This window comes from Pseudopodoces humilis, chromosome 1 (assembly GCF_049639895.1).
Source record: "Pseudopodoces humilis isolate 2021_Gansu_Grassland_sample_001 chromosome 1, ASM4963989v1, whole genome shotgun sequence".
In the NCBI taxonomy this organism is placed as follows: Eukaryota; Metazoa; Chordata; class Aves; order Passeriformes; family Paridae; genus Pseudopodoces; species Pseudopodoces humilis.
In genome coordinates, this window is record NC_142200.1 from 38,918,381 (window position 1) to 38,990,469 (window position 72,089).

At 38.6% G+C, this 72,089-nt stretch overlaps 1 protein-coding gene across 4 annotated transcripts; it reads left to right on the forward strand.

Annotated features, from left to right (window-relative positions):
• The first annotated feature begins 3,150 nt into the window (after window positions 1–3,150).
• Window positions 3,151–52,753, forward strand: ATP6V1H (ATPase H+ transporting V1 subunit H). Of its 4 annotated transcripts, none has more exons than XM_014257833.2 (14): window positions 3,151–3,295; window positions 4,658–4,790; window positions 12,829–12,931; window positions 14,318–14,407; window positions 19,517–19,630; window positions 22,232–22,336; window positions 23,365–23,418; window positions 25,544–25,641; window positions 27,120–27,312; window positions 30,381–30,559; window positions 31,316–31,441; window positions 33,603–33,704; window positions 38,534–38,647; window positions 50,400–52,753. In XM_014257833.2, exons 2-14 carry the CDS (start codon window positions 4,687–4,689, stop codon window positions 50,458–50,460), a joined length of 1,443 nt encoding a protein of 480 aa, XP_014113308.1. In that variant the 5' UTR covers window positions 3,151–3,295; window positions 4,658–4,686; the 3' UTR covers window positions 50,461–52,753. The 4 variants fall into 4 exon arrangements, with proteins under 4 accessions (XP_014113308.1, XP_087919915.1, XP_087919917.1 ...); XM_088063789.1 differs by lacking the exon at window positions 3,151–3,295 and adding an exon at window positions 4,014–4,033; XM_088063791.1 differs by lacking the exon at window positions 3,151–3,295 and adding an exon at window positions 4,097–4,115.
• The last annotated feature ends 19,336 nt before the right edge of the window (window positions 52,754–72,089 follow it).

A 72,089-nucleotide genomic window follows, 5' to 3' on the forward strand; every position in this document is an offset into this window, starting at 1 on the left:
ATTTTTTACTGTAGTCTCTCAACAGCCTGGGAAATGAATAGTAAAGCCTATAAAAAGTAAAGAGTCTGAAATTTATAATGAAGTCAACATGCCAAATCACACCTTTTAAAACTTCTTTTCTACAGACAAATGACTGTGTTGCTGTAGTATCAACATTTTGACTGCAAACAGCAATCCATCTTCTTTTAGCCAGACTCCAGGCCAAATGGATGGTGATAAACTCTTGCAGGTGGTGGAATAGGCAAAAAATAGTCTGATATATATAAAAAAAAAGGCCACTGATGAATAATCTGAACAAGAGATCACATTGGGCACCAAACTGAAACCATGAACTTATTATTTTCTGCTTACAGTAAGGTACTGAAATAATATTGGAAGTAGGAACTAGAAGTGAGAGAACCACGACCCTGTGCATACCTGTACTCAGGTTCAGAGTACTGTGGTACTCTTAGGTTAAGCCTGAAGTGTGTTAAAGGGCTGGGAGAAATATGCTGGGCAAAGAGGATTACAGCATTTTGGATTATTTCCTTGAAATAGGTGATCCCTGGCAGAAGAAACGGCTTTGCACATCTAAGCAAGAATTCAGGACATTACTCTGCTGGACACAGGGGTACATGGTGAGGAGCACCTCTGTCTGTGTCTTAAAAGTGGCAGCTGGAAATACACACTAAGAGGTGCTGATCCAGTTTCCTAAGGTTTACTTAAATGATTGGACTGAACTTGGAAGGGTGAAGATGGAAGAATACCATACCTGGCCTAGGTAAGAGAATGCAAAAAGTCATCAGTGTTTTCAGTGCTGGGACAGTTTGGGGTTTGGGCAGAAGCATCACTGTGGAGAACTGAGGCAGTTTCATGGAAGCAAAGCCTGATGTGGTGAATGGTAGCTTGTAGGATCACTGTGCAGGCCTTTAAAGTTTTGTTGTAGTTTAATCCCAGCTGGCAACTGGGATTAGCAGTTGATTAAGCACCACGCTGCTGCTCGCTCACTTTCCCACATGCAATGGAGAGAAATGGAAGAGTGGAAGTGCGAAAACTCATGGTTTGAGATAAAGACAGTTTAAAACAGAAAGCAAAAGCTGCTCATGCAAGCAAAGCAAAACAAGGAATTAATTCACCCTTGCCCTTTGGCATGCAGGTGTTCAGCCATCCCAAAGAAAGTCAGGCTTTGCATAATAGGTACTTGGGAAGACAATCAACATCACTCTGAATATCTCCCCCTATTTCATCTTCCCCCAGCTCTATATGCTGAGCATGATGCCATACAGTGTGGGATACCCCCTTGGATAGCTGGGGTCAACTGTCCTGGCTGTGTCTCATCCAAAATCCTTGTGCACCCCCAGCCTTCTCCGGTGAGGTGGAGGGAGAAGCAGAAGAGGCCTTGGTGCTGTGCAAGCCCTGCTCAGCAGTAATGAAAACACACGTTTTCAGCACAAATCAAAAAATTCTCTCATGCTAGTCACTGTAAAGAAAGCTAATGCAATCCCAGCCAAAACCAGCACATACCCTCATTATGCAAATTTCATTTTAAAAGCTTCAAGCCTTGTTCTGTTTATTTTTCAAGACCTTTGGCTTTGGTTTCTTTATAAAATGGGTAGAACCATATGTATCATCATTGGTAACATGATCTGAAACGACTGTGGAAAAGGTGAATATGTTTATTCCAGGCGCCCAGTGCTGGACACAAAAGGAGTGGCAAGTGAGACATGCCATAAACAGGCAGAGCAGAAGCAGGAAATACTGAATGCCACAGGACAGAAGTTACAAACACTCATTTAAAAGAGGAACTGGTTAAAATAAGGCCAAATTCTAACTCTCAGCTATGAAGCAACAATCAGATTCAAATAAACTTTCAAAGTAACAGATTTTTCAAAACTGTGTGGAGTTTTCTATGCTAGAGATCAGGAGATGTGCCAGCATTTCTTATCATTTCTTATGTGAATAAACAATGTGCAAGAATATAAATTTGTTAGATTAAACTTCCAAGTCCTGCATGTTTGGTAATCTATGGAATTACATTAATGGATGTATTTATTACAGACTAAATGACACAGAGTGTGCATAGGGTTTAAGAAGCTTTCTTCTGATGAATCATAAAGACATGCAAATACTGTTACTTGGACTTACCTGAGATTTATGCTTGTCTTATGAAGAAACCAACAGGTTTTTTTTTGTGGTATGAAGGCAGACTCATTTTAAAAGAAATATTCTATAGAAGAAGTATAAATCAGTGGCACAGTGACAACAACTGTCCTGAAGTTAAAACCACCTCCACCTATTGAGATACTGGCCAAGCATAATTTAAAGAACAGTGTATCCTCTAAATGGAAAATACAGAGACCCTAGAAAATTAAGTTAGCAGCAGACCAGCTCTAAACTAGCTCTACATCGTCTGTCTTGATCTGCTCACACACAAAACCCTGATTAATTTTGTTTTCTCCTTATATGTTAGCAGAATGACTTTTCGGGATGATTTCTGACTGGGAGCAGTATGTCTGTGCACTTCAACACAGTATGACTGGAAAACCTCGCTCAGCAAATGAGTGCACTGAGATTTTTCTTGGAAACACAGAAGTTTAAGCCCATAGTTTCTGAAACACTTGGGCCTTTAGTCTCAAGTTTCCTTCCAAGTCAGACTCGTGCTGTCTCTGAGGAAAAGCTGAGCCATTTCTGCAGATATCACAGGTGGGAACCTGTGGGCACATGCTTTATCCTGAATTCCCAATACGGGATTAGATAAAATCATACAAGTATACACAGGCCTTGCGTGTGGGTCAGAGCAATCCCAGACACAAACACAGGCTGGACAGAGAATGAATTGAGCTCAGTTCTGAGGAGGACTTGGGGATGTTGGTTGACAAGGAGCTCAACGTGACCCGGCAATGCGCACCCAGCCCAGAATGCCAACCCTGTCCTGGGATGTATCCAGGCAGCGGGGTTGGAATCAGATCTTCTTGAAGGTCCCTTCCAACCCAAACCATCCTATGGATGTATGACACGTGAAGGTACATATAAACGTGTATATTTATGTGCTCTAAATTCGTGTATGCAGTTACACCAGCACAGCCATGCAGTCACACGCCTGACTGCGCGCGGGTGGCGCGGTATATCCCTCGCAGGCCGCCGTCGCGCTCACGTGAGCGGCGTCACATGACGGCGGCAGCGCCGGGGCCGGCGGGTGCGCGGTGCTGCCCGGGCTGCCCAGGGCCGCCCGCGGCCTCTTCTCGCTCTTCTTCCTCCATTCCCTCCTTCTTTCCCTCCATCCTTGCACGGTCTCCGCCATCTGCACGCCCCTGCGGTGAGTGGGAGCTGGCCCTGGCCCTGGCGCGGTGGGTGCCGGGGTCGGGGCGTGCGGCCGCGCGGCCTCTCGCGGGGGCTCTGGCGGGCCCGGGGGGTGCGAAGGACTCCGCTGCTTTCGCGAGGGTTTGGGCTCTGGCGGGCCCCTCGGGAGTCGGCCGTGCCCGTGAGCCTGTGCAGGGAGAGACAGGACCGTGCCTGGTCTCTCCCTGTCCCAGGCGCCTCTGTGCTTCGGCTTAACTGCAGCTCCTGAAGCCGCTCTTCCCGACTCTGCCCCTCGGGCAGTGTTTAAGTGGCTCTGGATGGGTCAGTAAGAGCCTGGAAACCTTCAGTGGTCATTGAAGGACAGAGTGGTGCCGCCTGTATGCGTGTCTGCTCATAGAAGAGTTTTCAAAGGGAGGGCATTTGTCTTCCTCGGTTTGCCCAGGATAGTTCCTCATTTTTTTTCCTTTCTTTTGTTAGAACTGTATTCTCGTTCAGTCATAAAAGCAAGGTGTGCTTGTCAGGGATAGGCCTGAATGTGCCAGTTTGCTCTTGCTTGGTCTGTGAAAGGGGCCAGAACAGTCCAGAAACAGGCTGAGTGAAGAGGCTGGGTGTTCAGGTTGTAAGGAATTCCAGCTCTAGCTGGATCTGAAGTCTTTGCCAACACACTTCTTATTTTGGCATCAAAGTCAGGTGGAGATTAAAACCATAAAGGAAGGAGAAAGAAGTGGTGAAGGTCACTATCTGTGGTAATGTGGTATGTCCTGATAAAGAGCTGCTGTTCGTATTTATTTTTCGGTTTGCTTTCTGTACGCTAATGATCTTGATTTCTTTGTCAAGTATGTGTAACATCATTTTAATTTATATACTTATGGGGCTTTTTTCCCCTGAAGTTGTAGTTTGTGTGTTTCTAATGTCTAAATACTCTTAGACAAATACCTGAAGTAAATCAGACCTAATCTGTGGGGGTGGGGAGGACATGACTTGTTAAATATGAATTTTAACCCTGGAAAGAAGATTTGGAAAGAAGACAGGTTCTCTTATCTGAATGGCTACTTGGATGATGCAGAAGAGACACCTTAATTCAAATAATTTAATTTCACTGTTTAAGGTTTCACAAGGCTGGTAGTTATCTAGTAATGGTCTGTATCTTTTATTTTAGTAAGCTTATGATTGCCTACAGTTGAGTGTGTAGATATTATTTCTGTTTGTTTCTAATAAGCCACGTTTTAAATACTTTCTAAAACTTGGATTTTTTCAGAACTTAACTAGTACAGTGTTGAGGATTGAGACACCTGGAAACAGATTTTTCTTTTAATTTCTTTAAAATATTGGACAAATACTCTGCTGTTTAATAAGAGGTCTTAAATCTGATTTGCAGTTCTAGGTACATTTTAATTGTCAGTCAAGATGGATATCCGAGGTGCTGTAGATGCTGCTGTCCCAACAAACATCATTGCTGCCAAAGCTGCTGAAGTTCGAGCAAACAAAGTAAACTGGCAGTCATATCTCCAGTAAGTAAAAAATTTATACATTCTTTTCCCCTTTTAAGTGTTAAACTTTTTGAGATTTTAGGCTACTGTGGAGCATTATGTTGCAGTGAAGAATGTTCTGTCTACATGGAAGTAGACTTGGAAAAAATCTGTATTAAATGGAAGTGGCTGTGGAAAATTTTCTTATGACTTATTACCAGAAGGGGAACTCTACTTTTGTCAACTGAATGCTGTAATAACAAATAGTACAGTTTTGCACTCGTGTGTGGTAAAACTGTTTTTTTCTTTTTTCTGATAATTCAAACAGCAGTCTCAATTTTAGCCTTATTGGATGACTGCTGAATTAAGAAGAGTTTACAGTAATAATTGCTTTAAGTGTTGGTATGGTATATCTATTGCTGAGGTGCTTTTTGTGGTAACACAAATGGTACTAGCAAAACTAGAGTGGTAGTCCAGGAAATTAAGCTGTACCTTAAGTAAAGGAACGTTAATACCAGTGGACAACTTAAGCAAGTAAATTTGGGAGTAGGCTGAAACAAATACTTGAGTCTGGCGAGAGCTGTGCTCCTGTTCCAGGCAAGCTCAGAGTTTCCTTTGGCATGGATATGATGGCACTAGGAGAAGCAAGAGAAATATTATCCTGAGAGGATGTAGAGACAAGCTGAAGAGAAGTTTTATGTGTGAGGTAGGAAATGGGGAGAAGAAACAGACTTTCTCTAGTCCTCTGTACTCTGAAGTGAACTGCAACATCCTTGCAGCCTATTCCTTGTGACTGGTAGGTATGAGAAACAGTGACAAAGTGTAAATTGCTATTTATAATAGCAAATTATTTTATAGTTAATTGCTTTGTAACTAAAGTGGCAGAAATCTTCATGATTGTAGGGGTACAAACCACTCTGATGATGCTTTGTGATTATCAACATTATACTTAAAAAAATAGTGGTTTTTTCAGATTGCTGTGGTGCATATAAATATGTCATATATTAAATAACCTTGCAAAACTGTACATGTCTAAGCTGAGAAATGCTAGCCCAGTGGAAGCTTACTGTTCACTACCTTCTTTGCCCTGTCCTGTGTATTTCAGACTTGCTTATTCCATTAATTGAATTGTACTGTTCTTTTCTATGTGATTGTATATCTGCACAATAAATCTGCATAAAGGAACTGATCTTCTGAGGAAACTTCTTTTTGCTAGGCTATTTTTAACATCAGTCCCTGAATGAGTGTGGTACTCAGTGGTTTTGCAGGCAAAAGAGAATGGTTAAGGTGGTAACCTGACAGTGGCAGCTCCCAAGCACCTTTCAAACAATCTAAGTGGCTTTTTGCTGTTACTGTGTGCCCTCTTATCTGTCTGATTGGAAGTGTGCCCCAAGGCTACCTGAACAGCTGTTCCCGTGCTGTCCTAGTGCAAGTGAACAGCTGGTTTGCAGTTGCTCAGGATGAAAGTGGGAGTACAGTAGTTCACTGTTCATGGAAGTGAATATGAGATTCTTTCACTGCTTCTCTTGTGTTTCTATAGGGCTGGAGAGAAAAATCTGTTACTTTTGTTGGTATAGGGGATGGCTCTATTTGACAAGGAGTTGTATTTATGTAATATTATTTATTTGACTATGTGGTCTGCTGTTAATAATTTTCATTCATTCTTGGGATTCTCTTTCTCTGATGCAGTATAAGAAACAGGGAGTTTTGTTTGTAAATGTGGCTGCAAATTTTTATATAACTTCTTTTGACCAGAGGGCAGGGTTCTTTTTCAGATTTTACCTGTAGAATTTGACTTGGTTTTGTTCTGGAGTCTATGAAGAAAGAATAATCTAGTTATTTCCTTCCTCTCTTTGAACTAGCCAAGTTTTGATGCCTATTGTAGTGCATCTGGCTATTGTTTGTGATCCTATGAGAGAAGAAGTGAGACTTTTTGATGCTTGGTGTCCTTTGTGTGTCAATAACAGTGTGTTCTCTTTATTATTGCTCTGAAATGAATGTAATTTTTTTGTCTCATATTTACTGATAACAGCCAGGCTGTCTGGCTAAGTTGGCTTCAAGGATTGAATTAAATGGTGCCAGAGAGATTGTGGAGCATCTTGAAGATAACTACTTCTTTGGCTGAGGAGTTTCCTTATAATGAATTACTGAAAAACATCAGCAGAACTTTTGGTGCTTCCAAAGGAAATAAACTCATACCTTGATTTGGACATGTCTTTTTTTAACAGTGGACAGGTTTGGATGTGCTGGTGTCTTTGAGGCTGAGCTTTAAGGGATTTCTTGGAAGGTCAGTCAGTGAAGTTGTATTGATTAATTTCTGGAATGAAGCACATTATTAAATGAGTGGAAAGTATTTTCTTTGATGCACCTGTTAGAGGCAGGTTGCAGTGGTTTGGTTTGGTCTGGTTTGTAGAGCAGAAGGAAAATGGGGTGCTTGGAAGGACAGCTCTCTTTCTTCTGAGTTCCTTGTTCTGTCTGTCTGTGCACTTATTGTGGTAAACTTGCATATAAATATATGAAGGCATTACTTCAAGTCATCAGATGTTTTTAAATGAGGAAATATTTTTGTTTTCCCTTAATTAACATATCAATTCAGGTGTGACATGATTTATGCTTCTTAGACTAGAGACAATATTTGTGTAGTTGAAGAAACTATAGATAGTACTTATGTCGTTAAAGTCAAAGAACTTCACAAGAAATTTGATTAAATATTTTTTCTCCTCTGGCTGTGGCAGTTGTATGTGTATAAAGGTGCTTTAAAGATTGCATCGTTTGCAACAGCATTGGACTCAGGGTCACACAGAAGGGCATTCTGAAGTTCTTTTCTGCTGTCTCTGTTCTTCAGTGCAAAAGTAAAATGGCTTACTTGTAGCTGGTCAGATTTCAGTAGCCTGACTCCTTGTAGAGTCAGTTCAAGCTAAAGATTAACTGACATAGTGTTTATTCCATCTCAGAAGGTTGCAATTGTAAACTATCAAACTACGCTAACACACAACTGCTGACTTTTGATGTTTTTTTCTGTGTACGGTTACATATGACAATTGTGTGTATTACCAGCTTGCTAGTTGTTCACTGCTCCTAACAAAATTAGGTTGTGGAAAAACATAATTTGTTTTCTGGTGCTAAAATTTATCCTTTCTTTATTATGGTTTCCAGCTGGGGTCTGTGTCTGAGGGAAAAGAAAGTAACAAAGGCTGAAACAGTGGAAGGTGATGTGTAGGTCGGCCTGTGGAGGCCATTAGTTCTGTATGGGCTTTGCTGCCTTTGGATCTTGAGACTTGTAACAGTTCAGAGTGGATGCCCTCTGTGAGTTGAAAAGACAGTCTGTTTTGCTCTGTGTGATTGCTTTCAGCATTTGCCTCAGGGTGCCAGAATGCCATGGGTGGGTGTGTTGGTTCGCTTGAAGCAGGTTTGGGTTTGCTTTCTTAGGTAGTAAATGAGTTCTGTGGAAACTGAACTTGTTTCAGAGTTTAACTGGCACCTTACTGCACTGTAGGTTTTCTAGCTACACAGCATTTGACAATAATTTATATTTAATCAGATGAGATACTTGATGGCTAATTTGTACATAGTTTCCTGTGTGTTTTCTTCACATACTTCACATGCATGTTTGTGAATTCTGATGCTAAATATCTGTTCTATTTTCCTGGGGGTGGAAGAACCTTCTAAAGCAGGTTAAATATCTCAGAATTTAAAAGTCAGTCTTGTCTTAGAGGAAATATGGAAGTTTCCTAATTTGTAGTGTGTGGGGGGGTTTTCTTCTGTATTTTTTTTTTCTTTTTTCTCAAATATGATTGAGTCTTGTAGAGTACATTCAGTCTGTTTTACTGTTTTAATTTGGTAATGCTAAAACTGTTGAGCAATTGGACAAATTTAGTGTCTCCAGGTACATGCAAAGTACTGTAGATATGCAGATAAAAGAAATTATGGCTTGATATGATGACTTCTTATGAGCTTCATATTTGCTGCATATATAGTCCATTTTTTATATATTAAAAACCCAAAACAAAGGAAAAACCAAACAAAAATACCCAAACCTCCACAGTGTCTTTTGTTAAATCATTCAAAGAAAAAAAACCAAACAAACAAAAAAAAGGAACAAGAGTTGCTGGAGGAAATGCATAATTAAGAGAAGGAATCACAAGCTTCTGAATCATATTGAGCAATCAGGCAGATTAAAAAGTGGCGCTCTTGCAAATTCATGCTTTCTAAATCCTAGTGTTTTACTTTTGTCTCCTCTACTAAGTGTTCTCAAAGGCAGCTGTTGGTATCCCAGGCATAGAGCTTTCAAAGGTCCTTACAGGGCTCCTGGCCTAAACCTGATGCGTTCATACCTGAGGAAAAAAAAAAAGGGAAAATTCACATACTGAGATAAAGAGACTTTAATAGGACAGAAAGGGAAGAGAAATAATAATAATAATAATAAAGGATTCCTATTAGATCTGGAACACAGAACTATACCAGCTACTGGGAAGAATGTTAACTATCCCATCTGAATCCAAGACACAGCTGAAGCTCAAAGTGATTTCTATCTTGACAAAAGACTATAGACACATCCTGGAAAACAGCAAATTAAATGGCTGCCAGGAAGAGGATGGAGGGAGGCTTTGGTTGCTTGTTTGCTAAAAGGCGCTGGGAAATTTGTTGCTTTGAAGAGGGGGTGAGGAAAATGTGTAATAGCATCATGGGACTCAGTATCAGCTGTCTGAGGCTGTTCTACACTTTCTCATGTTTTTTGGTTGGTTTTTCTTCCCCTCACCCCACCACTGGTTAAGGTTTACTGTATAATCAGTTAATTTTCGTTTTAAAATGAGATGAATGGAAATAGGTGCATTTGAAACTTCTAAAACTACTAACCAGATAAAATGTTATCAGCTTCTTTAAAAAGCTGTCAGATAGCTTGTAATGTTTTGTATGGGTTGGAAGATGTATTTTTGAATGTTGCTAGCAAAATGATAAAGAGTAAACTTCACTGCCTTTTTTGCTTACAGCAATATCAATCCCCACATTTTTTTCCTGTGGCCTAATGTAGGATAAAAGCAATAGCTTGAAAGCATTTTTCCTTTGCAGTTGGCTGACCTCTTCTAATAGTGTCAAGAGGTACCTATTTTCTTGGGCTGAGGCTTTCTCCAACATTAAAGCTAAAAATTAAGGGTTCATCTTATGTCCTCTTTGAAGCGTTTTGTAAATGGCAATATTTATATAAACAGCAGCTTACCTAGTTGCTTTTGTATCAGTATGATCCATGAGTCCCTGGCTTGGTCAGCATTATTTGAAACTATAGAGGCTTTTAGTTATGGGTCTTTAAATCCAGTATGTGTGGCAGATGAATTGTCCACTCTTTCCATTGCTATTGAAATCCATCCTTAATAGGCAAGAAAGAACATAGGTCAGTCTAAAAAGCATGGTAGCAGCATGGTCATCATTGGCTGAACACATATGATTCATCTATAATTAAGTTTTTGCAGAAATTGTGCAAGGACTACCCTATCACTGGCTTTAGGAATCTTCCGTGTAGTAAATCTTGATTTCCTCAGTGCATACGAGGATATCTGTAACAAAGCAGCTCGAGTACAGGAATAGCACACATGGCACTGGACTACTTATGTTCTTTGCTCAAATAATAAATAAATAAAAGATGGCTCTGTGATGAGACCACACTCAAGACATAATCATTTAAGTAAGAGGAGTGAAAAGAACACATTGTAGGTCTTATTTCTCTATTTCAAGAATCTAGGTGAGCCAGTTGAAAAAAAAAAAAAAGTGAATACTTCCTGCAAAGTTTACAATGACTTTAATGAAATCTCTAGTCATGGAACATCTGAAAACTGACCTTGAATATGGAAAAGATGGGTGAAGAGTCCATGCTACATAGCTTTGCAATGTGGAAGAAGCGTTTCATTCAGGGGAAATGTTAGGAGAAGATGAATTTGGAAATAACTGAAGCAGGAATAACTAATGCTTTCATCCCCTGTGACTGTGCATGATTTTCTTTTTTCCTCAAGCCCTCCTGGTATTACCTAGCAAAGCTAGTCACATATTAAAATCTTGGATATTTTTAGGACTACTTGATTTAAAATTACTTTTCTTACCTGAAGAGTTCCTGACTGTACTATTTTGACAAGTTTTTTTTATTTCTTGTGATGTGAAGTTTTGTATTATAAAAAAACCCCAACCCAGTAGTGTTCTCCAAGTCTGTCTGACTCTTCAGCTAAGTCAACAGTTTTCTGCAATAGCATTGATTATGGCAGTAACCACTTGAATATTAAGTTGAAGAGAAGATTAAGTAGACATCTGCTATGTTATAGGTGTCCACAACAGTTCACTGGAAGTTTAAAAATTATTTAGACAATGCTGTTCAGAGGTGATGCATCAGGAAAACTTTTGAGAGATTATTCCACCATTAGTTTTAATTTTTTTTACATAAGACCCTTTGCAGGAAGGAGCCTGTTACGTTTTTTTGTGGGATACAGCATTGGTAAAGTGATATGGTTGATACTGTATCCCCTCTACTCTGCCCTCACAAGACTCCCCCTGAAATGCTGCATCCAGCTCTGGGTTCCTCAGCACAATAAAGACACAGACCGGTTGGAGCAGGTCCAGAGCAGGGCCACCAAGATGGTCAGAGGGCTGGAGCACCTCTCCTACAAAAACAGGCTGAGAGAGTTGGAGTTACTCAGCCTGGAGAAGAGAAGGCTTTGGGGAGACCTACCAGTACCTTATCAGGGCTTATGAAAAGGAGGGAGGAAGACTTTTTGTACAGGCATATAAGGACAGAACAAAGGGCAGTGGTTTTAAACTGAAACAGGGCAGGTTTAGATTAGATGTTAAGAATAAATTCTTCCTGCAAGGTTAGTGAGGCAGTGGAACAGGTTGTCCAAGAGAGTTGTGGCTGCTTTATTCTTGGAAGTGTTCAAGGCTAGGTTGGATTGGGCCTTGAAGAATCTGATCTTATAAGTGACATCCCTGCCCATGGCAGAGGGTTTGGAGCCACATGATCTTCAAGGTCACTTCCAAACCAAACCATTTTATAATTCTGTGATAGCTCAAGATGAAGAAAACAAAGTTTGTGTTGTGGGTTGACATTGACTGGTCACTAAGTGCCCATCAGGACAGGATACTCTTGCTCCATCAAAAGAACAGGGGAAAAAAACATGACAGAAAGCTCCAGGGTTGAGGTGTAAGGACAGGGAGATCACTGACCACTTACCATCCTGGGCAAAACAGGCTCTACTTGGTGAAATTAAATTAATTTATTGCTGATTAAATGAAGTAGGTTAATGAAAAACAGGAAAAAAAATTAAAAACCACCTCCTATCCCTTCCCTTCTTCTCAGGCGCTACTTTGCTTCAACTTCTCTGCCTCCTTGCTTTGAGTGGTATAGGGGAATGGGGTATGGAGGCTGTGGTCAGTTCATAACACCCAATCTCTGCTACTCCTTCCTTCTCACACTCTTCTCCTGCTCCATCCTGAGGTGTTATGGTCATTCACAAACTTGTCCAGCATGGATCCTTTCTGCAGATTCCAGTGTTCCAGGGGTGACTGCTCCAGCATTCATCGCCCTTGAGGCCACAGGTCCTGCAAGAAAACCTGCGTGGACTGCAGTTTCCTGTAAGGCACATCTGCCTGCTCCAGCATGGGTGTCCTCTGGGGGCTGCAGGTGGATCTGTGCTCCACATAGGACCTCCATGGGCTGCAGGGGGACAGCTGCCTCACCATGGTCTTCACCACAGGCTGCGGGGCAATCTGTGCTCTGGCACGTGGATCACCTCCTCTCCCTCCTTGTGCACTGATCTGGCAGTCTACTGTAGAGTTGTTTCTTCCACATATTCTCAGTCCTGTCTTATGGCTGCTGTTGCACAGCAGTTTTTACTCCTTAAATAAGTTATCACAGAGGTGCTACTGTCATTAGTGAGTGACTCAGGTTTGGCCAGTGGTGGGTCTGTCCTGGAGCTGGCTCTGTCTGACATGGGGGGCCACCCAAGCAGTCTCCTACTAACAAATCCTTGCCCTGTGAACCCAGTACAGCTATTTCCAACTTACTGTTCGTGTACTTACGGTTTAATGTTTTGTTTTTCAGAGGTCAGATGATTTCAGGTGAAGACTGTGAATTTATTCAAAGGTTTGAACAGAAAAGAAATCCAGAAGAAAAACAGGAGTTGTTGCAAACAGAAGGCAATCAAGTAACTTTATTTTAATGAAGTCTTTTGGGGAGGAAGGAAATTTTCATATCAACTCTTGTTTTACTGTTGGCTGTATACAGTTAAGATGTTAAGGAATAAGTATAAAGCTTGCTATCGTGATTCTTTTATTTTTTCCTTAGATATGGGTTGGATGTTATTTCATTATTTTCAAAGCCTATTAAATAATATTTAAATGTCATCTGACTTTGTTGTCGGACAAGCTAGCTCAAGTCTTCCCTCAACCCAGTTTACTTAATCATGCACGCCTGTACTTGAGTCACTTCTTTTTTTGTGCTTTTTTTTCTTTATTCATGGCACCTGCTACCAGTAAGATTGCTGCTTAATTAGCTATGCAATTATAGTTTAGTTACAGCATGGAGTTCATTGACTGCTAAGGTGGATTCAGTTAGACATGGGTGTCTCGTGTCATTTTAGACATGGTAAGATAAGACCTTTGCATTGCCTGATTCAGGACTGAATCAGCCCTTTGCTAGTATGGAGTCCAGGCAGGATGCCTGAAGACACTTTAATAATATTTGAATCAGTAGAATCTCAGCCTGAGGTTCTAGCACAGAATGTCAGACATTAAGAGGATTGGGAGAAGCAGGGAGGAAGGTGAGGAGTAGATGCTTTCAGCACACAAACATTTTTAGCCATTTTTTCTATTTTCATTTTAGGCAAAATTTGTCTTGGTTTTATATTTATTTTCTCTCCAAATTGTCCTGTGTTAATGTTATCTGATGGATCATAGTTTGCATAGTAACAAAACCATATGCGGTGTACCTTATATGTCACTATATAATTATGATGTAGCAGTTCAGAATTCAATTTTCTTTCTGTTTTAGTTGAATGTAGTGAAGGGGAAGAAGGAAGTGTAAAAAGTAATGTTGTAATTATTTCTGCCTGTTGCTGAAATTGTAACATTCTTCAAAGATGAACAAAGATTTTTCTACAAGGTATATAGTAAGTGAACAGAGGAATTACCTGTCTTCCTCCCTCCATTCAAATTGCTGAAACTTTTTTTCTACTCTTAGTTGCTGTTCTGTCAGCTTACTTGATCTTGTCACTACTATAAAAAAAGGGTGCTGAGGGAGACTTTTCTAATCTGGCTTTCAACCAAGCATATTGGTGACTTTCACTAGCAAGTACTTATTTAATTTGAAAGCCATAAAACAATTTGTAAAGGGTAGCAACCAATGTGACAGAAAATTTTCTTTGTGAGATAATGTCAAATGTATTAATCTCTTACTGCAATTGAATAAGCTGTTGGGATGCTCAATGCTTATGTAAGACTTAACTGTGAATTAATAAGGTCCTGTTTTATATTATGAAAAGAAACAAAGACAGTTGCTAGTATTAATTTTAATGTCTCTTTTATTTTTCTAGTGTGCTAAAACATTTATAAACTTGATGACTCATATCTCCAAGGAACAGACTGTTCAGTACATTCTGACTATGGTTGATGATATGCTGCAAGTAGGTCAATAATCTGTATTATTTTTAAGTCTTTAAATGCATGCTTGAATGTTTCCTTAGTGTAATTCATGTATTTTCAGTGTTTGTCATACTGTGTTAAAAATATTCTCTTAAATTTTCAGATCCTGTCTTCAGAGATTAAATGTTAGACCTAAAGTTGTAAGGGTAACTTAATGTAATATGTTCAAATTCTGGAAGTGAAACAAACTTTTATGCTTTCTGTTGGTTCTCAACTATGTTTAATGCAGAACTTGGTTGTTAAGGCTGGTGTTGCATAGTGGCTTCTTATTATGTGATCTTAATCTGCAGAATTTTTTCTAAACACTTTTTACATTTAATATATTGGCTTATACTGTGGTGGACTTGTCAGTGTTAGCTGAATGGCTGAATTTAGTGATCTTAAAGGTCTTTCCCAACCCAAACAATTCTAAAATTCTGTGACTTGTGACCTCAACTCTTTCCTGTGGTATGGGGAGGATATGACTTCTCATTTTAAGTTGTTGAAGCTTTCCCTATGAAGGTGTTAATTTGGCCACCCTCAGCAAGAAGGTGTAGTTTCTGCAGCTTCAGGTTTCCAACATAAGATAGGTTGTTTGGGACAACATGTTCTGAAATTCTGCATGGTTAAACCAGGAACTTTTAATTCAGTGTAACATACAGCTCTTTGTAGCTGTGGACAGCAGTTATAAGAGTTGGCTATTAAACTTGGTCTCAGGACTGCTGAGCTGATTGGGATAACTCAGGAAAAGGCTTTACTCAATCAGATAATCCCGCTTTTATGTTTCCTTGCTCTGAGGATAAATATCTGAAGATTATCTTGGCTAAGATAAAGCATTTGTAGTGATGTAACAAGATGGGTTGAGTTGGGTGACATTTTTTCCTAGTATTCACATAAATCATCTGTGTTTGATAGTTTCTCTTCTCCTGGTTTATGATACATTTGATCCAAGGTTACAGTGATATGTGTTTAGTGCTACTGGTTTAGGGTATTGCCCTAGGAGGTGAACCATGTGAGTTCTAATTCCAGCTCTGAGTATTCAGTATTTCAACAGGCCAGTTGAAAAACATGAACCTCTCCGCAGTTTGTATAACATGGGGACCATGGTGTTCTTTCATGTGCCTGTCTGCACAATAGAGCCCTAAGTGAGTGCCGTGACACCTAGGCTAATAGGATAATAGCTAGTGGTGGTGGCAGCAATTTACTCATCTGTAGCTTGGTCGCTTTTTCTCATTTAGTTTTACTGTTTTTCAAGGGTGACGCAAACATTGAGAAGCAGAGAAGATGAAAATGATCCTCAGTGCCATTCTTTGATTGGGACACTGAGTTGGGAATATCTTGTTTTGGTTTACACATTAGATGACAAACTTTGGCTCAGTGTGTGAGAACTCTCTTTATTCTGTCTACTTTTGTGAAGAATGGGTCTTGCTTTCTGTGCATCAGTACATAAGTGGCCAGAGAATTAATCATTTCACTTGCCCTTTTTCAGAACTTGTGAGTGTTTGTAGGTCTTGTTTTGCTAATGTGCTTTGGAATTAGCCTGCAGCTACAGTATATGATGGCTGATGATATCCCCTGTGCTGTGGAATTAATACCCCACAGGTAATGCTTTCACTGGCCCACTTTTGAACAGATGGAATAACTATTCCAGGTAGTCACAGAAAGTATTTTTGAGTAATCTCTCTTTTGCTATATTGTGTCTGTCATAAGTGGTTAGATGTATGTGTTTTCTTGACTTTGACATGGCTGTATTTTACCCTGCCCCAGATGTGGCATGTATGGAATTCTTAATGTTAAATGTAATGGCTTTAAATTTTTCAAGCTTTATAGCGATACAGCAGAATAGAGATATTGGTGCACACTACATATTTGCTTTTGTTTGAAGTTGAATGCCTTTTTCACTTTAGAAATTCTGCTTCAGTATCTGAAAGGCTGTAATGACTTGCAGTGCTGTGTGTGATTGCAATATTCAGGGATGCTGGCATAGAAGGCTTGTGTGCAGACATCCACATGGCATTATCTCAGAGTTTCCTAACTTCTGACACCTCCACTCAGCAAAGCTGTAAAAGGACTTCTGTTTTGTTTTGGTCATGCTCGAGGCTTGGAACATACAGCCAGTGGTGCCTTATGAACCCCTGGTTGCAAGTTTTCACGTGTAAGATTCTTGTCAAAAGGCAGCATATTGCCCAACAGCAGTGTGACTGTGAGTTTAGGGCAGGGTCTCTGCAGGCTGCCTGGGCACAAGAACCCACAGTATCATAGAATTGTAGAGTGGTTTGGGTTAGAGGGATACCTTGAAGATACCTGGTTCCAGCCCCCTTGCTATAGGCAGGGACAACTTCAGCTAGACCAAGTTGCTCAAAGCCCCATCCAACCTGTTCTTGAAGACCTCCAGGGATGGGACATCCCCAGCTTCCCTGTGCAGCCTGTTCCAGTACCTCACAATCTTTCCCTAATACCTAAACCTACTCCTAGTTTGAAGCTGTTCCCCCTTGTCCTGCCACTACATGCTCATGTAAATAGTCTTGCCCAGTTTTCTTGTGGTGGATATGAAGTCTCTGGTCTTTGTCTGACTTGTCTTAATTCAGTACAAAGATTTTAAGCAAGAAATTGTTCAAGGACATGGCCTGTCATGGTGCTATTGACTCTGAGTAAAATTTGCCTTGAGAAAGTATGTTTGCTGCAGTTTCATGAGATGAACAAATAATATTTGAAGCTGCTTTTGATAGCTGGAACCTTTAGAAACTATTGCAGGTAGCAATATCCAGCTTTTGTCTGATAATGGCGGACTGTAGTTCTGCTCTCTTTCTATGCTTTCCTTGTTAGGTCAAAATTAATGTCAACTGTATTTTGAGCTCACCAAAAGCTTACTTGGGGGTCTAGGATTATGCCAGCAGTTCTTCTTACTGATTTGATGACCTTTCTGAGAAAGATTTCCTTTGAACACTGGCAAATGTGAAATTACTCTGGCATTAACCACAGAAGATTATCACCATTCTGCTTACTTCTGAAGGTGGAGAGTGTTAGCATACTGCCATCCTTGAGGAAACATTTCTTACTCTCTTCATCTGATAAATTCTTGGAACAATTTCTTTGGATTAGTGACCTCAGCACACTGCACAGTCTGTTACTTATGAAATCTTTAAGAACCTACACTGTAGCTGGTGCAGGTAGCAGTACCACCTGCACTTTGTTATGCTTCTTCAGAAATGACAATTACTAAATTATTCAACTGTTGATGTGAGAGCTTCAGAATTTTCTTTTTATCAGTGTAGGTGCTACACTACATATTTCAGGTCTGCGGGAAGTTTTCCGCTCCTTCCCTTCTGTCTTGATCCTGCACCTTAACAGAAAGCCAGACAAGTCTTCTGACTGACAGCATATTGAAATTATTTCAGCATTTCTGCTTCTAGACTTGTCTGTCTCCTCCTTAGTTATGTTGTAAACTGAACTCATTGATCTGGTGAATTTTGATCTTTCTTAGTGAGGCTGTTTAGCACATTCAGGTGCTAACAGTGATTCATTTGATCTAACTGCCATTTCTCATCAAGCAAGCCCTCACAGAGTAAAAGCTCTCCATCAAAGGCTCTGTCCTGAGATCTTAGTTTTATTTATTTCATAGTTTGAACAAAAAATTTTGAGAACATTTCTGTGTGCCTTTCTATGCATGCCATGTAGAGAATAGATCATTGTAAGGGTTATAACTGGCAGACAACTGGTGGCACTTGAGTCAGTGATCAGGGCAACAATTTGCAGCCCATGTGGTACAATACCATTGGTAGTTTAACCCCAGCTGCTAGCTAAGCACCACACAGCCCTCACTCACTCCTCCAGCAGGGGGATGGAAAAGAAAATCAGAAGAGTATAAGTGAGAAAACTTGTGTTTTGAGGTAAGGACTGTTAGTTTCAAGGAAGGGTTTGTTGATGCTCTAAGGCTCAGTAAGATGCCGGTGTTTGAATCATGGATACATTCCAGTCATCTTGTCCTTAATGGATCATATTCCAACAAGGAGGCTTGCCTAGCTGGTTCTTTGTCCCTAGAGTTAATAACAGGGTGCGGAATTGATGGAGAAAAGCCTTTCTAGCTAGAGGAGTTTGAAAATGAAAATGTCTGGATAGTGGAGACTGAGATACTGTCCTTTTGTGAGTTTCTCATTTGCCGTCCTTGATAGGAGCTGTGTACTGTGATAGGAGCTGTGGTAGTAGTAGTTTGACTTCAGTGGGGAGACATCTCTTGAGAAGGAGAGCTTCCAATCCACCAGGCTGGATAGCATATGGAAATGTTTGAGGAAAATCAAGAATTCAAATGTGAGATTTTTTGGGACTGTCTGTCTATATGCTAGGCTATTAGGAAACAGCAGAGCTTTTCTTTCTCCTCCATGATTGCATGGCGTGTTCTTTGGCCTGCTGTAAGGAGAGCTGTAATAGCTTCTTTGCATAGTGATCATTAGGGGAAATACTTTAAGAGGCTGTTCCCAGTGCCCAGGCTCAGGTAGTTGTAGTCTCTTGTGGCTCAGGATAGGAGCCCTGGAGATCAGACTTCTGGTGGCAGTGTCCTCTTTCAGATACGCAGGTTGCCTGAGATAACTGCTGAATCAGTTGCAGCCTCATCTGGGAGACAAGAGCTCATTTCCCATTGAGAGGAATGGAAAGCTTCATTTACATCCCAAGGTTTCACTTATAGAAGAAGTTCTTGTGTGGAAGTAGCATTGAAACATTGAAAACTTTGTATGGACTTTATTCAAGCATAATTGGTTGGATGACAAGTAGTGTTATTCGTAAAAAATGACAGTATTTAGCTTGTTTTCATTTGCCTTGCTCCACTTGCATGTTCAAAAGAATATATGTTTTTGCTCAAGCAGGTGTTGCAGTAGTGGGGTACAACTTCAAGGTTTGCTTCCTCCACCCAAAATCTCCAGGCTTAATGTTGGTGTGCTGAAACGAGCTGTATCCACAAGTAATTTTTCAGTCTAGCTGAAAAATTTCCATAGGCTCTTACAAGCCAGGATACACTCTGATAATCTATGCCAACATACCAAGGAGCAAATAACTGCTTTATGTCGAATGCTTTTACAAGTCTGTCATCTTTTCCTCTTCCTCAATTTTTACAGGAAAATCATCAGCGTGTTTGCATCTTCTTTGATTATGCAAAACGTGGTAAAAACACTGCATGGTCCTATTTTCTGCCAATGTTGAATCGACAAGATCTCTTCACTGTGCATATGGTAAGTTTTAAATGAACCTGTCTCTGAAGATGGTAGAGAAAAATGCTGGTTCTATTTTTTTCAGGAGATTTTGGAATTTGGAGTTGAACTTCTGCCTGGAGTGGAAAGTTTTCCTCTTTCAGTCTAGACGAGTCATTCTCAATACAGGCTTCACCTAACCATATTTCAAAAAGCAAAGTTACATTGTTAATTTGCATTGCAGTTTATTTCTGTGAGATTAGGGCAGGTTTTAAAAATTCAGAAAAGCAGTGATTTTAGAGCAGTAAGTGCAGGAAAACATAACTGAAAATATTTTACCATGACTGCCAGTTGTGGAATTTCTCATCTTGTGTAAAGGAAATATCTTTACCTCGATGAACCTTATTTTCTCATATGCTCAGTTTGTCAGCTGAGTCACTGGAAGTGTAGAGTGAAAAACAGAGAAGTGCTTGATATTGTTCAAGTGCTGCTCAACAGCAGCTAAAACATTGATACATTACCAGCAGTGTTTTGGACTCCAGTCTAAACCACAGCATCATATGGACTGCTGTGAAGAAAATCCATAGGTCTATCCCAGCCAGACCCAGTACAGCCATGTCCAGTGTGTGGATTCTGCTGTGTTTTGATGATTGTTTGCTGCTCCTTTATATGGAGTAGCTTTTCTGGAATCTTAATATTCTTCTGTTGTCAGTGGTGAGAACTAACCATTTCATCTCAGCAGGATATTTTTCTTGTGAGGCAAAAACATGTTTGTATTACTGTAAATTCCTAGGGGAGACCACAGTTTCCAACAGTGAAACTTATATTATGGCTTGAGGAGGAGAAAACTGCACAGCTGTGAATTGTTCTACACTGCATATGTTTGTGGTGGAATGATATGATGGAGTCAAATCCTAGACTTGAACTAGAAACCCACTACCTGGCCTGCATTAGGCTGTGTGGGTTGAACTGGTGCAAGGATTCCAGGACACTGAGCAAGCCACGCTGTTTGCCCCGGGTGTGGCCGGTGCAACTGTGTTTGGGGTTGTACTGCAACTTGGAACACTGAGCTGGCATATGATCAAGAAAAAATGCAGGCTTTATTTATTTATTTATTTAATAATAAATTGGTTGACTGCATGGATGTGAATCAGTTTTTTTGGTGTAGCTGAGGGAGGAGGTGGCTGGGTTTTTTTTTGGCCAATGCAATTAATTTTGTGGTTTTTTTGGTGGTAGTGCTACTGAATACCCATCCCGCAAAATTGCGGTTTGAGCAGTCAGACAATGCTGACTGCCCAAATATGCAGGTAAAGCATAATTTTTAGACCCTTGTAGTGGAAACTATTTAATCTCCCTGGAATGGTTGTTTTTAAACATATGGTATAGAAATTTTGGTGGTCAGCCTTTCTCTTCTCAGATTTGTGATACTCTTTAGGTACTGCAAAAATACACAAATAATTTAACAAGACACAGAGAATCTTATGTGAAGTGAATCCCCTTTAAGTGGATCCCCTAAGTTGACTGCCTTATACCTTTTAGTACAGTGCATGTTTTTATAAAGCACATAAACGTTTTCAAACCCAAGTTTTAGGATTGTATTATTTTTGTTTGGTTTATTTTGTTTTTCTCCTTACTATGCACACTGGGAGTTTTTTTATGCCATATCATTACATCTGCTGTGGCAGATAAAAATACTCATCCTCTGTGTAGGCTCAAATTCTGCTAAGCATGAATGGTCTCTCATTTAGGGGCCAGGTAGCAACTCGGAAGAATGGTTGACTAGAGAGCTAGTATCTTGTGTTTTAAAACTGGAGGGATTTAATAGGGTGACTTACTTGCATTCAGAAGGGGATTTGACACATTTTTAGTGTAGCGATTTTTTTTCCAAACTCACACTTGTAATCTCTCTAGAAATCAGTGGTGGTGCTGCACATGTGAATGCAGTAAGGTGGAAAGGGGGCTAGAATAGTGTCCTCACTGCACCATGAAAATGTGTGCATCTGAATGAACCCCTGCTTCAGTAATTTCTTGGTTACACTGCCTCTTTATATGTAAGTTCGCTCAAACGCTTTTGCAAATTAACTGCAGGCTGCAATGTAAATTTACTTCAAATATAATTTGGAAAGGCTGATGTAGAAATATACTCTTGTTAAAGTATTCTTAAAGACATAAGGCATCATAACTAGATTTTTTCTCCCAAACTTCATTCTTAAGTTGTACCTTCCATTTTACTTTTGTGCTCTTCTTTTTCTGGGCTTGAAACTTCTCCCTTCTTGAAGATGACTTCCTTCGGTTTAAGTACAAAAATACTTCAATATTATGTTACCATATGTTATTGGCATGTTACTGAAATCAAGTCTGCATATGTTAGGCCATCAAGTATCTTGCTTTTGATTGATTTCTGAGCAGTAGCCCATTGACAGCTTCCCTCCATCTTCTTCTGAATTCTTTGTTGGTGCCTTGTGAACTTCGACAGCTACAGGTAACTGATAACAGGCATGAAGAGTCCCCTATACAGAAAATAAGTAGATTTTTGTTAGGGACTATATTTTATCTTAAATTGGTTTCCAAAGTTTACAGAACTTCTCACTGAATTCTGGAATTGTTGTGTTTGAAAAATCAGTTTATTGCATTCTTTTACAGGCAGCAAGAATTATTGCCAAACTGGCTGCTTGGGGGAGGGAGCTTATGGAAGGCAGTGACTTGAATTACTATTTCAACTGGATTAAAACTCAGCTTAGTTCACAGGTAAAAAGTTGCTTTTGTTTAAACTTTACAGTATCTTTGGAAACTTTCTTTAAGAATATGAATGTATAAATGTGCAAACAAGAGGTATATTTTTGGTTTTGCTTTTTTTAAAATAAAATTTTACTTTGTCATTTTTGAAGCTAAATGGTCTTTATTCATTTACTCCAGTCCTTGAAATATAAGTGAATTATAAATCTTTTTGCCTCTTCTGTTGGTTAACACTGTTTTTTTTCTTTTGGACACTGAGAAATGAGCTGAGGTTTTTTCTTTTCGTCTTGCCTCTACTATTTTGGTTATCAGAGCTTTTTGCTGGGAAGAAAAGTCACATGGCAGCAGAAACTGAATCTCAAAACCTTTTTCCAGTTTTCTGTAGTACAGAGTCTTTACTTTTAGTCCTGTGTCTTGAAATTGCATAAATTCTGACTTATTTGGACAGTGGTTTTATGGTATCAGCTCAGTTTGAACCACTTCTGGATTGTCCTTCAAAGATGAATCATTCTCCTTTGTATTCATTTCTGGACATTTTTCCTTCAAAAACACTGTGATTTGTCATTCATTCTCTTAGTGTTGTAGTAGAAGTGGATTCTGGAGAGCTGAGAAACATTCAGTAGATTTATTAATGGTATTTTTTTCACAGTTTGCTAAACTGGGCTTAATAAAAAGGAGTTTTATTTTTTTTCTCTGTAAGGAGAATCTTAAAGTTGGAATTTCCTTCAGGAAGATGCAAGAGCACAGTTTGCAAATTCTGAGATAAATAATTGTCTTGAGTAAATTGACACTTAATTATTTAAAAATGTTGATGTACCAGATCAGTTCTAAGCATATTCTTCTTGACATGAAGTGTGTGGGAAATAAATACAATATATTACAGTAATATACTAAGCAGGAAAAAAACATCTAACAGATTCAATTTTTTTTTTTTTAATGACTGGATAGATTGGAGCACTGAAAAAAACTTGGTAACAACTGTTCCTTAAGGGTGAAGAACAGCTCTGATTTTAAACTTTTTTTTTTTTTTCTTTTTGTAGAAACTACGTGGTACAGGGGGTTCTGTGGATACAGGAGCAGTCTCCACAAGTGATGTGAGTATATCTTTGAAATCTGTCAATCTGCTATTTTGGGCAGGTGATGTTCACTCCTTGGATTAAGGTGCAGATCTCTTCTGGTGCCAGTGATAAGAAGTACTTGGAATCAGAACTGTACAACAGAGTGCCAGGTGATGGCGCCAAGAAACAAAAGTATTTTTAAACACTGATTTCACATAGAGTATTGGCAGTGGAAGTGTATATTTTACAAGTTAGTTGTCTTGTTAAAGCTGTAGACGTATGTAGGATTCTGTTTTTTAAAACTTGAAAAAATTATGTAAAATTAATATTCAAACAATTTAAAGTCCCTGACTTGGTGATCTTAGAGGTCTTTTCCAGCCAAATGATTCTGTTATTCAGTACTGTCTGTTTACCACTGAACTTTTGGACTTGTAGAAGAAACCTGACACCAAGAAGCTTTTGTTGTGCTGTGCAGAACTTAGAAAAGGGCACATCAGGTATTAAAGCTGATATTGCCCCTAAACCACTGTAGCATGAAATTGCAAGAGTGCTTTCAAAGCTGTAAGCTTTTCATATTTGAATAGCTTGAATTCAGAGGAAAATAGATTGTCCTTTTTGCATCAATATTTTTTTAAATACTGAATTTCATGTAGCTGTAGCTGCTGAGCTTGGAGATGAACTGTGGCAGTATAACAAATGCAAATAACCATCATATCTGGATTTTCTGTGATGTTGTGGCATGATGAGGCAGTTTATCATAGTTCTTGAATGTGGAGTAGAATTCAGTTTGGTCTTTTGTTCCTTTTGCAGCCTAAAAGTGGTCACAGTTTCTCAGAAGACTTAACTTGGGATTTGTTGTTCTTCAAAGTGTAGTTGTGGCTTTCAAGTGTTAGCATCATGTAGAGGAGAAGCCTCTCAAATTACCTTAAATTACCCCCTGTCTGGAGTTTAAGGTAGAAAAGGTGCAAGACCGTTAAGCATGGGTAGGACATAAAACAATGCCCTGAGCATATAAGTTGAAGTATTTCAGTATTTTGTGTGCAGATCTGTGTTCCATAGTGTTAGGTTTTGGTTGCCTGACAACCCTCTGGCATACAGCCTTAAAAGAGTAAATAGTTCTACAGCACACTGCACTTATTATGGAGCCATGAGCTCCTCTGACTTGCTTAGAAATCGGTATTTATTGCACCATGGCACTGCATGGATGTACTGTGCCATGGCAGGGTCCCAGAGCAGCAGAGTGCAAATATGTTTTAGGATAATTAAAGTGGGTAAGTATTGTCTTAAGTTCATTAGTGTTCGGATTTCAGATCTAGCTTATGCAGGATTTTCAAGCAGGTCCTGGCTAATTTCAGAATAAATTAGAGATGCAGTTGTAGCATTTTATACAGGAAATGAGAGCCGGAATCTATTACAAAATTTCAATTATAATGGTGTTGGAAGACAATGCTTTTGTGACAGACTCTTTAAAAAGAAAACTCCAAGTTCAATGGGTTGGTGATGCAGATAAATTAATGCATTATTTGGAGTGGGAGAGCTGTGTGTGTGTTTATAGCTGTTCTATTTGCATGGGGTGTGAAAATGAATACTTTCACAGGGAAATGGATGTTCTAGATGATTTGAGCCCAGATGAACAGACTTAGTTTTTACATAAAGGACTTAAATATCTCATGAGAGACACAGAATGAGTTACCCTTTATTTTCAATTCTGTTTATTGCCTCCTTTCTTTTAATATGGGATTGCCTAACTTCTTTACTTCATTAAATGTTTGAAAGGTTTGATCCTGTATTATGTGAGTGAGCTACCATGAGACTTTCAAGGAATAGGCTTATAGAGAGGAGAAAAACACATTTTATCAGCAGCATATCTGATTCATGTATGATTAGTGTTAGTGAAGGTAATGCTGACAGTTGAGGAAGAAGAGAGAAAAACATGCTCTGGCAAATTTATTCAAACAGAAGACAGCTTTCATTCATAGATACTGAAGAAAGGCATGTTCAAATGTTCTGATAATGTAAAGTGGTATCACTTGCATAACACTTCTTTAATATTCAGAACTCTCTCCTTTTATGCCAGTAAAGTCTAATTAGGGAAACTGTACTTCAGCACTTACTACCTGACTCTTCTGGTAAGAAGTGATATGTTGTTCTCTTCACCCAGAGTTCCCAGTATGTACAGTGTGTTGCTGGATGTCTGCAGCTGATGCTCAGGGTCAATGAATACCGCTTTGCATGGGTAGAGGCAGATGGAGTAAATTGGTGAGCACCTATTTCAATTTATATGGATATACATGCACTTACATGCATGCAGTAGTACATTCCCCAATGACCTCTTTTTGGAATAGAACTCTCTTGTAACAGACAGCTGCTCTGTTTGCATACAAAAGAGATTTGTTTTCAAACATTAACACAGTCAAATAGACAAATGAAACTTGCACTGTTGAGGCTTTAATGCAACTTTCTTTAATGAAGAAGAACTGCTTGAGTATGTATCTGAACAGGAATATAACAATTTGTCTTCAGCTGAAGATGTTATGTTTATTTTTTAATAGAGCAAGGACTAATGAAATGAGTTTCTGCCAATCATCCTAGTCTTTGAGTTCAGAATTATTCTGTCTGAAAATATTAGTGAAAGGAGAAACATTTTCTGGAGCTAAGACCAGGTTTTATTCCCGTATGGTTTTTTTAATTTATTTTTTTTATATTTATTTATTTTATTTCTTTATTTTATTTATTCCCGTAGGTTATTTTTTTTCCAATTCTCTTAATAAATAGCTTTGCATTGGGGTAGGATTTCAGCACTAATCTTATTTAAAAAATGCTTGCCTAAAAATAATTTTTTTGCCATATATGCCTCTACTGGGGATGCTTGGTACATAATTTGCACTTGAATGAAGAGTACTCCTTTACACTGAAATGGAGAAAAGTCAAAATTCCTAGTGAAGTAAAATTTCAAGTGATGTTTCTATGTGTCAAGATGACACTTCTGAAACCAAAGAAGCTTTTTAACCAAGTATTAAAGCATTATGATAAACCTGTGTTTCACCATGTTTAAACTTGGTAAGAATGTTTTTGAATGTAGATTCTTTTTTAAATTTCAAATTGAGTTAGCTATATCAAAATTGACCTGTAAATTTCCTTTTAAATTTTCAAAACTTCAGCTGAATAAACCTTCTGCTTGATGTCTTCTTTAAGATCTTGTGATACTACATTTTTTCTAGCAGTACTTTGTATATTTGTATCTATGAGCCATTTTCTGAGAGATTGCTGGTAAATAATGAATACTTCAGCTCATTTCAGACACTCCTGTGGACAAGTAAAATTAAGGAACGAAGTTCAATTTGTGTTGATTTTGTTCTGTTTATTTCTTCTTAAGTCTGAATGAGTAGCTGAGATTTCTCCGATTCTTCCAGAATGACAAATAATGCTTTAAATACCAGTAGAAAAACTGTCTTGGTGAACCAGAAGATGGATACATCAGTTCACATGGGAAAAGCTGCTTTATGGCACTAAGACTAAGGAGAAAAAAAACATTTCTTTAGAAGATGGCTTTCTGAACAAGCTGCTTCTACAATGATAAATAGTGATGCAGGTTACTGTGAAGTGTGTGTTGTATGCTCATCCTCAGCAGCTCTTTCCAATAAATTCTTGATAACATTTATTTTAACGTTTCAGATTGGAGCAGTGCAATGTAGTCATTATTTAAAAATTAAATATGTACTATGTCAATTTTTTAGCATCATGGGTGTCTTGAGCAACAAATGCGGTTTTCAGCTCCAGTATCAGATGATTTTCTGTGTCTGGCTGCTGGCATTTAGCCCTCAAATGTGTGAATATCTTCGTCGGTACAATATTGTCCCTGTGCTGTCGGATATTCTTCAGGAATCTGTCAAAGAGAAAGTAACCAGAATCATCCTTGCAGCGTTTCGGGTAAGTATCTGTTGGCTGCAGCTGTGCTGTGCTTCTCTCACAAATCCCGAAGTCTCAAATGCTGCTGATGCACAGCTATTTTTGCTGGACCATATCGATAAGCTGATTGAAAGCTTAATTCTCTGGGCTTATTTTTTTATTTGTTTTTATTTTTCTGTTTGTAAACTTGAGTTTTTGCTACAGGTAATATACAGGTTATTACTAGTAGTAGATACCTGCTATTCAGTGTCTTCTTAAAATAAGATTGACTAAAAAAACAATGTTAACACAGACACTAATGATTTCTCTTTTTTAATTCAAGATTATTTTTTCTACTAGTACTACTGTAAAACCCTGGAGTTACTAATAGCTGATAAATTTTACTTTATGAAGCATTAATTAACTAAATATTATTTTGAATGTATATGTTTTTCCAAGTGAGAAATTATTTTTATTTAACAGTCCAAAAATCTTTTCTTGGTGGCTGTGTAAAGGCAGACGAGAATATCCATGTAAGAGTGATTAGTTGGCTTACTGTGTCTGCATTTCCTGAAAATTCCTGGTCCTATTTAAGATAATTAGGAAGAACTGAGTACCTAGACTTGATATTTTCACTGTGAGATTACCATTTTATGTTCATGGATGCCACTAGTTTTATGTGTATGCTTGCCAAGTGTCTTGTTAGTAATAGAGGAAGCAACTTGTATTGCTGTTTTCAAGCAGCACTTGGTATCCTGAGTAGGAAATATAGGTCTTGGAAGCTGTTTGTTTTCCTGGATGTGGATTGTGCTCTAGTAGTGTTTCAAGCACATTAGAATGGCGAGAGGGAAATTGTTGCTTACTGACTTACTGATTAACAATGATAAGCTGTGTGAAGGTGCTTGCTCTGTCTCTCTATCTGAAAACATCTGCCACTGAAAGATTTCTGGATAAGCCAGATCATAAGAATCTGCTGTTTGTCTTATTGAAGGAATACAGTGGTATGAGGTGTTCAGTAGGTGCTGTTCTTACTGTATATTCTTGCTGTAATCATACTATTCTTACTCTGAAGGTGTTGCAGTGTTCTTAAAGATCTTAATTTAGGATTAAGCAGGGACATATAGCAAGACAAATTGTAAAAAAAAAAAGAGAAAAGCTGAGAAGCTCAGCAGTTAATATCCAGTTTCTTTCTATTCTGAGGTCATAAAAAGTAGGAGAAATAATAGTTCTTAGATTTACTAATGCTAGTTCTTAGATGTAGTGTGTTTTGCAAGAGGAGACCAAAGTGAAGCTAAGTTTTTTTCTTAAATAAAGGCTAAGAAGGAATAAGTTGTTTCTGTTACAGGCTTGGGGGAGTGTAACTTACCTGTTTTCCTTTCTCCAGCATTAAGGACTCGTGTTGACGTGAAGATGAGTTGTTAACTGGCAGCCAGGAACATAATAGATTAGAAGCTAGACATCAGAGCTGTGACTTATGAAGCAAAATTAATATAGGTAGCAGAGGCAAAGTAGTCCTTTTCCTATATGAGATGCCACCGTATCAGTTTATGGGGGGGAAGGGCATTGAAGACTAGGCTTGATGATTCTCCAAATCTGTCTGTGCATTGCTGAAGGTGCTCCATTAGTCTTGTCAATTTGGATGTCCTATCTACTACTTGATTTCTCCTATTTTGATGTAATTTGATGTAGTTCACTTTTTTGTCAAGTTAATTGTCTGAGGTGTATAGCTGCAAGTGTAATAATTTTTTCTATGAAGCAACAAGTATTGGGCACTCCTCTATCTTTGAATCTACTATTTTCTCTACCTATTATTTTATCCCCTCATTTTTCACACTTTTATTCCCATCTGTGCCTGTTTCCTGCCTAGAACTAGACTTACATCTTAGGATTTTGGTTTTTATTACTGAATAGTTTACTGATCCATTCTATATAGTCATATGTTAGTGTTTTTACTTTGTTAACATATCCTTTCAAATTCACAATGAAAAGCTTGAGTATCTCACTATGGTAGTAATAGGTAGTAATATTTGGAATAACTTTGACATCTCCTTGCAATTATCTTAACTAGGAGTTCTTTGGAACCTTTATCCACCTGCTCCTTGAACCTGTTGAATTGTCTTATTTAAGATTCATTACTTTTTCATTTGCTCTCATTAGCAGTTCTAACTCTAAGTAAATTAGCATTACTTTCTGCAAATTACCTTTTAGTTCTCTCACTGAAATAGAAACTGGGTTGGCATTTTTTTGCACATTAAAGCTAATTGTATATGGCCATTAAAAGCAGTAATATGACTTATATTTAGTTTGCAAGTTTTAAAATTGATTTGCGGTGTTCTGCCTCAGTAATTCATAGGATGTCTGATATCAAAGAAACCTCAAGTGTAATAGTTCTGTGACAAGAATGATGCCTTCAAATTCCTTGTATATAGTTTCGCTGCTTATTTCTGGCAGATGTTAAGTCTTATTTATATGAATACATGTTCTGTTTATTAAGGACTTTGTCTTTTATATGAAATTCATGTTTTCAGCTTTATCAAAAAGTGCAGGTGGCCAACTCTGATTGAAAAATATATTTGAAAACTGATTAAATTGAGTAGAAATGTAATGAATAAATGATATTGGAACATGACTACTGCATTCTCTGCTTATAATTCCAATCTTACCAACAAGCTTTTGTTTAAATAAAAATGTCTACTTGGAATATTCCCAAACTTGAAAAGAGCTGATCTAACCCAGATGGTAACTTTGAATTGGAAATAAGACTTCAGGTTATTTTTTTTAAAGACTCTCTGATTTATGCTATTGCTGCACAGGAAGCTAAAATGATAATCCAAGATAAAAGTGGTTGTTTATGGTGAAGGTTTGGTATTTGGGATATAAGCCTGCCCTTTTTCTTTGAACAGTCTTTTTAGTCACCACAGTTTCATGTAGAAAATATTCAAAACAGGTGAATTAATACTTTCTATTATTGAAGAAAGAGATTATTTCAGGACGTGTTCAATTCTGTCGCTTACTAAATTAAAAAGTTTCAGTAAGAATTTCTTTAAAATACTGCTTTGTTTCAAAGTAGCATGTTCTTAAACAAAATAAGTACATCTTTACTTCCCTAGAATTTGTTAGAGAAGTCTACTGAGAGAGAAACTCGCCAAGAATATGCTCTTGCCATGATTCAGTGTAAGGTTTTAAAGCAGCTAGAGAATCTGGATCAGCAGAAATATGATGATGAAGACATCAGTGAAGATATCAAATTTCTACTGGACAAGCTTGGTGAGAGCGTGCAGGACCTTAGGTATGCTTTGCATTGTGCTCTTTAAAAAATGCAGTTATGTGAATGTTGGTAGAACCTTTTTCTTTTGTAAGGCTAAAATATCTACAGAATTGTAGTATGTAAATGCTATTTAGTAAGATAGAGCATACAGAGATGTGCTGGTTGTCAGTTTCCTATTGTATATCAGTATTTAGAAGCTGAATAGAAAATAAATCCTTCAATAAACCTGTGATCTTTGTGAGAAATTGTTAAAGGACTCAAAAGCGATCTTAAAGGATTTCCAGTCAAAATTGAAGTCCACCTGATTAGAATATGTTCTACTGTCCAGATTTACTCAAGTTTTTGCTAGCGTTTACCTAGTTCTTGGTCTTGCACCTAAATTGAAGTGCATATTGTAGATAGTGTCAAAGATTTAAGTGGATGGAAGATAAACACTGAAATCCTTGACTGGGGAAGTTAAAACACAAAAAGCCAGCAAAATTGAGAATTAAATCCCAAAATGTTGCATTTGTGTTGCTTGGGCTTTTCTTTTCCCCCCGGTAATAGTGTTTTGGGGCAGATAGAGTTGTGTTTGAAAACAATTTTTTCTTGCCTGTCATTGATTTTCTTACTTACAAAATGGTGAGACACGGAAAAATTCTCATATTCTGCAGAGCACTGGCTTCCAAATATGTCATAGCAATTTGAACTCCAGCTTTGTTAGGAACAGGCTTGGGCATATGGTTCAAAGTGTTCTTATAAGCTTGGTCAGTATCTCATTTAGGTCTTGTGTTGCAGCTCCTTTGATGAATACAGCTCTGAGCTCAAGTCCGGAAGACTGGAGTGGAGTCCTGTGCACAAATCTGAGAAGTTTTGGCGGGAGAATGCTGTAAGACTAAATGAGAAGAATTATGAACTACTCAAGTAAGTTTTCAAGTCTTGAATCATGTGATCCTTTAATATTTTCTGTGTTTAAATGAACCTGAATCTAATATAGGGTTTACATTTTAATACAAAGTAGTGTTAAGAATGAAAGCAAGTCAAAACATCCTGTTTATGTCAGAATGTGTAGTTCGTTCTGTTTGAAACCAGAACTTTTTATTTGCTTTTACTGGTCAAAATGTATTTATGATAGAGGGAATATCTTTAGCTTGACTTGCTAAAACATTAAAAATATTTTTACTGTATCTTAATCTTAGTTTTGTATTGTGTGGTGATGTTGATCTGAGAGATGAACTCCTGTCTTGAATATCTGGGAGCTGAAAGTTGTGGTACTGTTCCATGAAAGATATAACTCAATGCATTATGTTGCAATGTGTTTATTTTGTATTGGGACTGTATTTGGAGTACATAGATTGTTAGATGAAGTGAACTTGAACTCGTATTTATTTGCAGTCAAGGACTGTCTGTCTGGCAGTCTGAAACTATGTCCTGAAATGATGCCTGGCTCTTAGCTGTTCTGTGTTCACTGTCATTAACTGACAACACGTGGTGTTCTTTCAGTTCAGGGCTTGCTAATAAGTGCCAGTTCTAACAAAAATCAGGGGGTCAAATGGACCATGTGAGATGTTAGAAGACATGGCAAGAGCAAGGTGATCCCGAGCTTTATGTGCATTTCAACTGGCCTAACACCTCACCAAAACTGTCTGATAAATTCTTCCCTGAGTGGATATTGCTGAACATGTAGGATTATAGACTTAAAAATTTTAAATGCTGACAGCTGCGGCATGAAGTTGAAGCTTGGTATTCCCTGTAGTGATTACAATGTTTTGCTGTATTTATTTCTTCTGGTTCTGGGACTTAATTTCTTGTGCTGCTACAAAGACGGTGATCTTCAGTAGTTCCTTTAACACACCCCCAGCTCTCGCAAAACCCCCCAAAACTCAACGCCGCAACACCAAACCAATCAAACCAATCCACAGAAAATCTGTCCACCCTCCACCACAACATAATGGGGAGATTCTTGCACCTCAGAACTTCATTTTTTGCCTTGTAAGGCATTTGAAAGACAGTCTTTATTTGCTTTGAGCCATATAATTTTTCCTTATCTGTCTGCTTATTAGTTTTCCAAATCTAGTACTCTTACACTACTGTTAAACAATTGTTTTCATACCTTCTGCCATTACTGCCTACTTTGATGTTGGACTTGTATTTTGTTCAACATCATTATATGGATCTTTGGTGTCTTCTGCTTAGTGTTATCGTTCAAGTTTCTGCTTCCTCTTCTTGTCTAAAGTAGTTCTTTTCATTTGAGAAGTGCTTTTTCTGTCACTTTCTGGCCTCTAGGGACACAGTGGCTGTGGTAATTTAATTTTACTAGAATGTTCCTTTTTTTAATTCCAGTTGAATTTTTAACCTACCTATTTCAGCTTGTTTCTAACTTTCTCTGATTAGAACACATTTGTCATCTCACTAAGCATAGAATACTCTAATTTTCCAGTGATCTATATATTTAACCTGTTCAACTGTGCCTAACCTTCATAATCTGTGTCATTTTCCCCTCTTCTCATTGCTGATTAGAGAACATTGTTATTTGTAGCTGTTTTCCACTGAAAGTTGTTTAACTACTTAATTAAAAAATGCAGACGGTATTAAGAGTCTAGAAGCTGTTTTCTGCTTCTTACAGCTGTGTGTTTCTATGCATGCTAAGAAAATAACATGTGGCACTGGAGTAATTTACAAGGTGGTATTGCTTTCATCTGTCTTTGAGTTAGGACAGAACTGCTTTTTAATGAAGCTTATCTAGAACTCAGAACTGTTGGTCTTGAAGCCAAAGTATAGAAAAAGAAGAGATTTTGTAACCCTTGGGTATAGTTATTGTGTATGTAGCTCACTGAACTGACTCTAAGTGAATACTTTAAATAATTCTGTTAACTAGGGCAGGTTCTCAGTTTCATTAAGTACAATTGCATATCTAAAAAAAGTTCTAGCTTTACTGTTTGGATGGCTTGTGAAACATTTTTATGCTTATGGGCTTTGTTATTTTGTCAATTATTACAAAACCCTCAACAAATAAGAAAACCAAAGCAAAGAAATAAAAACCAACCCAAAACCTGGGACTTTATTGTTTCAAATTCTTTCCTAGAATCCTGACAAAACTTCTGGAGGTTTCTGATGATCCACAGGTGCTGGCTGTAGCTGCTCATGATGTGGGAGAATATGTACGACACTATCCCCGTGGGAAACGGTAGGAATATGCCAGTATGTTGTTATCCTAGAGAGTAGCGGGAGTATGTACAGTGCCTGTGGCATTTTCTGCTTATTTATATTAAAATATGCTTCAAAGGGATTGCAGGTTATGCTTAAGTTTTATTTATTGGGAAGATAAGAAAACACAAACTAGATCAGATGAGAAGCTGCAAACTGGATCTTTGACTTAATATATTTCAGTGTCTCTTAACCATGAAGAGAAGCAATGTTTAGAGTAAGTATTGAATGCAAGGTTTAGACTAAAGCAGAAGCCAGGCACCAGAAGAAACTACCAAGAGTTTAATCAACATATATTTTTTCCTCTCTGTTATGACTAATTGGACTGTAATTATTTGACTTGGGGTAGACATGGACTGTTCCAACAATGATAAATACTGCTTTGTGACTTAAAGACAACAGAGTTTTTTTCCACTAACAATTGCTGTTGTAATTTCAGCAATGCACAGATTCAGTTGTCACTCTTCCATTTAAGCATGTTTAACTACACAAATACACATCTTGGTGAAAGCTTTCATGTTCATGATAAATCAAAATTCCTGTTGGAATACACACAGACATTGCTATATTTTCCTGCTTTAAAAACGTGTGAGCAAAGATGTTTACTGAGTAACTGTACCTCTAAGGTAGAAAACACTGAAGCAGAAAGAAGCCTTTGGTTTTTGCAGGAATCTGGCTCATCACTCACACAGAGGCACATCTGACTTAATTTTTGTAGCAAAGAAGCAGTCTGTTCCTGGTTTCTGCATAGGGTGTAATGGATGTCATGGTTTAACCCCAGCAGGCAACTAGAGGTCCATACAGCCACTTGCTGTCTCCACACAGAAGGATGGGGGAGACAAACAAAAGTGAGAAAATTTGTGGGTTGAGATAGACAATTGAATAGGTAAAGCAAAACAGGGAATTAATTCACTGCTTCCTATGGGCATGCAGGTATTCAGCCATCCCAGGGAAAGAAGGTCTTCATCATGCATAATGGGTACTTGGAAGGACAAACACCATCACTTTGAATGGTCCCCCCTTCCTCCTTCTTCTCCCAGTTTTGTGTGCTGAGCCTGTTGCCATATGGTATAGAATATCCCTTTGGTCAGTTGGGGTGAGCTGCCATGGCTGTGTCCTTTCCAAGTCCTTGTGCAGCCCCAGCCCCCTTGCTGGTGGGGTGAGGAGCAGAGAAGGCCTTGATGCAGTGCAAATGCTGCTCAGCAATAATGAAATCAACACTGGTTTTAGTACAAAGAGGAAAAATAACTACCTCAGCTAAAACCAGCTCAATAGATAAGAACAGCCTTCTAGTCTTGTTGGGAATTTCATGAACACTTCTTGTGCAGACTGTTGTCTTGACAGTAGTGGACTCATGGACAATTCACTGAAACTTCAGGCCATATGTATGCTAGGAAGATTTGTTGACTCCAGAAGTACTCACAGCCCTTGCAGTCTTGTAAGAACTAAAATGGTATTTGGAGGAGAAGTAAGATATCCTTCAGTAAAGTGGAAACTAATAGTGCTGCCTGCAAGTGGCAAAGCTGGAGGACTGGCTAATAGTGGTTGTTCTTGCTTTGAGCTGCTCTTTGTATGAAATAATTTTTTTACATGTTTGCCATAATCTTTAAACAGCTTGCATGCATTTACCTGAATGTGTGGGCTGGTATGGCCATACAGTTGCTGAACTAAAGCTATGAAATCAGAAGAGTGGATAAATAGGACCTGTATGCTTCTGTCTGTAGTTGGGAAAATGTATAGCTGTTAGGAGTCCAGCTCCACTCATCTCCCAGGCTGTTAAGCCTATACAACAATGCACCAACCTTCAAAAGGAGTGGTCATCAGCAAATAGAAAGAGTCCTAGATTCTAGATTCCTGGTTCTAATCCACATTCTTATCTCAAATTCTAATACTTGAGCTGCTTTCTGTTTACAGACTTGGCTTATTTAGCTTTCTGTTCCATTGAACAAACTGAAATTAACACCTTTCTTTTAAAGAATTTTATTTGTAATCCAGTGTATTTAAACCAACTATGACTTCAACAATTTTGGAACTAACTAAAAGCTTAAAATACCTATGGATTATGGATCACTTGCAGCATTTCTTATGTTTTTTTGGTGTATAGTCATGTACTGCTCCCACACGTGATTGATATTTCACACTCCTGTTGCATGAGTCACTTTAAGGATAGATACAGTTTCATTGGTTTAGAGGAGTAGAAGAATTCAGGTGTCTTTAAACACTTTTGTTTCTGATAAGTGTTTATTGTCAACTCTTAACTGGATCATCCTTTAGCCTTTGAAGGTTGCAGAAATGAATTGGATACTAAAACTATTTGACTTCACCTGCTGCACACAGTGAAGACTTAGAGCTACCTAGTTAGTTCTGGCTAACCTTTCCCTTTGTCTGATGCAATTACTGCGTTTTTGCATGACTGTTCTCCAGTGCTTAAAAAATTTTAAGTTGCTATTAAAATTACACATCGTGGACCAAATTGTTGAGACAATGGCACTGTGGGCTTCTGATGAGGCTCACCAAGATGCATTTTCTGAAAGTGTAGCAGGAGAAATAAGGTATAGCACTGGTACTTTCTGTCACTAAAAATAAAAGCAGGCCTCTAGCACAGCTTCCTTGTTGCCCAAGGATTATTGTTATGTACGATCAACGAATTTCTTGAATGCTATGAACGTGGGCTTTGTGTTTTACATGTATAAGAGATAGACATCTAGATCTAGAGACATTCTCTTCCTTAGCTCAGGATTTGGAAAAAAAACTTACATTCCCTTTTTCACCCTGGCTTTCAGATAAGTAGTGTGGATTTTATATTTGTTTTCTGCTATAACATTCTAAATTGTATTTGTTTTTATTTTCTGTGTCTTCTTTCTCCCTCTAAATGGGTCATGTTAAAACCTGAATCTTCAGCATCCAGAAACTTTTTTGAAATGCCACTATTTTGGCTTAGAGCACTGATGTTATGAGGAACAGAAGATGTGCACTTATAACTGTTCCACTGGGCTTTATTAATTCTGGAAAGTAAGCAGCAGTTGAGGAGAGGGGGAAACTAGATGCAGTGTTTTGGACACATTTAGAACTTGAAGGAATGTGTTTCACTGTGGGCCTTCTTCACTGTTTAGACCCATGGGTAGTTGAAAACCCATGGCTGGGAAGTGATTTGTACCTGTAGGCAGCATTATGCAAGAATGATAATGCTGTTCTTCAACTCTTCATGTTCTCAGCCATAATTTCAGTGATGTATTGTCATCTGAAAGAGCCTATTACCATTTGTGATTATAGGCTTTTAACCTTTCATTTTGGTTCTCGCATTCTTCTAGCATAAGGAAGCTTTTGAGTTTAATGCCTTTTTCACATCCTTTCAATTCCTAAAAATCCAGTGGTTTAAATAAGTCCTTTAATAAAGAAAAAATTATTATTTGTGTTTCATATTCTTGCCTTTGTGTGCAGTGATTTTATATTTAACTCATTAAAAAGGTGAGGCAGCATAAGGCAGACATAAAGGTTTTTTCAAATCTATTACATTAACTAATGACTTCTTGAATTCTTGGCAAGGATTGCTTGAAACAATTGCACTTTTCTGAATCCTTTCCTGCTTTATGAAACAAATGTTTTAAAATTTTTGGGAAATAATATTCCCTGTGGTCTTAAGGATGGATTTGACTGAGTTAAAAAATTAAATTGAAAATTCTCTGTTTCATCTCCATGCTATGTCTTCATACCTGTTCTGAAGTTTGCAAAAATACATTGTATGGTGCAGCTGCAATGCATTAATCTGGCCATGATAAGAAGAGTATTACATTCTGATAGCTAATGCAATGGCAGGACAACATCAGGTTAAACCTAAAGCGAATGGTAGTGTCTTCCCAGGATAGCATGTTTAACTACTAAGTGACATGTGAGAGAGCTGATGTAAAAAAAGCATATGAAAGTCAATAAATCAGCTTATATATTTCTTGCAATTTCTCTCCAAACTTATTGTTATGACAGACTGAAATGCTGCATGTGAAGTCATCTGGATGGTGATAGTTTTTCAGGTTTTAAGTGTGTTGCCTTCTGCTGTTTTTATTAAGAAATAATATATTCATGACATGCGATACAAGGTTTCATCAGTATTTCATAGGGGATTTGGTATTGCTGTTAAAAAGCTGTGCCTGACTATGGTGGTGAAGTTTGTAGTGAAAGATGCAGCTGAAGTGTATCCTTTTTCTGGGAATGGCACCTTAACAGCCAATTCTGCATCTTGTACAGGAGTAGCTGTGGTTCTAGTACAGTCTGAATGTCAAAAAGCTCTATATGTGCGAGGTGGGTGATTTAATAGGTGTAGGTGTGATTACAAGCATTTTCTGTATTAGGCAGTGGCAGAAGAGATTGAGGTTTTATTGCAAAGAATGGAGTGGCCTGGTTGTGATCCATTTATAGGGTGGAGAGCACTGCCTCTCCTACTTAATAATTGATAGTGCTGTCCCTTGTGAACCCTTTTAGAGATCCTTGTAAAGCAAATAATCCTTTCTGAAAAAGGTCCTTTTCTTGATTATTTATTTCAAAGTAGCAAACAGGAGTCCAGGCTAAACCCTTTGTGATGTGAATTCCTAAATTATCTTTTTTAACAAAAATCGGTAGTTATTACAGGAGATAATCTGTATTTATAACACATCAGGTGAGATGTGTATCTTGGCAAATAAACAATTTTAATAAAAGAAATATTATATAATTTAAACTTAACCTCTTAAAGCCTTGAATGTGAAGTGGTTGGATAGGATAGCTGCCCAGAATTGAAAGTAATATCAAAAAACTTGCTCCTCTCCTGTTTTTCAGAGTGATTGAACAGCTTGGTGGTAAGCAGCTGGTCATGAACCACATGCATCATGAAGACCAGCAAGTTCGTTATAATGCACTACTGGCTGTGCAGAAGCTGATGGTTCACAATTGGTATGTGAAGATTTTTTAACATTCTACTAACCATGATAAATCTCTGTTGTGGAGAGAGGATTCAAGACAGTGGATTTCTTTAGGGGAGAAAAAACATTTTTATGTGTTAAGGCAGCAGTTTTTATGCAGATTAACATGATGCTTATGGTAAGAACTTAGTTTTTCTGTGTATTTTGGAAGCAGTTGAATTGAGTAGCTTTTTCACATGGTTGAATGTCACACAAATAACTCACTTGAACAATGTATTTTAGCTTAGGTTGAGTATTAGGAAAAGGTTCTTCACCCAGAGGGTGATTGAGCACTGGAACGGGATCCCAAGAGAAGTGGTCACAGCCCCAAGCCTGAGAGAGTTGAAAGAGTTCTTGGGCAATGCTGTCAGACATGTGGTGTGACTCTTGGGCTGGTCCTGTGCAGGGCCAGGAACTGGACGTGGTGGTTCTTGTGTTTCGCTAGAGGACACAAAATGATTCACACGAACACCTCTCAGTGTCAGAACAGAAAAAAACAATCTCTTTATTCTCTGATTCCAGTATTTATAGATTCTTGACAATGACCAGGGATTGGATAATTAAGTTACCACCTTCCCAAGCACACAGGTCATGCGAAACAACCATCAAAAGACATTTTTTAGAAGGAATGTGATAGACAACTTATGTTTACAGAACTTTCATCGGAAAGTAACTAAAAGTATGAAAACATGATCAGAAGGCTTCAATTTCCAGGGCAACACTTGTGGTTCTGTTCCAACTCAGGATATTCTGTAGTGATTCTATTAATTTATTTGAACTATTTGTGGAATAGCAGAAGTTTATGGGCTGATTGAGTAGTTCTCTAATAGCCCTGAAGTCTTGTCAAGTTCTGCCACAGAACTTGCTGGTGGGTGATGCTGCCTTTCCAACAGAGCACAGGACCTTTATAGAGAAGCATTAAAGGGCTGAAGCTCTGAAAAACTTCAGCATTCATGGAGCAGCTTTGTCTAAGTTGCAAACAAATTAGGTATGCTAAGCATAAAGCATGGAGAGTTAAAAATACTAATTAGGAGTTTTTAATCTGGTTATTAATTATGAGTGCACCAGAGCTCATAATTTCAGTCTGGCATTGCCTTAAAGGAAGATAAAATGCAGCAGTACATCTGAGTATATTGGAACATAAGTGTTGGGATACAAAAAACTAATTTAATTTTGAATTTAAACAACCTTTTATTTTTGAAAAGCTTAGTGCTTGGATATATCTATAACTTCTGTCAATTTTCTCACCTATGACAGAATGTGAACTTTTTGAAAGGCTGAATAGGGATGATGCTAGCAGTGTGAAAGTGGCAGGGGAACAAGGTCTACCAAGCACTTTCTTTCTGACAGGTTAAGTCACCTCCTTGCTGTGACAGGCTGGCTAAGTTGACAAATTTGCTCCCATTGTCTCTCTTTGCAGTGTATCATAGGTAAAACAAAACTAATTTTCTCCCATTCCTTATGAAGAGTATGGGTTTTAAGGTTTTAACTCTCATGCATGTTATATTCATTTTATCCTACTTCCTCCCTCACATGCTGTGGGAACTTTCTATAAAAGAGAAACGTGTTTAAATACCCTACTATGAAAAATCCAGCTAATATTCTCCATCTGTAAGGAATACTTTGATAAATCACATGGAATTTCTGAGTGTGTGGAGATGGAGTCTAAACACGTGGTCATGTTCAATCTAATTTTTGGTCATTATTGTGTATTACGCTTCTCCCTGCTTCTCAGTTTACTACATTTCTTTTCTCACTGTGCTGTTCTGATATATTTGAAACATTCTGAGTATTACAAACCAGCTGCAACTAAATAGAGATTATGGCATGGAGAGTTTAGTTACTAATACTGCCTTCTGCAGTAGGGACAGGTTTTATTTCATGTCTGTTCTGATGTCTTGAAAATCTGATAGGAAGACATCTAGTCTTTTTCCAGCACAAAATTCACTGGTAGTAATAGTTTTCCTGAATGCCAAGCCTGGGTTTTTCTCACTTTCAGTGACAGAATACTACTTTTAAAAACATCACATCTGGTCTTCTGTATTTGTTTTGATTTTTTAATGGTATGAACATTTCTCTGCCTACTTTTCACAATTTGTGAACTTTAAGACTTGAGACTGAAGGGGAGATGGCAAAAATACCTAGTTTTCAGATCTTCAGAGGTGTCAGTAAAAAGAATCTGTAAATTAGCACCACTTCCACATTCTTATTGTCATCTCTGTAGGGAATGTTTTCTTGTTTATTTTATAGTGGAACAAGCTCTGGGACACATTGTCCTTGTCTCTTATTTGCCAAAGTAGTGTTCCCCTTGGCCTGGACTTTTAGTTTAAAAAGACTTTTAGTTTTAGTTTAGTGCAGGAAATGACACACTGTTTGGATGTGGGAAGCTAGATCTGTCTTTGTGCAGATCTGGTATTTGATAAGTGTTGGGAGCTCTTCTGTTTCATTGCTGTCTCTTCTCACCCGACAAGCTGAGTGCCCTGACTGCTGCTTGCTGTGGTTTAAGTGCCTACTTACTAAGCTTTGCATTGTCATAAGATATGTTATTCAGCAGCTACAAGGTTGAAGAAGGTTTTGCTTCCCTTGCTCTTCAGAGCTGGGGAAAGAATAAACATTTTTCCTCTTGCTTCCACTTATTCTGGAATTACAGTCATTTCACTCAAAGCAATTGTGGTTTTTCCCTTGAGTTTAACTGGCACAGAACAGTTCGTCATTACTGTCTGTGACATGTGTGACAGAGGTAGTCAGATTTTCCTGAAGGCTAACTGAGAGAAAGATTAGAAAATAAAGCTTTGCTCTGCCACAACGGGGCTTGGTGCAAGTGCAGTGCCTGGAGCCAGCAGTGTAAAGAAAACTTGTGGTACTTGAATTGAGGGAGTGCCATAGGGCAGCTGAAGTAGCATTCTGCCTAAAACACAGCTGTATCGTTCGACTGTTAGCTCAACTTAGAGACAATTAACTCCTAAGTAATATGAGTAGTTCATTACAGGCTGCTCAACTGGCTTTCCCTTAGGGGTTTTTAAGTCAGGGATTAATGGGGGGAAATCAGACTGTCAGGCATTCTCTTAAATGGTGAAGCTATGTTGGCAAAAGTAATAACTGCTGTCATCTTTTCAGATGAGATAAGTTAAATTGAAATATTCCAGTTACATTTGCATGTCAAATGATTAGGCTCTTGATGAAGAGAGGAGCAAAATTATCTTTTTAACATCACTTACTGCCTATACATGAGAATCAATCCTGAGTTTCAATCTGACTTGAATTGTGTTAGTCATGGCACCCTATGCTGGTAGTAAGAACCTGTGTAGTGGGTTGACCCTGGGTGCATGCACCCACCAAAGCTGCTATATCATTCCCCTCCACGGCTGGGCAGGGCAGAGAAAATACAATGAAATATTCCTGAGTTGTGATAAGAACTGGGAGATAACCACTCACCAAATACTGTCACAGGCAAAACAGGCTCAAATTAGAGATAATTAATTGAATTTTTTTACTAGCAAAACCAGAGCAGGATAGTGGGAAGTAAATAAGACCTTTAAAAACGTCTTCTCTCCACTCCTCCCTCCTTCCCAGCTCTCCCTCCTCCCTGAGGGCTGCAGAGAGATGGAATGGGGGTAATGGCCAGTTCACCACACATTGTTTTCTCCCACTGGTTAGGGAGAGGAATAATTCTACTCCATAATGGGAATCCCATGCCACAGGGCTAATTGTCCATGAACTTCTCCAACATGAGTCCATCCCATGGGCAACAGCCCTCTCCAAACTATTGCAACATGGGTCACTCTTCTGTGGGGTGCAGTCCTTCAAGGACAGGCTGCTCCAGCATTTGTCCCTCCACAGTGTCACACAGCCTACCAGGAAACCTGCTCCAGTGTGGGCTTCTCTTTCCATGGATCTGCAGATCCTTGTCAAGCCCCTGCTCTGGTGCAGGCTCCTCTCCTGATCTCCTCCTTGACACCAACATGAAGAGTATGAGTATGTTGGCAGGTATGGGTATGTTGGCTAAACAGTGGGAGTTAGGATGTGTCACTTACGCATGATCAAGTATGGTATGGATGTGGAATTCATAAAAGGCATGCTGAATGAAGCAACAAACTGTACAAGCTTTGAATATGCAACAGGTTCATACATGGTTTTCTAAATGCACAGCCCAGACAAAATTACTTGCTCTCCATCTTTTAAATTGAGGAATTCTGTAGGGAGACAATAAAAAATCTGAAGCTGCCTGGATTTGCAATATGCTATATTTAGAAACTCTTACTCTATAGATAGCTTCTGTATAATGCCTGCAATTGGGAGTGAGAAGTGCAGGGTGTAGTGGTAGTTAACTGGCAGCCACAAAGTTTGCACCCACCCTCACCCCTTATTTTTTCCCCTATCCCAACACTGAAGTGTGGAATGCTTAATAGAGTAGTAGGCTTAAATTCAGGAAATAATACTTACAGGATAATGACTTCCACTATATTTATTTCTCCTGGTTCTTAGCCTTCATTATCCTTCATTATCCCTACAATTCCCTTTCAGTAGTTAACAGAAGTTAACTAAATTAAAAGTTTGAGAACATAGTGTCTCTGATTAATTTTTATCTTTTTTAAAATAACAGTTCCTAGCTAGAATGAGACAAGTTAGGCGAAAATCCAATTAATCACAGGCACGCTTGATATCTAGTGGAGTGCTCCATTGTTTTATTTGCACATAAATGTGTATTCTTGTGAAACTCCTCTCCATGTAGTTGTAGAGGCTACATGTAGAGGAGTTTTTTGTTTGGCGTATGCTCTCTGGAATTTACAGTGTGCTCATGTTTTCTGTCATGAGATCTGTACTCTTTCCAGAAACACTTTTTAATATTTCTAGAGTTCATGGTAGAGTGGAAAATATCAGATATTCTGCTCAGTTTGTGTTTTCTTTTTTCAAAAAAATTGCTTGTTTTCATTAACTATGCTGAAAAACATGTCACAAAAGAAGTAACTTTTTGATCATTTACTTCTGATTAGTGTTCTTTAAAAATTTGATTTTCTAATAGGAAAATTCAGTTAAACACTATTGTTATTGGTTATTCTTACATAAAATGCTATTAAGTGTTGTAAGCAACAAAATTCTTTGTAGTAACTAAATCTTCTGATTAAATTTAAAACTGCTTTCAAACCACATTGCCAGGTTCAGTCAAGTGAGCTTTTAAATTCACAGAATGGCTCTGCATGTTAGCTCATAGCGCATCTTATAAGTGAAAAATGGCTTGTGCTTTGTCTCCCTACTAGAAAGGCACATATTGAATTGGATTTCTCAGTTTATTTTCTTTTAATATCAAATGCTTAATTAAGCTTTGTTATGAGAGCTTATTGATCTGACCTTTCTTCATAGCTTGAAGTTGTGAACTGGAAGTCTGGAATAACTCTTTCAAGATTGGACAAAACTAGGGAATTTGCTGAGAGGAAAGGAGGTTCTTGTGGTGTCTGAATTTGAAGACTCATGTTAATGCTGGATTTCATGTTGTAAGGAGGGTTTTAAACCAAACTATGAGCAATGTTTTCAGTAATCATGAGATAATCTGTAGATTGTCTATTAATATTACTGCATTCAGCTGATGACAGGGCTCCATTTGGAAACACAAAGCACCTCTCATGTAATGTTCATAATCCTTCCGTACAACCATTGAGACTGTTTAATTATTATGTGTACATCAGAATGTTGAGCATCTCTTTACTGTGAATAATTAAAGAGAAACAATGTCCTAGATTTTGTTTATCTTAATAGTTAGCTTTTGTTCTATTTGTTTATATGAAGCGGAATCCGTTAAACTAAGTACTGAGAATTGCAGAGGTGTTTGCAGTATCTTCTCTCCTGAGATCCACAGCCACATTTATAGGTCAAGGAGATACATGGTGAAAACCACCATGGTTCCACTGAAAAAGATCATTTACTAAAATCTTCAGTTTGATGTATTGGAGGCCCAAACTTGGTCAATGTTTGGGCTTTGGTTTGGTCAAAGTGGCTTTGATTCTGCTGTATACATTTGTTTTTGTTTTTTTTGTTGTTGGTTTGTGATGACTTACCTTTAAAACTACTCATGGTAGGCACTGGTATAATACACACACATCTTATGTTCTTTAATACCATATATAAATTGGAATATTTCATATTGCATAAATCCACTGAGTCAAAGAAGACAATTGTGTTCAGTAAACAAATGACAAAAGAGAAGTTCTCCAGCAGTTCTCCAGTGGTAGCACTCCAGCTTTGGCAGTCTTCCCAGCCCAGCTCTCCAGGAAGATGTCTCTTTGTTTTTTACTTTACTACTTGCATAACTGTTCTCTTTTTATTTACTTTTGTGAAGAGCATGATAATAATGAGCACATTATATATATATATAATATTATATATAAAATATATATAAAAATGTGCAGTGTTATAACCTTGGATCCAGCAATAAGGCATGTTAATAATTACATTTCAGGAACCAAATATTAGCATCACTCCAGCCTGATTTAAGCCTGGCTTTATTTTCTTTCCTGGCTTGTGTGACTGTGGCTCTTTGGGGAGGCAAATGCACCTGTGGTGGTCCCTGTGGAGCTCCACTTGCTTTTCTCCCAGCCACCACCAGTGTTAATGTGACACTGTAGTAATCACATTCAAGGGAGCTTGTTTGTAAAAAGCAATTCACTGCAATTCACTTAAGAGTTAAATAAACAAAAAGTACTGTCTCACCAGAATACCCTGAGTGCCTTGTGAGAAAGACAGGCCTACACAGCTGGAATGGGTTAAAGGGTGGGTGTTCCAGCTTTATCTCACACTGGATTAGATGGAGACTAGTCACATGGTTGCAACCTTGTCGTGGTGTTGCCACTTTATGTGTACTGCTCAGAGGTTCCAGAAATAATTAATCTGTGGAGTGTAACACTTAGAAGAAAATGTTTTCAAGGGTTAGTTTAACCTGCTTAGAATTGGGAATATTCGATCAATTCAACTATCAAATTGTGTAATTCAAATATCTTCTTGTAAAGCCACAATAAATTAGTAAACCCGGTCTTTCTAGTTTAATAACTTATAGTCTAATAACTAACTAATCTAGTCTAATAACTTCTCTCCAGGTTACTAAACCTCTAGCAGAAATGCAACATAAGGCTGGCAAAAGTAATCAATTTGTTCAATCAAGCTATTCTATCTGCTGCCTGTCCTGGGAACTTGTTTGTTTAACTATTTGTTGTATCTTTATGATTTGTCTGTAAATCTTATATGTTGGCAATGTCTTTTGAGTGTGTTGAGTCAAGTGGCAGACTTTTTGAAGGATTCCTTTAGAACTAGCTTTTCAATTTCATTATCCAAAGTATGGGACTCAAGGCTTATGTTTAGATAGAGAAAAATAAAATCAATATTTTTATTTTGTTTTTTGTCAAAGAAAGGCATCTTCTCATGGCATCCTCAGTCGGCTAAACCAAGCTAGAGATTGCAGAAATTCAAGACTATCAAATATTTTTTGGTAGCTTACTTCTTTAATAACCAGGATGCAAGAGTTAAATGTTAGAAAAAAGAGAATATGAAAATTTCACCCTTACTTTATTCTGTGCTTCATCTACTTTTCTTCCTTTGCCTGTTAATTTTCAGTGTTCTTTAAAGGACAGGTAAATCTGACTGCACTGGAATTTGGAGTATAACACTGAAAGTAGTACTACTTAAACTTCAAGGTTTGTTTCTTTGAACACATAACCTCTTGAGATCTGTTGTATGTGTCTTATAACTTTGCCTTCTATCATAGATTGTTTGTTGTTGACAATGATCTTTTACTACATGGTGTATATTAGTATAAAATTTGTAGGTAGTGTCTTGTACCAGTTTGCAATTATCTCTTTATTCCATATTCACTGAGTTTAGGGGCTTACATGTTGGATCAGTTCTGTGTGCTTTTTCCTAAATAAACTTTAAGCATTTGTTTCAATTACAACATTTAACTATATCTCTGCTTCAAGGTGTCAGTGTCTCTCATGAGAAACAAAAACTGATTAAATTAAACAAAATGAAGAAACAAATTAGAATAAGAATTTGAGATAAAATTAATTAATGTGTTCACCTCTAAACTTCCTTTGCTTCTTGGAAAAGTACTTCGGAAACAACGGAAAATGTGTGGAGGCATGAAAAAGGGGGAATTTCTGGTGTGAAAGGAATCTCACCTGGTTTTTCTAGTAAGAATGGAAAGATTAATTTGCAAATGGAAATTACTTACGTTTTATCGTCAGACTTTTGGGTGACCAGGGAAGTGAAAATGTGTGGGTGTTTCAAGTCTTGTTGATCTGAGCATTAATTGAGAGATGGAAGATTTTATAGTTAGTCTCAAAAGTGATGTACTACAGTTGCATGTTTGAAGCTTTTCTTCAGTGCAGAGGTAATATTTTTTTGTTCTTGTAAATTTGTACTGGATCAGTTGTCTCATGTTTGAGTGCTCTTACTTGTAAATGCAAACTTGTTTGCACTAGCTTCACCTGCTTTTAATAATGTTGGTTTTATGTTGAAGGAAGTGAGAAGATGGCTAAACCTGACCTTTTTATAAAGGTCTTTTTGTTAGTGTGAGGAAAATGGTTTAAAATATCTTGTAGTGATCCAATTCATGGGCTTATAGCTTGCAATTAAAAAAAAAGTAAGTCCAATACCTACCATTGTACTGTGCATCGCAAATCTCAGATGCTATTTTGAATATTTTATTAACTGATTTGTTATCTTATGACAAGATCCATCCTTTCATCATACATGCTTTTATAGTGCAATGTGTTGAATGTTTGAATTCTCACAGGTGACTTTAATTTTGTGAAGCAAATAGTAATTTTAAAATCCCAGTTTTTCTCTTAAGATTAGTTAAATCTTTAGTGTTTCTTAACCTCCTAATGTACCAGATGAAATACCAGTATTTATAAAATATATTTGAATCTTCTTATTCTTCTAATACATGTTTTAGCAGAGGGAGAACAGGCTCCTACTTAACATTTTGGAGCAGGTCCAGAGGAGAACTCTGAAGATGATTTAGAGGCATGGAACACCTGCCCTGTGGGGAAAAGCTCTGAGTTAAGCCTCGACAAGAGAAGGCTCTGGGGAGATGTTAGACCACCTATACAGTACCTAAAGTACCTACAGTACCTACAGGAGGGCTGGAGAGGGCCTTCTCACAAGGCCAAGGGGTGATGGCTGTAAAATTAAACAGAGCTGATTTAGATCAGATATCAGGAAGAAATTATTTCCTGTGAGGGTGGTGAGACACTGTGAGAGATTTCCCAGAGAATCTGTGGATGCCCCGTCCTGTGGAGTATTCAAGGTCAGGTTGGAGGGGGCTCTCAGCAACCTGCTCTAGTGGAAGGTGTCCCTGCCCATGGCAGAGGATTTGGAACCAGATGATCTTTAATGTCCCTTTCAACCCAAACCATTCTATGATTCCATGTTCATCTAATCTAGACTGCACAATAACTTGTCCTGGGTTAACCAGTGACCCTCAAATAGAAGTGATAACCAAGCAGAAAATTAAGTGATCCTTCTTACAGCTTATAATGCAAGGTTTTTGCATTTAAGTGGCCCTTGGTGGTGGCTAAAGATGTGATGGGGTGGGAACACTATGGGATTTTCACTTGGGTTTGCAGCAAGACAATGCAGAGATGTAACTGTAGGTACTCATTCTGTATGGGGAAATGAGGTGAGAGCTTTTCCTTGACCCTGAACTTAAACCTCACACCTACAAAAGGTTTTCTAGGGAAGATACTGTTCTACCTGCTGTAGAAGTTGAATATGTCTGTGAAGGCACTAGATACCTACAAAATGTGCTACTGCCCTGCTGCCTTGGAGATTTTTTGCTGACTACACTGCACTTTGGTGGGGTTTTTAGAAAGCCTTGGTCACGTATCTGAAACAGTGTAAGCTTTGCAATAGTTGTTGTGGTACAGATTATCAGCTTGATTGATTTTCCTGCTTTGAAGTAATAGTGTGGGAATTTCACATTCAATATAGTTCATCTGTGCTTTAAGAATAAATAATGTGGGCTTGTAATATGACAGGCATGTATGTAGCAAGTGTCAGTTGCCTTCAAGGCTGGATGTCAGAGAAGAAATATTAGAGTCAGTACATGCATATAGACATGAAACAAATGAAAAAAAACCAAACAAACAGCCAAAAACATGGATCAAAAGGAGGTTTGGTGAGTGTGGAAGCTCTTCCATAGTTGCTGACTGTGTTTTTGGATGACTGTCAAATTGTTTTGGCGGTACAGTTTTGAGTCCTACAAAAACACAAGAGAGCAGCTCATTTATTTCCTTCTTTCCCAGCTGGAGCCTCTACTTTGAGGGTGATAACCTGTCTGTTATGAGCAAGAGTTTTATCTATGAAGTGGAGCCCAAGCTTTAAAATACTGTGATTTTACAGCAAAATCTTATGAAGCTGTAAGTGAAGGTGCTAAATCATAACATATCGTTCAGCATACAAATTATGTGTTATTTTCTTTGCTAGTGGTGTTTGAAGTTAATGTTTAATAGGAACTTCTGCTTTTCTGGATGCTTAATGTTAAAACTGAGAAAAGTGGTGTTGGTCGGTGCTAAACTTCATTGTGCAGTAGGAATTGCAAAGCATAAGGAATAACTGTTTATTATATAACAGTTATTCCTTATATGCATAAGGAATCTGTTCAGCAGCACACTAAGCTAAAAACTAATTCTTGAAATGTGCAAAAAAAACGATCTTTTAAATTTATTTTTTAATAAAGCAGAAGCACATATTCTTGAGTTAGGTGGGGTTTTTTTGAGACTTCTTTCTGATCATCCCTCTGAGATGCTTCTAGTGCTTAACCTGTGTAGGTTGAAATATCTGTGTAGTGAGAAAGCACAGTACTGAGTGTATGATCAGCAAGTAGAAAAAGAACGCCTACATTTCACGAGTCCTGAAACCTCTCTTTCACTTGATACAGTGGTACAGTTATTGTATTTTCTGTGACAAGCAGCAACCCAGGTACTATTATTAAAGACCGCTTTCAGCTTTTTTGTGGTTCTTTTTTGTGAAGTGTTGATCTGCTTTCAGGAGAGAGTGAAGGATTGTACCATTCAGAATAACTGTGCAGTATTTTTCCATGGAATTTAGATACTGTTGCTCAGGGCAAGTGCTAGTGTTCTGGGAGATGTTCCAGTGTTGAGAGAGAGAGAAATTAAGTGGCTTAGAGCACTTCAAAGCGCAGATGAAGAGAACACTTTAAAGAAAATGTTGATATACAGTGGGCCTAGATTGATTATCTTTAAGTTTTCTCAACTTGAATACGTAGCTATTGAGTCAGTGTCTGTTTTGCTTGCCTATGGATTGTTTTGCCAGTATGTCCTTTGTGTGTCCAGAGTGTGCTTTGTGCTTCTGCAGCTGGGTTGTGGAAAGGGATACTTTAAAATGTTTTGCCACAGCTTCAAAAACAGGTATTCAACAAGCAAAATTTATCTGTTTCATGGGTGTTCTGTGTCAGTTGTCAGGGCTTCTAAATGTTTCCATTGGGCTCTTTCCTTTTCTAGATAGTTTTGTTGAGGTTTGATTTGTACTTTATTTTCATAGGGCAGATGATGGATATCTAAAGCTCAGGTGTTCTCATTGTTAGTCCAGTGGACTGTGGACAGTAGACATTATTTGAAGGATTAATTCTGAACTTAAAGCTTTTTCTTCTTTATTGTCTTCATAATTCCCACCACTATTGCACTCCCCACCCTCCAAAACATTTCTCAATCTAATTTTTTGTTGTATTTCAGGGAATACCTTGGGAAGCAGTTGCAATCAGAACAACCTCAAACGGCCACCGCACGGAGCTAAATACACTTCCGTCAGCTCATGCAGTTTGTGCTTACAACTACAGTGTGTTTGTCTTAAAATGAATACAAAGGAAATATTGAAATCACGTGCTCTTTGTCTGCTACGGGTGCATAAACATTCCAACTTTCCTCTAGTGTTGTTGGCTTACTAAAAATTGGTTTGTTCAACTAGTTCTGCTGATTATACCTATTAGCTTCTTGTTCTGTTCTGAATGTATATGAAGAAATGTGGCTAATATATTGCATTTGTTTTATGTATTTATTCTCATAATAAAGACTATTATTAAAGGATATCTGTTCCATACTGGATATTATAATTAGCCTAGAAAAAATGTTCTCTTCTTTTAGTGGGTTATCAGTGTTGTCACTTTCCAAGAAAAGCGAGTTGTCCCCTTACGTTTCAGACAAATTAATGAAGCTTTGACTTAGTGTTTCATAGAAAGTGCAGTAGCCTAAGAAATATTGATTATTAGTAATAAAATATATACCAAGTCTCAAAATGATGTTAAAATTGTATATAAAAGCAAATGTATGGATGTTTTTTTTTTCTGGGGGGTGGGGTAGTTATCTTTTTAGAAACTACATTAAAAAATCTGGAAATGACAAGAGGAAAAGAAAATGAGCACTCCTTCATCAGTGAAGACATACCCTCAAGGTTATTAGTCCAGATGTATAACACTAGGGGTTAAGACTGTAGATCAGAAATCAAGTTGAGGGTGTTTTTTTGTTTTTTTATTAAATGTGCACTAACACTGAACTTGTAATTTCACGGAGTTTTTGGTTATTAATAATACTTGTAAATGTTAGGGTTCTGGTTTCATTCTAAAATCTATTGTATTTATTTTATATTAAGCCAGATAATTTGGCTATAAATATTTTCTGTGATTTGTAGCTTCTGACAGTATAAAACATGTAATCAATAAATTTAAGATAATTTTGGCGTGGCATATGAAAACAGTTTTGTTGCATGGATAGGAGCCTGGCTCCAGGCACTTGCAACACCAAGCAGTTAATATTCTTGTGATTCATTATTAGAATAAAAAAAAAAAAAGTGATGATAACTCAATCCTTAATCTTGTCAGTAGTCATTTGAGGTGCAAGTCTCTGAGGAAGCTCAGAGTACTTTGTCATCAAGTGAAAAGACAACTTGGGAAAACTTTCCTTATCCAGCCTGGATTTTCATCATATGTAATTAAAATTTGACCACTGTTGCAATGGCGAGAAGAGATTTAGAGGACTACAGGTTGATGATGTCTTGGTCTGCTTAATTAAAATTGGATTGTGTAGCTTAATGACTGTTGCTTACTTTTGCATATAGAAGGCAAAGGCTTTGATATTGCAGTCAGCATCAGAAGGAGAGATGCTGAAGCCTGAAAAAAATTAACCCTCACTCCAACTCAAGTCAGTTTATCTGAGTAGGTCTCAACTCAGCGCTGCATATTCCCACAGTGCTGAGGGATACAGATGGTGTGGGAAGCAGTTGGGGGAACAAGGGTGCACCTACACTCTGTTTTTGTCTCAAGTAAGTTCAATGCTCTTGAAATAAATCTCCCTGCATTTCACACTCCAGTTTACATTGCATGGTGGTGTCAGGCCATGAATGGGTTCTTCTCCAATAAAGCTGAAGCTCAGGATGTACATTCTGCATGATGCATGTCATGCTGTGCATCCTGTGTGTCGTGGCTACATAAGCAAGTGTTCAGTCTACTGGACCATTTCAGATTTTGTTTGAAGTGCGGCCTTTAGAAATGCGGAGTGAATGCTGAATTAGCACCAAGTGTCTTGCTCTACCAATCATTTTTTCATGTCACACTTGTCAGTGTAAGCAGATCCTATTATTGGTCTTACGGTTACAGCTGTAATGTTGGGTGCAAGAACTGTGGCGTGGCATTAATGGGAAAGGAATATCTCCCCACCTTCAAAACCAAGTGTGTTTTTTCCTTTCCCCAAGGGAACACTAAAGCACTGCTGGGTAAGAAGATCTGGGGTTGAATTGTAGGAGTAAACATGATAAATACTACCACTGGAAACCTCTTCAATTTCTGGAGGAGCTAGAAATAACCAAGTTACTCATAATGTGAAACGAAATAGCTTACAGGGGTTGACCTGAAACATCTGAGTATTATTTTCATGTATTATACAAATAAATTCTCCTCTCCTGCTTTGCTGTGCATAATTTAGTTCTTCATCATGTGGTGTGTTTCTAAGCTGTGTGATACCTGGCATTCTCTGACATTTAGTTACCACCTTGTGTCCAGCAGCTTTCTAATTAAAGAAATGGTTCTGAAGTTTCACTTAAATTCCTGTATGTTATTGATGCCCTGGTGCCTGTAAAATCTGAAAGCCTGCAAGCTCTGAGATTTCCAGTTGCCAATGGTAACATTCAGGTGGCTCAAAAGTTGGATTTGGGTGAGTTCCTGCCAACAATTATGCCTTAAGAAGCCTGGAAGTCTGCAGGGGAGGGTGTTATGGAGGACTTTGCTGTGCAGAGAGTAATTTGGACTGAAGTTGCCAGAGCTGAGATTTCTGCAGGAGTCAGACTGCTCATGGTGTCCTACAGGTCCTGGGGAATCTTGGCATAGCAGGGAGCTGCAGAGCAGCTTCCAGATGTGGGTTCTTCATCTCCCATCCTGTGGCTGGTCTATGCTTGTTGGCAGTGAAAGGCCTTCATCCGTGGTCCCAAGAGAGAAAAGAGGACAGAGCTGTTGAGCTTTTAACCTTTGGAATCAGGAAAATAAACAAAAAGTTTTTGTTGAATTTTAATTAATCTATCTTTCTACTGAATCTGTTTCACAAGCTTAGCTCTAGCTTTTTCTACTGAGCATTGTTTTTACTGTTTACCTGTTCACATTACTTGCTTTATTTGCTCAGACTCTTTCTCCCAAGACCTGGCATGGTGGCAGATTGGGTGCTTCAAGGCTGTGTGATGACAGTGTGGATAGAGCTCAGTGTCAGGAAGAGAAAGCTGTGCCAGCAACTCCCTTTGTCCCCTCGGGTGATGTGAAGATCTAGAGATAGGTGGAGATGAGCTGCTATGGACCAAATGACTAGCTTGCTCATAAAGCGAGGAGATACAGTCACCATCCTTCAAAGCAGCGTAATCAATCTTCTTTTTATGAAATACACTGTTTTCCTAACTTTTGATTTTACTTTTATGTTTCATCCAACAATAAATGGAGTTTAATTTTCCTTTAATTTTCCTGGAGTTTAATTAAAGTAACAGAGCCTTTGAAATCTTTATATAAACTGACTTTTATGTTTTCCATTTGAGATTTCTTTTACTTTCCTGGTTAAATGATTTTCTTTGAACTTTGGTCTTGGTCTGAAATCTGAAGGGAAAATAAATTTGAGTAAGTTTTCAAGACACAACAACTGTGAAAAGAATTTAAACCTGTAAAACTTCCTTGTAGGAGGGATATATGATGAAGTACTGACACCTAGAACTAAGGCAGGAAGATGCCTTTTAACCATGTGCTTACTGAACGTTTATTGTTCCCACAAGCTGGTTGAGATCCTAAGGCCTGCAGTCAGGTGAAGAGGAGGCCAGGTTTTGCTCTTGGCCAGTGTGAGATACTCTGCTGGAAACAAACTGGGGCTGAGCAGGGCTGGGTTGCCCAGGCCCTGGGTGTACCCTCCTAACCTCACACGTCTTTTCAGTATCTTATCTGAGCTTCAAAAATACCTTTGTGCACCTGCCTGAACAAATGAAGATGGTCATTAATTTCTACTAGGAACTGCTGGGTCTACTTTTTCAGGAAAATGATTCTCAGGTTTTAGTGCAAAAAGTGACAAAGACTCAATACTCATCACTATATAAAAGCTTTTGCTTTTCCGTTTGGCAGCATCTGCAGAATAGTTGGGAGTTGTCCTCTAAAAGCCACATGTTGTCAGAGAAGAGAGCTCGTGCTCTGATGACGACCAGGTATGTTATTAATTGTATTTACTTCCTCTTAGACTCCAAAATTATTATTAAAAAAATCTGAACTGCTGTTGAGATTTTCAGATGGCCAAGGGGATCATCATTCAAATACCACAGAAAGCAGCAAACCTGTCTTGCAAATGTTAGGTGCTGCATTTAGGGAGTTACCTCAGAAATCTTTTTGCCATGGGGTGTGCATATTTAATTGGCACAGCTGGTTCTGAGATGCATGAGACATTGCTGAACACAAGTTGTGCTAAAAACTGCCAGTATCCTTTAAGAATATTTTTCATGGCCTGCCCCTTGGCCTTACTGCTGCTTTTAACCTAAATTACAGTGTAGTAAGGAGCCTAATCAATAAAAAATGAAACTAATAATGACTGATTGTTTTGCAGTGTTTTGTTTCTGTTTCTTGGTTATGTCCAAGATAATTTCTGTACTATGGAAAAGTAATTTTAATTTGATGCAAAACTGGAAAAAGGAAAAAAAGTCCCTCTTCATATAAAGGCTCACAGATTTTCTCAGAAATGCACAGTTTTTTCCCCTCTATGTGAAAACTAAATCAGCAAAAGGGAAAAAATGAAGATTTTCAAGAGCTATCTTTGGTGCCCTTCTGACCATATTCATAATATAGTTTTTCCAAGGCTCTTCAGTTTGCTGTGTCTGGATTCTGTGCAGAGACAAACTGTCCAGTTGAAAATAACTTTTTCAGTATAATTTATTAACTATTTAAAAAAGGCTGCATATATCCAGCTCTGTCAAGAGTGAGCAAAGAAACTGGACAGATGGTTACAGCAGTGACAGTTAAAACCTATTGATTTAGAAAGAATTGCTACAATATCAGACTATTTTATAGGAAGAAAACATGATAAATTGTGAACTTCAAGGTCATCATTCTCCAGGCAATTTTTGTGTGGTAAGGAAGGGTGCAAAAAAGCCTGTTCTGTCAGGTGTAGGTGGCTAAAATGCAGCTTTGGATTATGAGTCTATCAGTGTGGGCATCATGGCAACAGCTCTTTTTTATTATTTTTTATTTTATTTTTTTCTGCTGGAAGATCACAGGCTATCTCAATCTTAGAGATTTGCAAAGGCTGCAATGCATTTACGGAGAATCACTTTATCTGGCTTCCCCAGCTGGTGCCCTTGAAAGGAGCTGGTCCTTTCCTACCCAAGTGTCTGGGCAAGAGACCACTGGTGAAATACTAAAATCTGTTTGGGATGTCTTTGGTGAAGTCCTTTTACAGGAAGTGCTTAAGTTGTACCTTCTGTTGTGTATCTGAATGTCACACCTCAAAATTTCAGTTCTTAGGTGTCATCTAGTTCTTTCTATATTATATCTTAATTTCTCTTAGAATTGGTAGAATTTCACAATTTAAAGATATTTTGTTGCTATGTCAAGCAGATGATGGATGAGACCTAGAATAAGGGAAGTGTTTTAGGAAAAAATAGTTACTAGGAAAGTAACTATTTCTCTAGTAAGAAAAGACTATTTATGCCTCTTCTATCTTGTTGTATTTTACCAGTTTTTCTTATATATTTGTCGTGGTTTTAAACCAATAACTAAGAAAATTACTTATTTCTTGCTGTGAGATATGGATTAGAACAAGAGCAAAACAGGCATAAAACTTAAAAGGGAAAAAAAAGAAAGTTTATTGACAAACTACAATAAGAACACCAGAATAAACTTCCAGAAAAACCTTTTCATCCCCTGTCTACCCACTATTCCCTTGTTCACATGACAAAAGAGACAAAACCTTTGGAACTTTGATGGTTAAAACAGTCCCAATTCTTGCTACAGTCTTTTCACCAGTCTTTATAGAGAAACAGAAGTTTCTTCCTGTTAATTTATGGAGTTTCTCACAAGAAAAACTATTTTTGTTATAGTTTTCCATTGCTCTAATGTTAGCTGCCCAGAGCTGCTGTTATTAGAGCCCACTCCTCCCATTTTCACATCACTCTGAAGTGTGTATGGGCCATGAGTCTAGGGATGGGATTTTTTAAGGATAAGTTATTCAAAGGCAAAAAGTCTTCATCTGTTTCTGTGAGCTTCACTAGAAAACAGTTTTCTCATTGCCTCTCAAGGCTTCAAATCTTCCAGCACTTCACTGTACCATAAATACTCTACTTTTTTACTCAAAATTTACACTTTGAACACTCTATTCCTCCCTATTTACTGTCATGAATTAAAGGAGTGTTTTCAAGACCTTATTGTCCATTTCCATAGTTTTAACAGAAAGATATTTCAGCTTAATTAAAGCATCTTCTTAATTCTCTACCTTTTCTGAAGCTTCTTTTCTTTCCTGTCACTGGTAGTTTATAAAGTCTCTTTTCATGTTGATCACTCTCTTTTCTCTGTCTGGATAAAAAGATTAATCCGCAAGTCTCATCTGGGAAATGAAAGAGTTAAAATCTTGCCCAGGCTGTTGTAGGTAGTTCTGTGGCCTCGGCCGGTGCAGGAGCTGGAGCCGTCTGCGATGGAAAGTTCCTCATGGCTGCTCTGGAGAGTGTAGGCGCCGCGCCCAGCCCGCTGCAGGCCCAGAGCCCCTCTCCTTCTTCACTCAGCAGTCTCCAGTGAATCCAGCCACAGCAAAAAACCTGCAGCCGAGCCAGAGATCAGCTCGGCCCGGCCCGGCCGGAGCCCGGAGAAAACCCCCTCCACAGGGCCCGCATCCCCCGGCCGGGAGACGCTGGGCCCAGCCCAGTCCCCGCCCGGCCGCATGGCCTGGGCAGGGAACGGGAGGCCTGGAGCTCTGCCGCCCTTCCCAGCCAGGAAACAAAGAGAGAACCAAGAGAGCTCTGGTTTTACACTTTAAGGTAGGGTTCACAAGTTGATCCCACTTTTCAATGGCCTAAACTGCTGTCAATTCTCAGCAATGACCGATAATTGGTCAGGAGAAAACACGCCAGGCAGATCCCAGCAACTTAAACTTTCTTAAAGGTAAAGTAACTCCATGACAATATTCTAGTTCAAATTACATTAAATATTATGTTAACATAATTTTATAATTTTATGTTAACATATATTTATATATTATAAATATATTTCTAAAAAAATAGTCAAGATTTTTATCATATTGCTTTTAATCTGGTAAGCTCTTTTCTTTTTCTTTATTTTTTCCCACTTAGAGACATTGAATATCCTGAATTTTATCACCTCTGATTTCATATGCACTGTGCTGATTTTTTTTCTTCTAAGAAATCTGGAATGAGATGAAACCTTTCCTTAAAGAGAATACATTAAGCTTCCTAGATTCTGTGTCTATGGAAGTTCCAACTTCCTTATCTGAATAGCCTTTAACCTTGGCTGAACTTCATGACTCTGACTGCCCTGCAGGAACTAGGCACTGTAACTTCTTCGTGTCATGCCTCTGTGCCCTTTCTGGAGATGAAAGGAATTTTGTTGATTTCTGGAATCTTCCTTTTATGCTCTTTGTTTCCTAATCCACTGCAGTAGTTGATAACTTCCATGAACTCTTTTGATGTTGTAAGTCAGTGTGGAGGACAAGTGTTGGATCATTCCATCAAACCACTGATATATTTTTCCATCTTCTGTTCTCTATCCTGTGTCCCTGCTCTCCATGCATAGTCTGAATTTCCCGTTAGCTGCTTTATTGCATGCAAAACAGCTGGACACAAGTCAGGATTTTCATCTCATACTGGGTTGACCTTTGGTCTATTCTGCTTCCTTTCTGCTACATAATCTCTGGCACGTTTCATGAAAATTTGGGACTCTAACTCTGTATTTTGAGGAGACAGAGGTGTTTTGTTCTGAAGCAATGGGGATGCAAAAACATATCTCTTGCTGGCTGTGAGACTGAAGCTTAAACTTTTGTTGTAGGCAAACAAGGCAGATCACAGTCTTAAAAGCCAGTTGATAAAGACTGTTTTCATGCAGTGCTTGTAATAGATGGTTTTTTTTTTTCACTCTGGTCATACCTCACAAGATCCAGGCTCTGCAGTATCAGCAGCATGATACTGGAAATTTAATTTGTGTGCTCTGAACTCAGCCTGGCAGAATTAAGTAATGCATTATCAATATAAAATAAAATTCTGAAATAAATAATTAATAACAAAAATAATAAAAAAAAATAATTTTTTCTAATTAGTTTCCTAATTGCCATGAATTATTGTCAGGGAAGCATAAACCACATTTTGAGAAACACTGAAAGGAACTCCATTGCAGCTTGTATGGAATATGCTCATGACATACACAAAAGGAAGTTAAATCTTAGTCTTTGTCAAGGTAGACTGCTCTGTGCCATCTAACTCTCACACTGGTAAGTGTGTCAAGCCATATTTAATTTGAAATATCTGTGGTGCAACATCTCTAGCTGTTTGCTTTTCCCTTGTCCCCAACTGAGGATGTTTGTCAGGTAAAGGGATGTCAAAAGAGCTCAGCAAGTGGAGGATCTCAAGCTGCCCTTCAGCTGTCAAAAGCTGGTATGGCCTTGCAAAGACATGTACAACAACTGATGCTGTTTATTTTTCCCCCCCTCTCTCTGTAGACAGAGAGCTACCACCTGACTTGCCTTAAAACAGCCCAGCAAACCCAACCCCTTGAGAACAATGTGCTGAGGCTTCAGTGCAGCGTACACGTGGCTGTGCTGCTGTGCCCTGAATGTGGCTGGGTTAAGTGGCTGGTTCAGTGCTGTGTCTGGATACAAGTGCTGACTCCACGGGCAGGGAGGAGCTGCTCTGCATTCCCACTTAACCTTCTGGTCCTCTGGGAGCCTGGCAAAGCAGCAGAAGGACAGTCAATGGCTTGTGCCGAATGCATTTCTTTGCTGCCAATCTGTTCCCTTCCCTTCCCTAAGCTGACCTGCAGCTTCATTTTTCTGTCTTCCACCATGTCTGCAGGAAAACCTGGTCCCCCTGAGGCCCAAACACCAAGCAAGCCAGGAGAGGTGGTATTTTCTCCTGGTGCAATTATGGCTAAAAAGCCCTATGCAGCTTTTCCAGGGGCGACAATTGTTACTATTTCCTTTAAAGCTACTATTTTTCAGTCTTGATTATATTCTTTTTCTATTATGTGACACTGTTAGAAATTGCAGATAAAACTTGTCATTTTGTGGAGTGGTAGATAAGCTATTATCTAGTGAAGTGCCTGTGAAGTCAGGGAAATAGAGTCAAACCTGATCAAATGATGCTTCTGAGACTTACTCAAAGGGCCACTAACAGTCTCATGGATTTCTACCTTTAGGTTGACATGTGTGCCATACCCAAGAGGTCATCAGTCACCAAATGGGGACAGGAGGAGCTGGGTGGGTTGTACAAAATACTTGGCAGCAAAGAGTCGGTGCAGCTAAAGGATTCTGCTGTGTCCCTGTAGCCTGGCTGGGGAGTTGTGGCAGGGAGATGGCCTGGAGGATCCTTGGTAATAATCCAGGTTTGGGTGGTGGGGAGGTTTGGGCTCTGTGAGGGGATACTAGGGGGAAATGGGCAGCTTCCTCTAGCTCCTGCCTAGATTCTTGTTTTGGTAATTTCAGCTTTTCCAAGCCCCAACATCCTGGTTTTGTTCCTGGTATTGGTCTTGGACAAATTAAAGTCATGCCTTACATACCTGAAGTATAGTAATTTCTGTTTTGCTTTTTCCTCACTGATCACCAAAGGCTAAAACCCTTAATGGTTTTGTTGACTTTTCTGAGCTTTAAGAACCTCTGCTGCCAGATCAGGTAGTAACTCATCTGCCCATTTGAAGAACCTTTTGGCTATTGTCTTTTGGATACAATAATTGCCATGAAAGGCCCTTACAATGGGGTCTGCATAAAGCTTCTCTAAATGTTTGGGAATTTGCTTCTAATAAACATTACTTTAGCTGAAATGCATGCCCTTTTCCTAGCATTTTTGAAAATGAGTATCTGGTGAGTACTAAGTAGTGACCAAAGTAGAGGAAATTGCTTTTTCTCAGCACAACTTTGCAGTAAAGGAATTAAAACTAAAGGTTGCAACATTATCAGGAGCTCCTGTGTAGCATAAAAAACTTAGTGATGCTGCTTAATTAAAGCAGTGCTTGGGAATGCTGTTTAATCATGGCTGTTTTAGCCTGGGATGTGTAATAAAGCAAAGAGGGTAAACCAAAGCAATCTGTGTTCTGATGCAATTTGTTATGAAAACAGCTGGGTTTATGCCAGGGGAAATGAGCAGGCTCCACAGCTAACTTGCTGCACAGCCTCCCTCTTGAGGCATGGCATCAGGAGGTCACTGGTTTGCACTAAACAAGAAGGTTTTCATGAGAAGAGCCCAGCTCTTTTAGCAGACACCATGAGCAGTGCAGGGCGCTGCTTGGTCTTCCCGTTCTCCCCAGACTACTATGGGCATCTTGAGCAGGGCACCAGTGAAGATCTGCTGTGTTTAGCTGCCCTGGTGCATTGCCCTACTGTAAAAATGATTCCTGATTCATCCCTTTTAAAGGCTAATTCAGTGGTTGGTTTCCCTGGGCAGATCCTTGCAGAGGCCTCTCTCTCCTGAATTAGAGGATTCAGGGATGTGCCAGTGTCTGTGCAGCAGGGAATGGAGAAGGTTTGCACTGGGAGATTGGAGGGCTCTGAAGCAAAGTCACTCCCCTGCTTCTCAGTTAATATTTCCTAGGGCTTAACCACTGTCCCTGAAGGACAGTGAATCCTGGAATTTGTGGAAGCAGAGCATTGTCCTGTGATTATAAGAGAGGTTCATGGAAGATCAGCAAAGGCCTGGCTTCTTGGTTCTGGGTCCCCATTCTCAGAGAATGCAATTATCATCTGCCTTTGTTTTAAGTGTTGATCCTTTCTCCTGATTTTCCTGTTGGGAGGTTGGACCAGAAGCCCATTCCTCTGGTGGCTTTAAATCTTCCTGCTTCCAGATCTACTGAAGCTGTGGTAAGGATCACAGAATCACAGGATGGCAGGGATTGGAAGGGACCTCTGAAGATCATCAAGTCCAAGTCCCCTGCTAAAGCAGGTTCATCTCCAGCAGGTTACACAGGAACACATCCAAGTGGGTTTTGAATATCACCAGAGGATTTTCCACAACTTCTCTGGGCAGTTTGTTCCAGTGTCGTCCCACTCCAAATAAGGAAGCTTTTCCTCATATTCAAATGAAATATGAGGATTCCTGCATTTCAGTTTGTGCCCTCACGCTGGGTATTATAACTCATTCTTGTGCTGGTATTTTCCTACAGCTCCTGAAACTTTGGTGACAGCAGCTTTTCCCCAGACACCTCCTCTAGTAAATTAGAGAGAAATCACTTACAAATACTGTTACCTTTGTTTCTATTGGGCACTGATAATACCACAAACTCTCCTTTCCTCCTTGAGCCAGTATGGAAAAATTAAGAGCACCACTGACTTGATGTGTTAGAGGTGTCAGAAAGTCCTGACACAAACCTCACATCCATATTAGAGAGAACTGGTTTATAAGACATGACTGTATGTCTGTTATCTATAATGAAGCTGATGCCTCCTCCCAAAAAGAAAAAATCTGAGTGAGAGGGCACAGGCAGAACTCATGAGGAAGTGTGTAACTGAAGCCTCAATTACCACATGGGTATGCTGTGTTTTTATTGTCTTTGCCAGGTCAGACTCATGGCTGTCTGGGAAAGGTTGCAGTGTTAGATTTACATTTAAAAATGCTTTAATTAAGTTGTTTACTCACACAACTCTCTTTTGTTTGTTTCTGTAGGAGAGAAAAGCAGCTTTTGTTAATGTGGTACTTCATCATTATCTTGTGACTGAGTCTACTGGCTTGTCTTGATTTCACACAAAAAGAACCATCCTGTGATATGACAATAAACTTGAGTACCACTACCTGGATTTGTGTTTTTTTTTTCTCTTGCATCTGAGGAACTCAGTGGTCAAATATGTCAATCTTCATTTCCCTCTTAACCATCCTGAATTATTCAGGTATTATATGCTATTGCTCTAGTCCATTCCCATGGGAATGTTCTTTTGAAGATGATAGGGAAGTCACTTCTTTGGATTTGTCTCAAAATCCATTCCCCCAAAGCTGTTTTCTCTCTTTGAGTAGTTTCTTTTTTTGATCTAAGGGCAAGGACATTCTGTTCACATCACACAGGTATTGTTTCATCAGTGCCATCACAGTGACCTCATAATTTATTTCATGTGTAGCAAGATGAAGATATGAGGGGAAGATATGTAGGTGTTCAATCAGAGATAACTCTATGCTACCTTATTAATCTGATGGTCCTTGGGGAAAGAGTTGCTGCCTTTCCTGTGCTGGCCCATTTCACATGAGTATTTGGGGTCCATCTGTCCTCCCCCATTTGTGTTGTTCATTCTTTTCATCCTTCACTGGCTGATAACCCAAAATATCACCAACATAACCTAAATATTGGCTGCTGTGAATGAGCTCATCTTCATTCCTGAGGAATATAACTAGAATGATTCTATAAAACCTTTCAAAGCTTTGGAAAATCATTGTATGTAAGGGTACTATATATATATATATATATATATATATATATATATATATATATATGTATTAATATGTGTGTGTGTTTTCCTGATTTTGTTAGCAGAGAGGATGAAGCTTTCCTGCTTTCTCTAGTTCTGGAGCTAAGGAGAAGTTAACTCCTGGTTTTGCTTGCAAGACTTAGAAGTCTTCTAACATGTTTTCCTAAAATACAGGACTGCTTTTGCATGCATTTAGCTACATAAAAAAAAACCCTCCAATTAAAAGGATTTGCAGTCTTCTTCCTGAGCTGATTTGTTTTGAGGTATTTCTGAAGTTTAACAGGGTGATAAAGCAGCAGGATTTTTTCTTATTTTTGTAGTCTTAAAAAATGTGTTGAGGTGATGAGCTGTTAGTGATGTGCTCACCTTAAATAAAGTGTTTTATAATGGTATTGGTAACTACTTTGACCATGTTACCATCTATCCTGCACATTTACTTTAAAAAGAGAAAATTATTAGCTGTTGAATTAATGATGCAAACATAAGGCTCTCCAAGAGAATGAACTGGGGGCTGGAGGGTCCCCAGTTTGAAATCAGTATCTTTGGATGGTTGTAGTTTGTATCCAGCTCCAAGTGGGTGCTGGAGTTGATACTGGAAACAGACTGTCTCTTGATGCATGACACTGTCTCACATTGGAAATTAAATATTGGGGCAAAGAATGGGACAAAATAGTCTGAGCATTTTCTACAGACACAGAAAACAGGTCAAATCTGAGTCAGTGAATCAGCTCCACAGAATGGATCTGCTCCAGCAAAACAAGTGGAGACATTTCCCAAAGAACTCCATGCTGGTGGTCATAGCACCCAGCTGGAGAGAGCTACCTGGTTTAAAACTGATAGTTCAAATTAGGCAGATGAGGTATTTGAATGGGTATTTGCACCCTGAACAAGTAGTCAAACCACTATTTTGAGGCTTGGAGGCTTTTTCGTTTAGACTTAAGTTCATAAATAGCTTAAATGCTTTTCAGACTTAATGGGAGGTCTCAGATAGAATAGAATGGAAATTAAATCCAGCCAGGTAAACTTGATTTCTTCTTACATGGCAATATAAGTTAATCCATTTAACACCTGGATTGGAAATGGCTTTCATGAACACAGAGGAGCTGATATAATATTGTCTTGATTTTTAATGTAGCAGTTGATTGTTTCTCTCTAAAATTCAATGTAAAATATCATCCACTTGGATAAAAGCAGAATTGGGTGGATAACTGCAGAATTTATTTGATTTATTGAGATGAAGTTTTCTCATAAAATGCCTTATGAGCAGGTTGTGATTCCACCAGGGTGATTTGCTCTTAAATTTATTTGACTTAATTTTCTGTTTAGGACTGGATTTTGTTATTGTTGCCAGCAGTTATGTGATTAACTTATCAGATGATCTAGATGAGCTGCTGTAATTATGTAGGTCAAAATCTACCATTTTATATGTCTTGACTGGAGGAAAACAGCTTTTTTATTAAGAGAAATAGTGGAGGCCATGGGATAAGGAGAAGAATTTGATGCTTGGGAAGCAACAGTAAATGAACAGGATCAGGAAACTTTTCTTGACCTAAGTGGTATCTAAAATGCCAGTTCCAGACACAATAACCTGTTTTTATATCTGTTGTGACTTCAGGTGTGAGATGAGATCTTCTTTTGCAAATTACTTATATTGCAGCAGTTTCTCCCTGCCCTGATGGGACTGTTGCCCTTTTTGCTTGGCCTTGAGCACACTGACAGCATCTCCCGTGTTTGCCTGGAGCAGAGGACCTCATCCCTCACGTGCTGCATTAGCTGCAGAGCCTGGGTGTTTAGAAAAGTTGAGCACTATTATTTTTAATTAGAACTTGAGCATGTGCAGTGGGCTGTTTAGCCATAAAAAAATGTGATCACATTCAAGATAGTAATTTACTACTCAGCCTCTTTCTTTAGGTGTAGAATACAGCAGAGGATGAATTACCAGGAGTCATGGACAGTGACAAATGTTAATTTGTTGAATTGTTTAGTGGGGGACAGATCTCAGCATTAGGAGGGAAAAAGACTCATTCAGATAATTTTTGGTTACTCACACTTTTCCTTCTCTGTGGAAAAGGCAGCAGCTCTGCATTTTTGGCCACGAGGTTACAATAATCCATAAGCAGAAATCCTTACTGCACTTTCTTGCAAATTTACTAGGTGTTTTACCTTTTAGACTGCAAAGCAGCAATTTCCCCTTTATTTTATGGTACTTCGCTGTGATTTGAGTCCTAACAGGTGGACTTGGATGCTCAGTTCCTGAGTTTTATTGTGAGTCTTCATGAACTGAGCAAAGCCAACAGAGTGAGTCACAGAATGGTTTGGGCTGGAAGTGACCTCTAAAACTCATCTGGTTCAAGCCCCTTGCCATGGGTGGCAGAGACACTTTCCACTAGACCAGCTTACACAAATCTGTGAAAACTTCCAGATATGGAGCATCCACAACTTCTCTTGGAAGCTGTTTCTCTGGGAAACATCCCATTCTGGTATGCCACTAGCCAATACATCCTCATCAACCACCACCACCCCTTCCCATCCTTGCTATAGCGCACAGATATCATTCCCTTAGTATTCAGAAAACCCCTTTAAAATGCCTGGAAAATGTCCACAAATATTTACAAAATGTCAGCAAATTCTCCCTGGAGCCTTTGGCATTTTTGATTTCAGAATTTTTGTAATATTTAGTGACCTGAGTTGTATAAAATAGGGGAATAAGGGTTTTGCCAGGGTTCTGCAGTCTCTTTGCTTATCCCATCCTTCTGGGGGTGTATCTGCGTGATATATGATTTAGGAAGGGAGTAAGCTCTGACTGTCCGAGAAAATGGGTGTCTGCAGCATCCTAAATCCTTATGTTCTCTGAAAGGGAGGTTGCAGCAGAGCTCTGGCTTGGCTGCAGAGAGATTAACATCTATGGAAACAGCAGGTATTTTTCACTGGCTGGGGAACAGCTATTTAAAACAAGGCAGGTAATTGCATGTAAGAGCTAAGGTCAAAAGGAGAATTGAATCCTCTGCTCAGCTCTTTAGTGGTGGCTTAATTTGCATTTGTACAATGAGCTGGATAATCTGCTTTTTACTGGGGGATGGTTTAGATTTTGGTTTGGGTTTTTTGGGTTTTTTTTGGGTTTTTTTGTTGTTGTTTTTGTTTGGGGATTTTTTAATTTTTTTTTTTTAATAGTCTGAAGCCATATTCTGTTGGAATATCTCTTGACATATAGAAAATCACTAATAGCAAAGGTGAAAAGAATGACTTTCCCTGGAGTGTAAGCAATATAATTCTTATTTAGTCTCCAAAATTCATCCCTGGTTTTCTATTCTAGAAAGGAAAGTTCTGGTTCTTCTGTTTATTCATCTGCCTATTAAATTGAGATGTTTGTCATAAAAAAAATATTTCAAATTCTAAGGTTCCATACAGCTCTTCACAGAATTACATTTTTTTATGCTCTGTATGATAGGGAGCCTAGTGTTACAGAATAATATTTATTTTGCTGAGTTTCCAGTGCTTTTGAAACCAGTGATTTATGTTTTGGGTTTTTTTGATAATTTGCATTTACAAATGAACATTCTAAAGCTTAAACTTTGTTTTCTGAAAGCTGGAAGTGCTCTGGAAATGCTAGCTGGCAGAGGTTTACTGAAACACTACCACTTTGTCACTCATTTTGAAATACAGAGGAAAACATGCTGGCACATGTATTTTACCTGGTCAGGTCTCAAATACTCTCTTTAGTTGGATGAGAGAATAAGAATAATAAGTAATTTTTTTTTGTTAATTTAATTCTGCTGAAAATCGCAGAACAGTGATTAATGAACCACCCAAAAATTTAGAATAATAAGTTTATGTAAAAAAGTTAGTTTGGGATTTCTTGTTTCCTGTTAAATGCTAGAAAAAAGAGGAGAGAAAAAAAATATGAAAGAACTATTTAATGGGAAATTTAAACATATGCTCACCAGATACATTTTGAAAGATAACTTATGATCCAAATTTCAGAGTCAAGTAAGCAAACATGGACTTCAAGCTAAAAGATCTTATTGTGTTTTGTTATAAATGCAAAGGCAGATTTGGGTTAAATAAAAACAATTTATTATAAAACAATTTTTATAAAAAAATAAACAATGAGGGAAAACCACAATAAAACAAACAGCGCAGCGCTGGGTGGACAGGGGTCTATACCCAAAGGTATAGGTGTTCCCAAATCCACGAAGGAGGGTAAACTGTCCGGGGTTTTTATAGGGATTTTTAGCCTTGAGGCCAAATTCCAGGCAGGCACCATTCATCAACAGTCCTTGATTGTCGTATGAATTGATTTCCTGGCGTTGGAGAATAGAGTCGAATGGACGTCCGGACCGAGTCTCCTCATATGTAAAGAAATTCTGAGTGGCTCTTGTGGTTCAGGCCATCCGGATGGGATGGCTGGATCCGGGTTGGAGCCGATGGATATTTCGGTTGGATTTTTCCTTTTGTTTACTTGATGGCTTCCCCCAACGGTAGCCCGTAAGGCGAGGTGTTCAGGTCCGGTGATGAATATCTCGTCGGAGCCTCTCCGTTTTGGCTTGATGTTTCGTGTCCTGTCTATTCTTCCCTGTTGATGGTCACCGAGCCTGTCCTTGTCAGTTTGAGGAGTTTTTTTTTTCTGTCAGCTTGATGGGCCGCGTCCTGTCTATTCTTTTTGTTGATGGGCGCCGGCTAGGATCGTTATCCTTTGAGTGGGAATTCGTGACTAGATCTGGGAAGGGCTTGTGTGTCATACTGTACTTTATATTTTATATCATTATTGTTATATACATTTATTTAGATTTCTACGAATTTTTACAAGTTCATTTCTCACAGTTTGATTATTATTTGGAAAATAAAAATACTATTTTGTCTGTTTTTTGTCATACTTTTCCAGTGGGATTTACAGTCTATTTAACACTAGAGCAAGGGTTATCACTTCTTTGCTAGGTTTTAATTTCTGTCTTCAAACTCTTCTTCAAAATGCAGTTCCCCAAAACAGGTCTCTAATGTTCCCCTAACAGTTTATTTGCTCCAAATACCTGAGAGATGTTCTTCAGTTTCTAGCTCTGACTGCTCTGTATGAAAGGCTCATGTGTTCTTGATACATATATATATACACACTTATATATATGTGTGTATATAAATATATATTCAGGTGTAATTTGGCACTGCATAAAAGACCGTGGAGACTGAAGCACACTGAAGGAAACAAAATAATTTTGTTGGTATAAAACCAAATAAGTGAGATATGAGCATAAAGGCTGTAACAATGAAAGCATAGCAAAAACCCAGGAATACAAAAGAACTCCAAAAAGGTAGAGACTGTAGGAAGCTGCACCCATTTTTTATTGCTGTGGCAGAAAAGCCTGGGAGATGCTCTATTTACAACAAGAGCTCTTCCTGTGCAAGTGCAGGAAGCGGTGGCTGGTGGCGTGGCTGGGCATTAGACCAAGGGTGAGCCTGCTGGGAACATGTGCATGTGGCCTTTGGGGCTGAACTGACAAATGAAGGTGCCAAAAGCATTTGCAGAGCACATCCCACCTGCTTGTGGAGCAGCCCTTTGAAGGGGAACAGGGGGGTGTGGTTCCTCTCCAGGAGATGCAGCTGGCACAGCTGTGTGCACAGGGCTGGTGTTAGATGCATAATGCACTTGAATTTGCAATGTAACATTTCATGCCACATCAACTATTTGGGTCTTTTTTTGCCTCTGCACTTAAGCCCGTGGATGCTGGAAGCTGTGCTCGTTGTGTGTTTGGAGGGAGGCTGTGGCAAAGGAGTCCTGGAGGGTGAGAGTTTTCTCCCAGCTGCAGCAGAGCAGATGCAGGTGCCAGCAGCACACATGTTGCAGCTCTGTGCTGCCTGTGCCCGGGGGTCAGAGTCTCCGAGGGGATAAAACCAGGTTCCCTGGGCTCTTCTCCAAGCTGAACTCCAGAGTTCCCAGAGCACTGTGAGGAGCAGAAACTGGTATCGCTGATGGGATCACACTCCAGATCCGTGGGCTTTTATCAAATTTACTGAGGCATCATTTCTCATTTCCTTGCTTTACATGGTCCCTAAATTGTGTGGAAATGAGAGAGTGAAAAGCGTTATCATCTCTTTCATAGAGCTCAGGTTGGAAGAAACATCCATGACATCCGAACAATAGTACTTCAAAGGAGAGGTTTAACAAATGCCTACTGGGCTGCTCTCCATGGATGCAGGAGGAGAGGGCATAATGAGATTTGTGGGCTTTTTAAATGATGAAAGGTATGTTTGCAATTGAGCAACTGCCAATTATTTAAAAGATGAAAAGTAGGCATATTAATAAAGTTGAAACTTGGAAAAAAGACAACAGGGGAATTGAGATTTAAAGAGATTTTGGCTTTCTCTGTTCAATAATTTATTGCTGGTTGGTTGGGCTTTGTAAAGTGACATAGGGGCATAACAACAGATCACAATTCTTTTACTTAATAAGTGGATGCAAGCAAAGCATCTTCAGGTCCTTTTTGTGGATAACAGCACTAAAATTATGTGTATGATGAATTGAACATGAAAGCATAGCCATTTTTTTGGCCAATTTAGTTACAGGTGGCTGGGAATAATTTAAAACCCCTATCCCTATGGCACTTACAGCTGATAAGCATTGTGTTGAACTTACATGGACAAATCCTCAGGGATTGTAAACCATCAGATTTAGATAATAGCTTCCTAAACATGCACTGTGCAATGAACAGTGAGCAGGGTACAATGAGCAGGGAGCTTGGGAAACTGAAGCGGTGAAAACACAGTTGTTTCAAAGGAAGTTTTCTGATTATCTGTTCATCTTAGACCTGTTTTTAGAATGAGGAAAAAAATACCATCATTGAGATTAATTTTTTGAGTCTGGTTTTGTGAGGTATAGCAGGTATTTAGGAAACCAGCTCTCATGGTCTCATGTCTGGCACAGAACAAAGCTGGAGTTAATAAAATACATTGTATGGGAAATCATCTTGTGGCATTGCTGGATTGTACCTCTCCCTGTAATGGTTCTTCTGTCACATAAAAATATGTATGTATGCAGTTTTCAGGAAGGATATTGGTTATAAATATTTAGTTGGGTTATGTTTAGTTGGGAGAATGCTCTGAGGAATAAGCAGGTCCATTAGGAAGGCAAAGCCAACGTCACTGTGTTTGTAGCAGGCCAGAGGGTAAAATTAATCCTTGTGCAGAAGGTTGGCATATGAATCTCAATGGTATTAACAGCCATGGGAGAAAGAGAACAGCAATAAACTAGTTTGGCAGAAATCCTCTGCTTTCCTGGCAGGACTCAAGAGGGAAATACATACCTTCATGCTAGATAACAGGCTGAACACTTGAGTCTGTTGGAAAGCTAAATCAATAAATATTTGTGAGTCACTGCCCAAGACTGGACAACTGTGTGGATATTTTTAAGCCTGTTCTCCAGACAAATCACTCTGGGAAGATGACTGTGCTACAAGTGACTTGGGACATTATTTATCTAGGGGCTTCTGTCAAGACTTGGAAAATTATGTTGTGAGAGTTGTCATCTGGTTGTTTTTTTTTTCTGGGAAGCAAATCTTTTGTCAGTGAACTTTGATCTGTTGTAGGATCAGCCTGCTTGGAGAAGTTAGGTTGTTGTAAGTAAAATGTGACTTTATGGCTCCTTTAGTGGCTTGTTTTACTCCCATCAGGCTGGGATGCTTTTCCAGCTCATTCCTGGCTGGCTGCAGAAGTAGTGCAGAGAGGAAGAGTATGGGACTGTAAGAAAGGTTGTTCCTGATGAGCCTTAAGGTCCATTTGGAAGAACAGGCCAGGGAAAGCCAGGGAAGAGGGGAAGGGCAGAGTAAACTTGTTAATATACTGGAGTGCTTTGCCAGTATTCAGTAAAGATGAGGAGCTTCAGGAGGGGGTTTATTTCTGTTTGTACCAAAATCTGTATTTAATAATCTTCAGGCTTAATTGGTTTTGCATTAATTTATCCAGAGCCATTTTGAACCCAAGTCTTCATAATCCCAAAGTTCTATGATGAAGTCCTGCAGTATAAACACCTCTTGGGTGAAGAAACGCTCTTTTGTTTCCTCCCAGTCCCTGCGTGTTGAGACTTCCTGGAGCCACCCCTATGTCAGCGTGCGGGAGAGGCACTGGCAGGTAGCCTCCACATAGCCCAGTAAAGCATGTCAAGGAGACAAAATAATTCCTGGGAGCAAGAAACTCTATAGGCATTCAAACTCATTTGCTAGAGGTCTGTTTTCCCTGCTTTACCTTCAGGCTGTTAGGATTTAGTCAGAAAGCGATTGCACACTTACTCTTGCCGCCCTGTTTTGGGAATAAGTACAGCAACCCAAAGGTAATCTTTTGTGTCTCTTTTCAGCTGTGAAAGGTCTTGATGTAAAGTAGTGATTCAAATTCACCCTCAATAAATGCAGAGTTTTATATACTGAAGTCAAGGAAAGCTTTCTTGGACTCTTCAACAAAACAGGGTCTTGAACTCTCAGTCCTATTAGAGAACAGGGTAACAAAGCATCAGTCCAAGGATGAGTTTGATTATTGGTGTCATTTTCTTCATACACTGTGTTGTTGCTCTTGGATTTTACAAAATACATTTTCGGAAGGGTCTTGAACTGAATAATGTGATGCATAATTCAGTGCATAACTTTTAGTATACTTGGCAATGTTTCATTTATATTTTTTCCTGAAGCTCATTTTTAGCTACAAATATCTACAAGCATAAACAGAGTAACACTGACCCCTATAAAGTGAAATCCAGTACAGTCATGCTAAAATTTACCTCCACACAAGTAATACTTTGAAGGTTTTTATTTTTTCAATTAATTAAAAAAATATTTTAAAATATTGAGTGCCACTATCCATGAGAGAATATTTAAATAATGCAGCAGAGAAAAAGAAGAGCAATAGCCATAAAAAGCAATAGCCATAAAAAGAGCAGTTGCCCAGTTGGAGGGATTAAAGTTGTATTATGCAACTAAACCTAGGAAAAAGAAACAAGAAACCAATTTGGCTGAAGTAAGCATGATCTGCCTTGGGGGTCTTGCTCTGTCTAAGCAAGTGGACTGGTGTGTGATCCCTAACCAAGACAGGAGCCAGGGGTGGTGATGGTGTAACCTCACCTGTATTCTGGTGTCCTCAGATACTCTCCTCATACTCTGTCACACAGCAGAATCAGAAATTATGTAGAAATAATTATGTCCTTTCTATATAATTTCTGATTCTGCTCTGTGACATTTTTGCCGGAAAATACCAAATAGAAGCGAGAAGGATTTAATCCAGAGAAATAAT

Bases quoted from the DNA above. Each gene is read 5' to 3' on its own strand.
- ATP6V1H (XM_014257833.2), top strand. From the start codon at position 4,687: ATGGATATCCGAGGTGCTGTAGATGCTGCTGTCCCAACAAACATCATT. The intron at 4,791-12,828 runs GTAAGTAAAAAA...TTTGTTTTTCAG, and splicing joins AACTGGCAGTCATATCTCCA to AGGTCAGATGATTTCAGGTG. The intron at 27,313-30,380 runs GTAAGTATCTGT...TTACTTCCCTAG, and splicing joins TCATCCTTGCAGCGTTTCGG to AATTTGTTAGAGAAGTCTAC.